At 46.4% G+C, this 72,089-nt stretch overlaps 2 protein-coding genes and 1 pseudogene across 2 annotated transcripts; 1 reads left to right on the top strand and 2 right to left on the bottom strand.

Moving 5' to 3' along the window:
• The first annotated feature begins 16,998 nt into the window (after nucleotides 1–16,998).
• LOC127309004 (disease resistance protein Pikm1-TS) lies at nucleotides 16,999–21,927 on the top strand. The gene is made up of 3 exons (XM_051339974.1): nucleotides 16,999–17,789; nucleotides 19,203–21,469; nucleotides 21,544–21,927. The coding sequence occupies exons 1-2, from the start codon at nucleotides 17,008–17,010 to the stop codon at nucleotides 21,442–21,444; spliced, it is 3,024 nt and encodes a 1,007-aa protein (XP_051195934.1). The 5' UTR covers nucleotides 16,999–17,007; the 3' UTR covers nucleotides 21,445–21,469; nucleotides 21,544–21,927.
• Nucleotides 21,928–41,207: 19,280 nt separating this feature from the next.
• LOC127309003 (disease resistance protein RPM1-like) lies at nucleotides 41,208–58,862 on the bottom strand (annotated as a pseudogene).
• Nucleotides 58,863–64,747: 5,885 nt separating this feature from the next.
• Nucleotides 64,748–70,155, bottom strand: LOC127309002 (disease resistance protein Pik-2). The gene is made up of 2 exons (XM_051339973.2): nucleotides 69,045–70,155; nucleotides 64,748–66,951 (listed from the first exon to the last, which is right to left on the bottom strand). Exons 1-2 carry the CDS (start codon nucleotides 70,055–70,057, stop codon nucleotides 65,001–65,003), a joined length of 2,964 nt encoding a protein of 987 aa, XP_051195933.1. The 5' UTR covers nucleotides 70,058–70,155; the 3' UTR covers nucleotides 64,748–65,000.
• Nucleotides 70,156–72,089: the final 1,934 nt, after the last annotated feature.

Here is a 72,089-nt window from a genome sequence, read left to right on the forward strand (position 1 = left end):
GAGGTATGAGATATATGTGATATCTAAGACCTTATTGCAAGATGATAGAATATAATCTAGTGAGACTACATAAACTCATAAGTTTTATGGGAATGTACGAAGGTTGAAGACGCCAGGCGTCTCAATCCTCCAACTAGTTGGGCACTAACGATATTCGCATATCCATGAAGTGATCGTCCTTAGTATGCACCGTTGCTAAGACTCGTCGTTTCGAAGCATCACGTGATGATCGGGTGTGATAGATTCTACGTGTGCATACAACGGGTGCAAGCCAGATTTGCACATGCGAATACTGAGGTTAAACTTTACGAGCCTAGCATGTACAGACATGGTCTCGGAAAGTCGTCATGATATGATGGATAAAATTATGAGTGAAATTGTTCATCATATTACAAAATTACTAATAGTGAAATCTGGAACACTTGTCATATGATGATCAACTTCAAAGTAAGAACCTCAAGGTTATTGGTATTTGACCAATGGACCTAGAAGTTATTGAAGGTGAAGTGTTTTCTGAGAATGAGGAAAGCTAAAAGAGAAACTACACAAGATATTTTGGCAGAAAGAAAGAAAAGACTAGAAAGTCTAGCTCAGGTGTATATAAATGATATACATGTTATGGATATATTCCTTGTTTGGTCACATAATGAAATTCTTGGGTATTTGTACCAGATTGGTTGGTATGAGATGTCATACAACACAATACAAGAATACGATGGCCTAAGTGACTGATAAGGAATATGGTAATAATGCACGTCTGGAACATAATAAAGTGTTATTATGTTTGTCGTTGGCATTCTACCTAGCCCTTAGGATTTATAATAAAGAACTTAATAATTGTTATTTTGCTCTGGTCAAATGAAAACAATGAGTTGTTCAAATTATGACCTTACTCCATGTACGATGGATAAGTTATTATAAATCTTAATGGTGAAACACACATGCATAACACTGACGCTAAAATGCCGTAAGGCAAATGATTTGAATTCCACTTATTTGTGGAACCGCCATTTAGGTCATGTTAGAAGTGAACGCATGAAGGAACTCCATGCAAATGGATTTTTGGAGTCATTTTATTTATGAATCATTTGGCGCTTGCAAATCTCTTCTAAAGAGAATGACTGAAATACCGTTCATAGGCCAAGAGTTGAACGTGCAACTAACTTAGTGGAAACATACATGATGATGTATGTAGTTCACTGGACATAGTTGTGTGCGGGAGATTCTTCTACTTCATGAAAACTTCCAACAATGAATTGAGTATATATATGTGGATATATTTATTCGATAAGGAAGAAGTTTGAAACTTTTTGAATGGATTCAAATAAATTTCAGCATGAAGTGGAAATCATCGTAAAAGTCAAATATCTATGATTGGATCATGGTGGAAATATTTGAATTACGATTTTTAGTGAACATCTAAGAGAGTTATGAAATTGTTCTACAACTCACGTTTCTCGGAACACCATAGTTATGATGGAGTGTTCGAGAGACGTATCCAAACTTTGTTGGATTAATGATGATATATTTGATGCCATTACATTTGTGGATTATGCTTTAGAGACTACCGCTTTTACACTAAATAGAGCGTCATCATAAATCCGTTGAAATGACACCATACGAGTTATGGCATGGGTATAAACCATAATAGTCCTTTCTTAAATTTTGGTATGCATAGCATAAGTAAATAAGTTTACAACCAAAATCGGATGAATGTCTTTGTTTGTTATCCCAGAGATTTGATTGGGAATTCTTCCCACTATGGAGACAAAGACAAAAGTGTTTGTCAATGTTTCTTATTTCCAAGAAATTGTTTCTAGCGAAGTATTTGAGTGGGAGGACAATAGAACTTGATAAGGTTTATGAACCTGAGCATAATGATCAGAGTAGCGCAGCATCGGAAATGGTTCTGGAAGCGGCCACGACGATCATGGCTCCCATGACTATAAAGTGTTTTAGCCATGGAGATCGAAGTACCTATTGAACCTTGTAGGTTTGGTTTACTTTGTGATCAAATAAATGATTTGTGGACAAAGGATTGATTTTGAACAATGATAAACCAACTACATACAAATAAGTTATGATGGGCCCTGACTCCGTTAAAATGGCTAAGCGCCATGGAATCCAAGATAGATGAACACTTTTTGAAAGTAAATAGATCTATAAATTTGATGGACTTGGATAAGAATGTCTTTGAAGAAGCTCGACTTGTCGAAAAGTTGTTTACGACAAAGTTCAAAGAGTTGACTACGATAAGATTAGATCTTCCGTAGCGATGCTTATAGTCTATACGGATTGTTCTAGTAATCGCTACATATTTCTTTTATGAGATATGATAGTAGGATGGCAAAATACATTACTTAACAGAAGTGTGTATTAAAGGTGTATACAAGATACAACCAAGAGTTTTGCTGGTCCATGGAATACTAGATAGGTATACAAACTTCTATTGGATGAAGTGAGTATCACGGAGTTGGAATCTTCACCGGATGAAATGATCAAAGAGTTATGATTTCATCAGAGACGATGAAGAGGCTTGCATTTGCAAGAAATTAAGTGGGAGCGCTGAGACATATTTGTAATACTTTATGTAGATGACATATCGTTGATTATAAATAATGTAATTGTGTAATTGATTAAAAAGGTTTCATTGAGAATTAACTTCAATGAAAGGATATGAACTGAAACATATTTAGTGTCAAGATCTATGAAGATAGATCGAAACACATAATAAGTTTAAGTTAAAAGTACATAAAATGAATATTGAAGTAGTTCAATACAATAAATTAAGAAGATGTTCTTTTCATGTGAAGGTTTAATAAGACTTGAGTGTATCTGACACTCAATGAGTAAAAACACATGAGTGATTTTAGATCACGAATAAAATGTACACAATCAGATGTCCTGTGCTCTAAAGAGTTAGAAGCATATACCAAAATGATTCATATGATGATCATTGGACAACAGTAAAAATATCCCTGAGTTATTTAGAAGAACCAAGGATATATATAGTTTTGTATGGGTAATGACAAACAAATCGATGTAAAGTGTTGCACCGATATTAGTTTGGTCACATATAAAAATAAAATTTCAATCTCAATTAGGCTAAGTGTTGTTTAAATGGTAGCACAATGAGCTAGAAGATGTCTATGCTGGATTTAGATGAGTTCTAAATATTGTGACGGATTCTACAAACGAAGGCAGAATATGTCATTGTTTTGACAATGACTGAGGATGTTTAAAGTCGATAAGTTCTTTGAACTTGGTGTAGTTCCGATAGTGTCAGAACTTTGAAGCTATATTGTGTATGACAATATTAGTGACATTTTTCAGACCGCGGAATTAAGGTTCCACCAGAAGACTGAACATATATGATTAATGCCGACTCATTTGGAAAATGAGTGATGCGTTGAGACGCAAATGAATTGCAAAATACATACGTTTCTGAATGTGTCAGATCCGTTGACTAAAACCTCTCCCGTGAGCAAAACATGATAAGCAACAGATGGCCAAGGTGTTATATCTTTACAAATGTAAACTAGATTATTGACTCTAGTGCAAGTGGGAGACTGTTGGAGATATGCCCAAGAGGCAATAATAAAGTGGTTATTATATATCTTTGTGTTTATGATAAATGTTTGCATACCATGCTATAATTGTATTAACCGAAACATTGATACATGTGTGTTATGTGAACAACAAGGAGTCCCTAGTAAGCCTCTTGTATAACTAGCTTGTTGATTAATAGATGATCATCGTTTCATGATCATGAACATTGGATGTTATTAATAACAAGGTTATGTCATTGATGAATGATGTAATGGACACACCCAATTAAGCGTAGCATAAGATCACGTCATTAAGTTCATTTGCTATAAGCTTTCGATACATAGTTACCTAGTCCTTTCGACCATGAAAACATATAAATCACTTATACCGGAAGGGTACTTTGATTACATCAAACGCCACTGCGTAAATGGGTGGTTATAAAGGTGGGATTAGGTATTCGGAAAGTATGAGTTGAGGCATATGGATCAACAGTGGGATTTGTCCATCCCGATGACGGATAGATATACTCTGGGCCCTCTCGGTGGAATGTCGTCTAATTAAGCTTGCAAGCATATGAATGGTTCATAAGAGACCACATACCACGGTACGAGTAAAGAGTACTTGTCAGGAGACGAGGTTGAACAAGGTATAGAGATACCGATGATCAAACCTCGGACAAGTAAAATATCGCGTGACAAAGGGAATCGGTATCGTATGTAAATGGTTCATTCGATCACTAAGTCATCGTTGAATATGTGGGAGCCATTATGGATCTCCAGATCCCGCTATTGGTTATTGGTCGGAGAGAAGTCTCAACCATGTCTGCATAGTTCACGAACCGTAGGGTGACACACTTAAGGTTTGATGTCGTTTAAGTAGATATGGAATATGGAATGGAGTTCGAAGTTTTGTTTGGAGTCTCGGATGGGATCCAGGACATCACGAGGAGTTCCGGAATGGTCCGGAGAATAAGATTCATATATAGGAAGTCATATTCCATGTTTGGAAATGATCCGGTGCATTTATGGAAGGTTCTAGAAGGTTCTAGAAAAGTCCGGAAGAAATCACCATGGAAAGTGGAGTCCCGGAGGGACTCCACCTTGCATGGCCGGCCAACCCTAAGGGGAGGAGTCCCAGGTGGGCTCCACCTAAGGTGGCCGGCCACCCCACCTCAAGGAAAGGTGGGAGTCCCACCTTGAGTAGGACTCCCTCCTTGAGTAGGTTTCCCACTTTTGGGAGGTTTTGTTGTTGGGGTCTTATTCGAAGACTTGGACTACAACTCTTGGGGATTTCCACCTATATAATGAGGGGAGGGGAGGGGCTGGCCAGCCACACCAACCACCTTGGCCGCAGCCCCAAGTGCCCCCTCTCCCAGAAACCCTAGCGGTTCCCTCCTCCCTCTCTCTCCCACATAGCTTAGGCGAAGCTCTGTCGGAGATCTCCACCACCACCGCCACCACGCCGTCGTGCTGCCGGGATTCCGAGGAGGATCTACTACTTTCGCTGCCCGCTGGAATGGGGAGAAGGACGTCGTCTTCATCAACACCGTACGTGTGACCGAGTACGGAGGTGCTGCCCGATTGTGGCACCGTCAAGATCTTCTACGCGCTTTTGCAAGCGGCAAGTGATCGACTACATCCACCACGAGATCTAATCTCGTTAAGCTTTGGAAATCTTCAAGGGTTAGTCTCGTGATCCCCTCGTTGCTACCGTCTTCTAGATTGGATCTTGGTTTGTGTTTCGTTCTTGCGGTAGGAATTTTTTTGTTTTCTATGCTACGAATCCCATCACTTAATACAACAGAGTGGATCCAGAGATCCTATTACAAAACACATAGCGGAAGCGAAGTAGCGGTTGTGGTCCATCTGTTCCACAGGCAACTGTTGACGTCAGGAGTGGTCCTAGTTGTCGTAGACGTCCTGCTGTCCATCTTCATGGTTCTGATACTCCTCTTCATAGTCTGGCCATTGGAATAGCCAGGGACAAAGCCATGAGTACTTTAAAGTACTCGCAAACTAAAACTAGTGTAGGCACTACACAACTACAGTAAGGGGGTTCTAAGCTCTAGGTTCATTTGCATAAAGCCAGTTTTATTTAAGAAGCACTTTAGTAATAAAAGACTCTTCATTTGCCTAACTAACTCCAGTGGGAACATTAGTGTCATTCCCACAACTCGGTTGTGATTCCAAGTCAAAGTCACATTTCACTATCAAGTCACCAGTCACAAGTCACCATTCATATTTTGGAAAAGTTCTGATGACGGAACAGTATGGCCTTTCCAACCGTCCATAACCGTGGACGCGGCTATTCGAATAGGTTTACACTCTGCAGAGGGCGTACACTTGTGCCACAACATTTGCAATAATCCGTCAGGGTTAACTGGCCCTGATTTATCACACTCCGTGTGCGGACTACCAACCATAACCTTTCACTTACATACCCTAGTATAGGCACCTCTCCCCATGAGCTTGGCCTCCCAGTGAAGACAAACCGTCAGCCTGGGAACTGCACAGGGCTTGGGCCGGACATTCACCTCATTTCACGTCATCTCACATCATTTCACATTTCTTTGTGGAGGCAGCCCTCGGCATAACCCCGATGACGCTTGTTTAGAGGGAACCCATACTAAAGCACATAAACTTCCAGTTAAGCCTTTACCCATAATCAGGTATTGTGGGGGTACTCAAAAATGGGAATGGTATCGCATCCGAACCCAACCATCAGTTTTTGTAAAGTTCACCATGTCCTTCCCAAGTCATATTCACCTTCAAAATCTTTCAATAGAATGACTCATCATTCCAAGGTTTTCGAAGTCATTGGTTTTCACAAGTTCCCCTCTAGAGTATTCAATTTTAGTTTAGCACTAGCAACTAGGCATGAGTGGTGCTAACTTACTTGTAGCTATTTAGGCTAAGTTTGATGCTCTTGTACTCCTCTTATACTTAGACCAAAGTTAACTATAAAAGGAAGCTTTAATAAATAAAGTAAAAACTTTGCAAGAATAAAACTTGGGATGGGATCATGAAGCATAAAGTAATAGGTGAGTGTGCCTTGCTCTGGTAGAGCTTTGCACTTTGCAAGAATATTAGCTTGCCTTGATTGGTGAGGTGATCAAAGTTCTCTTCCTCTTCTTCAAAGTAGACCTCCTCCTCTTGATAGTCTCCGGTACTAGCGTCTATAAACGAATACGAGGATACAATCACCAAACAATAGTTAAGTAGACTAATTAGCCTTAATGGCTCACTCAAGATGATCTAGCATCATCACTTAACATTTATTCAAAATTATGCTAGGGTTTCTTCTTAGGGTTTGGGAAAATAATTTCCTCTCATTGAAAATGTGGATTAGGGTTTCTATTTAGTTTGGAGAAATAATTTCCTCTCATTGAATCTTGTTAAGATTTAATCTCCTCAAGTAATAAGGTATGAACATATGTTGACCAAGGTCAACACTTCATAATTATCATTTGAGAAACATGATTTAAATGAGGTTCTATACCTCATGCAATTTAAATCCTATTATGGAAATTTTTTAATTTCATTAAGTAATTAAACATGAGGTGCTATAGACTAAGGTCATTACCTCATATTTTCTTACTTAAGACAATGATTTAAAGGAGAGAGTAACTCTCATACTATTTAAACAAATTAATTGAGATGATTTAAATGGAATAGAAATGGCTCCATAGCCATTATTTTGCTCTAGCCCATGATCCTTTGAAACAACTATGTCATATTTTTGCATAAACAATTAAAGACTTGGAAATGTGAATTATGAGAATTTGAATCACCTCAAAATTCCTCATGGTTGAATTTTAATAATTCTTTGAAGTTTGAAAACCTACTGCCTTTTCATTTTTATCACAAAAATTATATAAAGAATCTAAGGTTGAATCCAGTGGGGTTTGATAGATATTTTCATAGGCTTTCCAAAAATATAAAGTTCATCAAATTTGGTTGAGGGGATTTGAAGTTATTCAAATTCTAAGTGAGCACCAGTATTGAATTTGAAACAAAAGGAATTAAACGAATTTGAATTTAACGGGCCACGCGGGAAAATTTAACGGGCCGGCCCAGCGAAGCACACGTTACACGCGGGCCGCCTGTCAATGGGACCTACGTGTCAGCGACACCTATCAGCCGAAACGGTATCGATCAAATTTAACGGACCGTCAGATTAGAGTGAGATCGAGCGGCCGGGGTTCGTCGTCGTCTCCGACGAGAAGGAGCTACTGGCGCGGCGAGGGTTTGGTCCGGCGGCTCACCTGAGCTCCGGCGAGGGGTTGGCGAGGTGCAGGAGGAGGTTGTCGAGGATGGGGAAGCTCCTGGTACAAACAGCGGCTCCAGAGGTGGCGGCAATCGTCGGCTTCTTCTGCAGCACCGCCGCGGGCTCCGGCGAGAAATTGGAAGGCTACCGGCTAAATTGGCGAGAGAGAAAGCTCGAGGAGGACTAGAGGTGAGTGGGGAGCAAGATGGTGTGCAGAATGGGGGTGAGGGAGTCCTCCTTTTATAGGGTTGAGAGGGTGGCCGTGGCGAGCGGGGCAGGTCATGGTGGCGACGACGTTCTAGGGCGCGAAAGGGCAAGGCGAGGTGCGCGTGGCGTTGCAGGCATCATGGTGGTTCTCAACGTCTAGCTGGCGCAGAGAATCGGTGAGGGGACTGCTCGGATTGCTTCCATGTCCGTGCATGTACTGTCGGAAGGACGGTGATCATGGCGACGTCGACGGGGCTTCCGCGAGCCAGTGAGGTTGTCTAGGGGCTAGCTGGTGCAGTGGTGATCATGTGTGCGAAGGGGAAAGGCGAGAGGAGGACAACAGCGATCGGGCGAGCGTGCGCTCTGTCGTGTCCAGAGACGTGCCAGTGCACGCTCTGGCGCGACGTGGCCGGCATGGGCGTGTCTGGGCGCGCGTTGTTTGGCCAATGCCGTGCGCGTCTCTGGCCAGGGAAGGTACAAGCATGCGTGATAGAGTGTGGTGCAGCGTGTTGACAAAGTGAAAGTGGCCAGAGAAGAGTGGAGAGGAGGAGTGGCATGGTGGTGTCCTTGTGCTCGGCATGGCTCAAGTTTGATCATTTCTTCACTTTTATCAGGGCTGTGGTGCTTGGTTGATGCAGAGGAGGTACCAGGGTGGTGATGATCACAAATAGAAAGGGGTTTAGGCCAAAATCCGTTGGATCATAGCATGTATGCATAAAGCAAATTGATGCATGCCAAGTGTTTGTGTTAATGGCCGCATGAAACTTTTATTTGAATTTTGAAAATCTTTTTGGTGGAATTGCTTTGAATAAGGATTGGAGTAGAATGGTGGTGGTGGTGGTCAAAATGGTGCTGGTTTGCAAAGTTTCAAAATTGAGGTGATCTTCTCTTTGATTCAATGTTGCCACTTGTCACCTCTATTCTGGTCAAACTAGGCAGAGTCAACCATGATGGTCAACACCAAAGATGTTCACCTTGACATGGTCTTGGATGAGGTGGAAAGAGTTGGTCAAGTTTGGTTTAAGAATCTTCCAAACCAGGGGTGCAAAGTGAGTAACATTTTATAAAAGGGCAAAGTGACCATTATCACATGTAATTGAATTCTGATTTTTCCTTTGATTTGATTTGTGTTTCTTGGATGCAAAAGTGTTTGTTTTTGATATATAAGTATTTCACAAGCAATGACACAAGCAATTGGGGCCTTGTTTAAAGATTTGAAAAGTTGGCCAAAGTGTATGTGAGGGAAAATGGCATTTTCTCCTTATTTTATTTCTCTCTATTTGATTTGATTTTTCTTTACTCAAAAGTGATTCTTATTAGTTTAGGAACATTTACAAACCATTGAAACCATTCCAAAAGGTCTAGCTCAAAGATTTGCAAAAATGGCCATAAGCACATAAGAGGTGAAATTCCAATTTTCCTTAATCTTCTATTTTGTTCCCCTTGCTTTACTTGGGCATGGTCTAGGGTCCATTTAGGGTTAGATTAGGTTTAGAGATGGTTTCAAACCATTTGGGTAGAGTATGAGGGCATAGGGCAAGATTTGGTAATATGGCTAAGTGCCACCTATGCCTCTATGCATTTTTATTTTCTTTTTAATTTACTTTGTTTTCAACTTGGATTTGATGTGTTGAGCACTAGGTAGGGTTGATTAATGTTTTCAAAACCTCTACACCAGGTAGAAAGGTCTAAATAAAAGTTTCACAAAAATAGACATAGGCACATAGGCCCTTTCCTTATTTAATTTCTTTTTATTTGGTTTTATCTTGGGTGGTGAAAAGAGGGGTGAGGTTTAGGGTTTAAGATCTTTTCAAAATACTTCAACCAACAATCATGGCAATCGCACAAGAATTAAGCATGATCACTATGTATCAAACTTAATTTAATAAAAGTTTTTGCTGGTTCCAAAATTTGGAAAAAGGGAAATTCATTTTCTTTGTTTTGAAATTTTTGGGATGTTACATCATAAGTGGGTATTTCCCGCCTACTTGCCCAAGTGAATTGTCTACCGGACCCTCTTAGATCAAGTGTCTCGATGATCGCATTAAAAATAAAAGGCCACCTCGCATTGAAGCGATCATTATTTTTCTCCTCTTGTCTCCTAATAATATTAAAATCCCCTCCCACCAACAGATGGAGGTTGTCAGATTCACAAATTCTAACTAATTCTGCCAGAAAATCTGGTTTGAGCGCATCTTGGGCTGCCCCATACACCCCAACAAGAATCCACTCAAAACCATCCGATTTATTTTTAACGAACATTTTAACACAGAAATCACCTGTCTCCACTCTTTGGATCAAAGTAGTTTCCATGTTGATGCCCACCAAAATACCCCCAGACCTTCCCCTAGGTGGTAGACAATACCACATGTAGTCTATTCCCCCAGAAAGGTGCTTAAGGAAAGGTGCAGAAAAATTAGCTCTTCCTGTTTCTAACAAAACTATGAAATCTAATTTGTGCTCCCTTACCGACTCATGAATAAAACAAATTTTAGCAGGATCCGCTAGACCCTCGCAATTCCACCAAATTCCTCTCATATAGCCAGATTCTTAAGTTTCTTAATCCTAGAACTTCGTCGAATCAAACGAGAAGACTTAACCTTATTTTTATTGCGCCACTTGATAAGTGGAACATGCATTAGATCCTCATGATCATCATTTTCAGCATCTACCAAATCGTCGGACAAGTTAGATGCTTTTGAAAGAACCAAGCTAGACGAATCCTCCCCAAGGTTAGTAGTTTTATTAAGGAAAATTAAATTTCTTTGCACTTCTAAATTTTTAAGAGATTTAATAGAGTGTAAAATCTGATCAGAGGACTGTCCTAATGAGATTCCTAAGACACTAGCTCTATGTTCTATCTCACAATCTGGAAGATCAACAAAATTTAATTTCTTAATGCAATTCGTACCTTGAGTGAAGGAAGGAGTCCGCCGCGCTGCAAGCTCCATTGCCCGCTCCATTGGCGGCACATCCGCATTAGGCTGCGCTTGGATCCTCGAGCTCGATCGCAAGCCCAGCTTGGAGTGGTCCTGGATGCCTCCGAACACCACAACGTCCTCGTACGATGGCGGCCTGCAGAGAGTCGGAGTAGAGGGCGATCGCGGCGAGGCCCCGCCCGCGTGTGGAGATCCTCCTGATCTCGACACACACGGTGACCGCAGCGAAGGAGTGCCGCCATGCGGAGATCCTCCTGATCTCGACGCAAGTGGCTGATGGCGTGGCGTTGAAGCAGCATAACCCTCCAGGTTCCGCTCAAGATCAAAGACCGCAACCTCTGGAACTGCAGCAGAAACGGTGGCAAGCAACGCCACTGCGTCGAGGCCATCCGCCTTGCCGTGCATCGACGGATCGGCCGCAGCAAAAGCAGCAGCATGCAGCGACGAAGTCGCAGCTACATGCGATAACGTGGTCCATGTACTATCCACGACGTCCCCCGCCCCTCCTGGGCTGTTCTCAAGTGGAGAAAGGAGTACTGCATGCTCTGTTTCCTTTTTTTGAGCAGCCTACACAGTAGCAGCATAATGCGCCTTAGCCTCTGCCATCTTCAGCTTGAGAGATGGAGAGAAGATGACTCCAGGAGTGAAACGTTTTGCACTTTGCACATTATTTGAAGGAACCGAACCCGCATGTCCTCCAGGTGCGGCATCGGCATTAGTAGCTCCCGTAGCTAAATTCTGCCGTTCCCCCTGACCTTCTCCCAAGCCACCTAAATTACCATTACCACCATTGGTATCATCATCATGGGTGTAAGCATCATGCATAATTGCATCAGATTGTAGTAGGGATGCATTCTCTACCTCAAACAGAAGATCAAAAAAACCATCTTTGATGAACACCGATTTGAGAGCAGGGATTTTAGTGAAGTCCATGCAACCAATACGAATCCTGGCAATACCATGCTGTCTAGTGAATGGCATGTCCACCTCGAAAGTTTTACCAAACAAAGTGCCAAGAGCCCAAACAGCTAAGTAATCTCCTCTATGTCGAGGAGGAATCCCTGCAACTCTTATCCACACCTCCGGTAGACGCAAATTAGGGTCAACCCGTGCTCCCCAACTGTCTACGGTCATAATGCACCCAGTGTTTGGAACATGACAAGCCCCAAAGACCTTGAGCCTCTCTAACTCTGCTTTGTTAGGGAAAGTTGCACGAAATGAGTTGTCTTCGGTAGGAAACACATCCCAATGATAATTCTCCACCGGAACCAAACGCTGCAACTGCGAGACAATCTGCTGCGCAGTGAGAACCCCTCCTTCAATGGAGATCCTACCCGTGCGTGAATTCTCCATCTTTGGCTTATACGAACCAGTACAAGGCATCTCAAAGAAACATAGCTCATCATCTGCCATACCATGCATTATCATTTGTGGCTTTGGAGCATTATGCAAAGGACAATCAGCATTAGCATGTCCAGCTCGCTCACAGAAATCACACAACACTTGTACACATCCATAGGCAATATGACCCGTCAGACCACACCGATTACACTTGATTTTGTCCGGGTTTTTACCTTTCTTCTGGTTGACAGTAGCATTAGGATCAGCCACCATTTGCGGCAGAAACTGGTTTACAAGTACATCCCCTCCTTGGTTCGCAGCCTGTGCAGCCCCCTGTGGAGGCACAACCGGCATCTGCGCCACCATACCATTGCCGCCACCGCCGACCCCATGTCCTGGCGCAGCCTGAGGTTGGCCTAGGTGTTGAGCACCTTGCTGTGCTCCTTGAAGCTGCGGCCCTACAGCACGCGTAGCCGCATTGCCCCGTCCACGGCCACGTCCGCGAAGCATGCCATCCCGGCCCAGAGCCTTCCCGTCGTTCCGCTTGCGGCGTCCAGCACCACCCTGACCTGCTCCTTCAAAGCCAGCACCGACGTTGAAACCATCAGGCTGCATGGGTGGATTGCCGAACGGGAGGAACCCGGGGAAGTTCCCAACGAAACCTTGTCCTCCCGGCATAGCACCGCCAGGAAACACCGGCGCTCCGCCTTGAAAGCCTGGCATCCAAGGCTGGAACCCTGCCGCAGCCGGGAAACCAGGGTTGAAGAAAGGCCCCGCCATCGCACCGAGACCGCCAGCCGTCCCGCTTGGACCGCCTTGAACAAAGGACGTGAACTGCGGCACAGCATTGCCGTTGTCCACGTCTGCACCTAGTTGCGCACCATGGCCGGCGTTGTTGCCGCGTCCGCCCGTGGCGTCGCCTCGTCCTCGTCCATCCGTTCCCCCTCGTCCGCCTCCCCGTCCGGCCATAGCAACAGCCGCCGGCACCAGAGGAGCTCCCTCGTAACTTCGTTCTGTCGAAAACCCTAGCGATCGGTGCCTCACGCGACCGAACCTGGATAGTAATCGACTAGATTTCAGTTGTTTGATCCATCGGCCCTCTTGGCTTGATGAGACCAACGAAGGCCCAGGGCCCTCATTACGGGAAACCGAGCCCACATGCGATTGAGCCATCAGCTCGATCCGAGAATCTCAGGCAGAACACAGGGAATTTGAAAAACGAACGTAGCCTGAAGGAATTACCTTCGCCGGCGATGATCGCCGCCGGCCGTTCCGACGTATCCGTCCCCATCTGTGCACCTCCTTCTTCTTCCTATGCTGCACCACCGTCCAAGCTGCTGACTCCAACTCGTCGTCGAGGCAGAACGTAGATGGTTCCAGCACAGGTCGCTTCGACCGCGCAAGCCTGGCCTTCGTCCATGTCGTCGTTGATCTGCTGGGTGAATCCAACGAAGACGATGAACTCACCTGGCCACACAGCGTGATCGCTGCCTCTCTCTGAAGCCGCCTCTTTTCAATCCTCTTGGAGCCCCTGGATGACGATATCGATGGCAGGTCCCTGCCAGACACCGGCGACACCTCTGCGAGGTAGTTAGGGTCCATGGAGAAGCCATGGAGGTCGTCGAGCGAGGCACATGACTCCCCGGCGTCAGAGTCGACCTCTTCGTCGCCGTCTTGCCGGAGGATCCAGAATCGCCCTGACGTCGCCTGGCCAATCGCCCCCAACGTCTCTCCGCTAAACGCGGTCATCCACAGCCCCCCCACATGAAACTCTGATCCAAACATTTCATTAGAGTTGACTGAATATAATAGATAGACTTTGCTTAGGATACCAAAGCTGGCTTGATTCCCGGCCACTTGTTTCAGTTTATGTTGTTCTGTGTTGCAAGTTGTTAGCTAGGTTGTAGTATTTTTTATCTGTGCTAGCACATAGTTGTCTGTGAGTCGGACAATTTTAGGCATCCTAAACAAATTGTGCCTTCGGTTGGGATTTTTTTTTTTACTTCCAGTATATTTTAGAAGATCGGAGAAAATTATCCAAAATCCCAAAAAATTCCTAGTGGTTTGTTGAAATTATGCAGAAAATTATCCATAGAATTCAAATTCAACATAATTTCTATGAAAAAATTCTATAAATCAAAGAAGCCCTTAGTTCCCTAGATAGGTTCCTGGGGTTAGGGGCGAGTTTCGCAGCTGGAAAAGATTGGCGATTGCGTTGGCGTCTCTGGAGCATCGTCGCCACGTTTCTATAGAGGCCGGAGCCATGAATTTTTCTCTCGATCCGGTAGAAAGGTTAGTACTCCGTAGATGATCTTGCCTCTGACATCCATAGGATTTGCTTATATCTCCAACTTCGATTATTCTCCAACACCTTGTCTTCTTATTGTTCTCGATCCCGTGCCAGTGTACTTTGATGCTCTTTGTCAACTGAACATTGTTGGGCTATATTTTCTTAATCGTTTATGCTCATTAAATTCTCTAGCACAAAATTCATAGGGCAACATGTAAGCACCCTTGCATCTAGAAAAATCAAGCATGGTTGTTTCATACTACCTTCATTTCAAGGAATAAGCCGCACGCGTATTTCAACATGAACTTTGATCATAAATACCGAGCAAAAAAATCTTAATTATATTATATTTAATTAGTATCGTTGGATTCGTATTGTAAAACACTTTTTAATGGTACTAATTTCATACAAACAAATTTTATTTATTTGAAATAATTCTTGGTCAAACAAAAAGCACGTAAAACAAGGATGCCTTATTCCTTAAAGCAGAGGTAGTATTCACCATGCTCTTTCTCAAAGAAGCTTACATCTTTTTAATTCAATAGATTCAACACATGTACTTTTTGATTCGACTTTTTCAATATCCGAATTAACCATACTAGCATAACCATTTTTATTTTCTTCATTGATTTTATCAATTAGCAAATCTTCTTCTTGTATCAGTTTAGCACAGGGTTCAATTTGATCGCTACGCAGAGGAGGGGACTTGATTTATCCAACTTGAGTAATGTTATCTTGATGACCTTTTTTGAGGCATGCAAGAAACTCATGCAGATCTTCCTTATACTTCGGCTCGAGTTTCTTCTTGCACTCCTCAAATTCCTCCTTGCGCCTCTTCTTTAGTAGTTCATATCCATGGCATTGCTCCTCCCATAAATCATCAAACATAATAACATTATCGGCATTCACCTTAGATAGACATGATTGCCCCCCGATAACTTTAGTCTCTTTCGGCAAAGACATGTCGCCGAAACTTTGTAATTGTGAAGGAGAAACCATGGTCTTGTATAACTTACGCTCTACACTCCTCTTTTTATATGCCTCATAAGCTTGTATTGTAGCAAGATCATGGGCCCTTTCTATTAGTTCCCGGTGAAGAGCTTCAAACTCACTGAATTTTTCTAAGAGTTTTTTCTTTCAATCATTGTTTCCATATGCTAGAGTACTAGATGAAGGCACACGAGAGCTTTGCCCGCGCCTGACCTTAGACACCTCTATGGTTGCCCCAACTCCGGTAATTCGGGTGTTAGAACTATTTTATCTTCACAAGTTGCATACTAGTTCGATCGCGATGACATAAAAAAACAAAGTTGCTTGCTCTGATGACACACACAATTTTCTTTTCTATTACTTCTTCATTTGAGGTCATCTTAAAGGACCTTTAGTGGAAATCTTCATATATCGATCCTCAAGGTCACCTTTAACTGGTAGCATAATCGGCTATCAAGCCAGATCATGGCACGACTTGACACGGCGGATATGGTGTCTTCCCAATGTGTACAAATAACCTGCCGAGTGAATCTTTTAAATTGTGTCACATCCATATTCATCTGTCACGGTAAAATTATGTCCTTAATTAGCTATCACCTCACTATGCACAACAGTTTTTTCAGAATCTATGGCTGAACCAAACACACCCTAAGACTAGCCACAATGAAGGTATCATAGGTAGTATCATGCATGCCATGTTGGTAAAGATCTGATGTGACACAATAATTAATGAGAAGAGAGATGAGAGTGGTATCATAGGTAGATACGATATCATAGCACGTAAAACTAGAAAAACTTGTTAGCAAATGCATCATGTACACATATTTGTATTGAGATTGTACAAAACATGATGTTAACTGCTATAATATTACCTTATGATACAATGCATTAGAGGAGTAGTATCATAAACTAGTATCATATGCATGATCTATAATACCTACCATTGTGGCTAGTCTAATCCTCTTACAACTTCCACCACCAAACTCACCCATTCCCTTTCCTTAATTTGTCAAACACCCTGTTTATGCATAAGCATAGGACTCCCCAGATTCTGCCCCCGCCGTCGCCTACCTCCCACCTTCCATCTCCATCGTCGCCTGTGCCCGCGAATCTCCCACACCACCACGCCATCGCCTCTCTGCTTCAGGCAACCATCCGTCCGTCGGTTCTCTCACATCACACGCAGCAGCTGCCGCCGCCATCTTCTCCAAGGCCGACTGCAGCTGCGAGCGTCTTGTTGCCCTGGCTCCCGCCGTAGTGGTCAACGCCCTCGCCGTGGCAAGCCGGCAACAATCCGTCGGCCGGGCTCTTGCCGGGCGACCTCCGTTGCTCCTTCCTGGTCCGTGATTCTCTTTCCCCGTTGCTGTGAATGTGATCAATTCCTCTGTCGCCTTCCTTCCCCAAGCAAGAGGGGGGCAACATAGCATGGCAGGTCAGCGGCCGAGCATGGTTGCCGCGGCGGAGTACAGGGGCTCCCTCTTCCCCAAGCTGGGCAAGCTCCTCAATGAGGATTGCAGCATGCCCAAGGTGGAACTCGAGTCTATGGAGGAACAGCTGAAGCTATTACTCGCAAATTCGAACATTATAGGGGATGTGGAGTTGAGGGATCTGGAAGTGGAGAAGAGTGTGTGGTTATGCCACACCATGAAGCTGCTCTACGACGCAGAGAACCTCGTCGACTCCTTGTTGGTGCCAGCTGACGAGCCTGCCCCCGCCGCTGAGAACACCAGCAGTCCTCCTGAGATGGCAGATGCCAGAATCAAAGAGATCACAGAGCGTGGTTTATCGCTAATGTCGTTACTTCTCAAGGAAGGCTCCTACACACGGGCCCTGTACAAACATGAGGAAGAGACAGAGCTCGTCGGCATTGACGGGCCGAGGGATGAGTTGATCAAGATGTTGGCGGCGGGAGATGGCATGCCAGAGGAAAAAATGAGAAGTGTCTCCATTGTCGGTATTGGAGGATCGGGGAAGACAACTCTTGCCCGAATTGTATACAATCAGCTTAAACCGCAATTCGATTGCGGGGCTTTTGTTAGGGCCCCTGCTCAGGAGCCTGATGACTTCCAAAAGGATGCCCTGAAAGATGCATTTTTTAGGGAGATGCTCTCTCAACTTGACGTGGAAAATCATATGAACATCAAGAGAAGTGTATTTGGTTATGGCAAGATTATTGATGGAATTAAACAATTTCTTCAAAACAAGAGGTGCGCATCGACATATATATATGATCATGTTTTTCTTATGAGCTTTTTCAAAATGCTTATACTTCCCTTTTAGGAAGTACGTGCACCTAAATCGATCTAGCTCATTAATTTCTATATATTCCTAATTAATATCACATTGGAACTTACCAGCTTCTATCCAAAAAATGTTAGGAATTTATACTCACAAGATTTATCACATTCCAACTACTTTGACTCTGTTTTACATCGCAAAATCACACCACAAAAATCATTGCTCTCTCCTTTTTATTTCTGTGGGGGCAATCATGACCGTCTTCTTTTGCGTGGTACTTTACACCTGCAAACACCACCGGGGTTAGCTGTCAATGAAGATCTCAAGTAGGATTCAGGGTTAACTAAATTGTTCAAATTGTGACACACTATAATATGTTGTCATGTCACATATGTAATTCGATCTCATAAACTTTTAGCGCAATGCCATGCACTTTCATCATTAATTCATTATGTACTCACTCTGGTCCATAATAAGTGTTGTGGTTTTAGTTCAAATTTGAACTAAAATCACGACAGTTATTATGGATCGGAGAGAGTATTATATTTCATTTTTCAACCTCCTTTATGGTAGAAATATGTGTCGATATAGTTTTTTTGTATTATCAATCGTCAATTTTCAAATATGTGCTGATATGAAAGATATTAATATCTATTTAGAAGTACAAGTGGCATATCACAACCTCCTAGGCGGCAATAGATAATCTTGGTAATCTGTACCTTTCAAGTGATAAGAATGAACAATCCAAAGTTACTGCAATTCTCCAAAAGTTTCTTAGTTTTTTTTAGGTAGCAGGAACTTTAGTAATGAATGAAAATGATACAATGTATATATTTTTTCGTTGTAATATTCTAATATTTGTTAATTGGCAGTGCAATGTGTTTCCCTCTTTAATTTAGTTTTGTAAGATACAGTTGTGTGCATCACTTGGCTCACATCAGTTGGCGCACAGGTAGCCTCTATTTTCTTAATAGACATCGATTTTGCAGATGGCATGTTATGTATAGAGCTTTCCATATACACATAGGTTGACAGTCCTCGTTTGTGATCAAATGCAGATGCTGTAGTAATTTATAAATGCTAGTGCGCTTCATCCTTCATGTGGGCTTGCATGATTGCCTTCTGAACAAATTAACAACATTAGTTTTGCAAACTTGAAACAAAAAAATGTGTGCTATCCTGGTTTCATTTTAGTCATTGCTAGCTACAAAATTCGTTTCATGCGACTTGGTTTCCTAGTGGCGTGCACCATACATATCACCATTTCTCTCTGAAACACCTGGTATAACTCTGCTTACTTTTGTAATTTTATACTGATGATACAAAATATTAATATCATGAGCAGTACTCTAATTTTACTTTTCATTGTCAAACTTTGATAGGTACCTTATTGTAATTGATGATACATTGGACACGACTCAGTTCAGGGACATCTTAAGTATCTTGGAAAATGACGTTTACGGCAGCAGAATAATTAGTACATTTCGCATTGATACGATTAATAACATGGGTTTGCCACTCTTGGATGATTCGGTCTATGAAATTAAGAGTCTTGGATATCTTGATTCCAGGAAGTTGTTTCTAAAGCATTTCTGTGTCTGCGAGTCTAGTTTCCCTCATGCACCTATGGACGCTTTAAATCAAATCTTGAAAATGTGCGGTGGTAGACCTTCAGTAATAATAAGTATTGCTTTGGTACTTGCTACCAGAGTAACCGCAACAAAGCAATGGGAGGAGATGCTGAATTCTGTATATAGTGCTTGGAAGCAGATGGCAAGTTTTGTAGATTTTGAATCTGAGCATAATCTAGATTTTGGAGAATTGATACAAATTGTATTACTTCCCTACAGCCATCTTCCCTGCTCTCTGAAGAATTGTTTGCTGCACTTAGTTGTACAAGCTAAGACTCAAATGATTCATAGGGCTACTATGGTTAGGAAATGGATTGCGGAAGGATTTATTGACAAATATGGAGGGTGTAGTGATGAAGAATTAGCAAGCTGGTACTTTGACGAGCTCATCGGCAGGAATTTCATTCAGCTGGTAGAATCTGGTAATCTGGGGGAAGAGATATATGAAGTTAATTATATGATGCACAATATTCTTTGGAGGTTATCACAAGAAGACAATTTTGCTACTGTCTTTTCTGATAGTTGTACTTCAAGGGAATATGCAATGTCTTTACGCCTGTCCATCCAATGTTCTTGTTCAGAACATTCAGTTTACACATCAAGGATGCATAGATATATTCATTCGATAACTGTTGTTGGCCCTGTAAAGTTCTATGTAAATACTAATATGTGGAGTCTACGGGTATTGGATCTAGATGGCTGCAGAGATCTGGACAACTCTGCCATGGGTCATATATGCTGCATGATCGATCTCAGGTACTTGAGTCTCAAGCATACTCAAGTCACTGAGATCCCTCCAGTAATTGGGAAATTGCAAAAGCTGAAGACTCTGGATATAAGACAGACCGAAATCAGTAATCTCCCACCAGAAATAGGGGAACTGCAAGATCTGGAGACTCTGGATGTAAGGCAGACACAAGTGATAGGTCTGCAAATGGGAATTTTTCAGCTTCCCAAACTAGCACATCTTTATTATGGTAATAGTAGTTCCCCCCGAGAAGTAAAGTTGCCTATGGGAACTGACCAGTGGAAGTCATTAAATGTGCTTGATACTGTTGATTCAATAGAAGGGCCGGGAAGTGTCACGGACGAGACAAGTGAGCTTGCAGGAGTAAGAGAGTTTAAAGTAGTGTTGCATGATCATCCTGCTGACAAGGACAAGAATGATAAGTTACTGTCTTCCATAAGCAAGTACGAGAATCTTGTATCCCTAATAGTTCATGGTGACTACAATCCGAGCGACGAACTTCCTGTATCCACCAAATTTCCTCTACTTGAGAGGCTGAAAGTGGCAGGAAGATTTGTGAAAGTTCCACGGTGGCTTGAACAACTTACCACTCTGAAGCAGCTATATGTCAGAGTCTGTAAGCTAGACCGAGATGATCTGAAGATACTTGGAGGTCTGCCGGTCCTGAGCACTCTCGCACTTGCACTGATTTGCATCCCCTGGAAAAAAGAAGTAACCATCCCCATCAGATTGCACTCCAGCACATGCACTGATTTGCCTCCACTGGAAGAAACATGTAATAAAGGTTTTATGAGCCTCGAGATATTCAGTTTTGACTGCCGTGTGCCATGGATCACCTTTGAGCTGGGAGCTATGCCAAGACTGAAACAACTCCACCTGAAGCTCTATGCTTGCCCAGCTGATAAATTTCCTTCACGTCTCATCAACCTCGACAGTCTTGAGATGATTATCATCCAGTACTCTTCAGAATATGCAAGCAGTGGTGGTGTCACAAAAGCAGTTGCTGCCGTGAGAGAAGAGGCTTCCAGACATGATAATTTGATCAGACTTTGTGTTAACGGAAACAATGAGGTTTTCCTATCCAACAGCAGGGTTCATGAAACAAAAACTGGTACTGAAACTAAAAAAGCTTCCAACCAAGGCAATCTGGTCGAGCCTTCTGTCAATGGAGACCGTGAGGTGTTGCTGTCCAACACCTGGGTTGATGAAACCAGAAATGGTACTGAAATCGAAGAATGCCACTAGCCTCCTCGCCACTATGTTTTCATTGGTATGTTTCAGTTTTTTCGTCACCACTGTGTATATTATCACGCATATGCACTTACCATAATTTTTTTTTCTTAGATGATGGAAGCTTTACTCTCGGCCTCTGCACCAAGATGCTGTCAGTCTCCGTTTCTTATGCTGGCCAATGTTTGTTTGCTTCGTTCAACTGGGACCTCTGCTTTCATTCCTCGGCCAAATTCGGAGCGTTGGCTTCATGCTACCTTATGTTGTCGAACTGTTTCTTCTCCTTTGTCAAAGTGAGATGACGATAATACTCTTATTTATGGTTGTAATAAGGCCTGGGCGATGGGCATTAGTTTGCACTGATGGTGCTTTCGCCCAGCCAGTGAATTATCCTTTTATCGTTTCCGTGTGCCAATTTCCTGAAAGTATCCTACTCTTTGGAAGACCCTTATATTGTAATAAAACTTGTTGGAAGATTGTAATCATTTTTATTCTTCAGGCTGCCTGCTTTTGTTTATCAATTTGATCAATTGTTCCATTGAATTGATTGTAGTATCTGTGAGATTATGATCGCACATTCATACTTAGTGTTCTTTCCCCAAAAAAAAAAACATTCACAGCAATACTTGTATCTTGAAATATAGGCTTCGTGATTGATAGCCTATTCTTGACAAGATTAACAACTAACAATCTCAGGGACAAGGCATTTCTGAACCCAGGTGTAGATGCTCTTGATTTAATAAAAAAATCGAAACAAATAGCAAAAAAAATTTAAAAAATCTGAATTTTTTGGAAAATGAACATGAATACTTGTTCTAACTTTACACCAAAAATCTCCAGAAAAAGACTTACGTAGTGATCTGTGCAAAAAAGACAAATTGAAGTGATGTAAGAAACAAATCTAGACGTTCTAAACAGCACCGTATTTTAGCTTTTTTGCACAAACCACTATAGATGTCTTTTCTCGGAAATTTTTGGTGTGCAGTTAGAACACTTGTTCATGTTCATTGTCCAAAAATATTAGATTTTTTAAAATTATTTTACTATTTGTTTTGATTTTTTTATTAAATCAGGAGCATCTACACCCCAGTTCAGATTTGGTTTTTCGCAATCTTCAGGTACATACTAACAAGATTAATAACTAACAACCCTGAAGCCGGCTCTGGCCCAGGCAAATAGGGACAATATAGGGGGCCATATCTGCTACATACTATGTATAGAGAAATAGTAGAAGGAAAAAAAATTACACTAAAAAAAAGTAGAAGGAAAAAAAGAAAAGGCCCATTTTTTTGATGCGCACAGGTAGGCCTAGGTGAAAATAGCTTCCCCTTGATCGCAGGGATCGACGTTTCCTTTCACTCGATCCAATCACGCACGGAGGACCTCCTCTGCTGCCTCACCTCCCTCGCCTCATCCCTAAAATCCTATTCTCTATTTCGCTAATCACATAATCAAAATTAGTCTAAGATGGGGGCACCAGAGTACAGGATTGGGGAGGGATCAAGATCAAGATCAACGCGTAAAATCTCGAAGGTAAACTCAACAAGGCCATGCTAGCCTTTTTCTCGAAAAAGGGAATATATTAATATAAAAAAGATACCAATTACACCTAGTCTCTGCAACAACGCACCACCATAATGGCACTACGGATGCACACAACAAAAAATGGAAAAAAAGAAACAAAATTTCCGCTACAGTATCTCGGGTCTAACAACAGCAATACAACCACCGCCAATACAACACCTGAAATACAGACTATCCAAAAACGGCGCCTTCAAGAATGGAATAGTGCTCTAACACCATCGTCGCCGATCAACGATCTTAGGTTTTCACCCTGAAGATAGTCCCCGCTCTCAAAACAATGCCTCCAACAAGGTCATTGCCAGACACAACTAGTTAATGCGAGACCTTGGGTTTTCACCCTGAAAGGTAGGACTCTGAACTTCAGCTGTGTTGTTGCCCCCACTTTCATACCGCTGCTGTGAAGCCTGGAACACCAAGCAAGTCCCTCAACAGCGCGGAGACTTGAACCTTTCTTAGCTAGTCCTCCCCTCCGGCCTTCATGAACTTCTCTTCTTCCGACTTTCATCATGGATCCATAGTCACTTGATGTCAACACAGAAAAAGACCTTCGCGCCGCTCCCACCAGAACCAATCGGTCGGAATAAAAGCATGGGTGCGCATGACCGAATACCACCGATCCAGCAAACTCTAGGCAAAAGCACTGTTATATTCGCCGGCGGAGCCTTCCGGAACTCAACACTCCGGCCAGATCACGAGTCCAGGCCTCCTCTTTACACAAGAGAGACCCTAGGACCACCACCTTTATACAGGTCGGAACCCCACGTCGGTGATCATCCCGGGCTAGCCACTCGAACCCTCGACTGGCTACACCATCGCCGGCTTCCATGCTCCTCCATCTCGCGCCAGAACGTGGTGATAGATCGATAGATCCACCACCACCAACCGCAGACCGACCTCTCCGGCGAAGAAGAGGGCCACCTCCACCGTCGTACCCAAGGCTGCTGCCCCGGGCGACCTCGTGTCGCGGGTGAAGCCAGAGATCGCCTCCACTCACCGACGAGAGGCGGGGGGAAAATTGGCGCAGACCATGGGCCTGACCGCCGCCCACCACCAGCCCCTGCCGGAGTGCTACGGAGAGCCGATGTGATAAGGGAGACCGCAGCGCAGGCCGCCGCCGCTCATCCCATCCGCGCCGGCCGGTCCACCAGGGGAGAGCCGACGGGAGAAGGGGGCGCAGCGCAGGCCGCCGCCGCCCATCCCATCCGCGCCTGTCGGTCCGCCTTGCGTCGAGGAGGGGAGATCCGGCCGCCGTCCACCACACAGCGACGAGGAAGGGCCCCCGCAGCCGCCACGCCCCGTGGGTCTTTGCCCCGACGGCGCTACTGACGGCAGCGGCGGCGGTTAGGGCTAGGAGGGTGGGGTGCGGGAGGAGGGGTGGCTGTGCATCAAGAAGCCAAAGAAGTTTGGCCGGTCCTGGTGTATCCGGCCATGCTGGCCTACTCTAGTTGTTCGTGCTCAATAAAAATTATAAAGCTGTGAATGTTTGTTTATTAGTTTACCATCCATCCCATTCAGGGACGGAGCCAGCTTTCAACCTTGAGGGGGGCAAAATAGTGTTGTAAACTTCATGAGGGGGGCAGAGTAAGCTAAATCAGCAAGAAATTACAGTTCTAGTGAGCAGTATTCTTCATAAAATCCAAACCATAGGGGGGGCTGAGCCCCCCCTCGTCCCCCCTTGTCTCCGTCCCTGATCCCATTGCATTCTTCTCCTAGAGTAGTGTACCGTTTAAGACTAGATACATCTATGGAAAGAAAGGATTTCATAGAAAATCTGCATTTTTCTATTTTTTTAATCCCCATGCATTCCGTTATTGAAAAGAAGTCGATCAAAGTAAAATGGGTATAACTTGAATTTGTGAAGACTATACGTACGTGACTGTTATCACCAGATTTTGGACAAATCCAGAGGTGGGCCGTAAGAGAGATGGGCTTGGAAGACTACACGTGGAAGATCTCTGAAGCGGCCTTGCACGGAGAATTTGGGCTAGTTTGCCCGTGTATCTTTAATTATAGTAGATTATATCTTAGATCAAGATTTAGAGTTTGTATCGCACACGGTGGGATATTCCCACGTTAGAAAGTCCCCTGGACTATAAATATGTATCTAGGGTTTATGGAATAAACAACAACTCACGTTCAACCCAAAACAAACCAATCTCGGCGCATCGCCAACTCCTTCGTCTCGAGGGTTTCTATCAGGTAAGCGACATGCTGCCTAGATCGCATCTTGCGATCTAGGCAGCACAAGCCCCACGTTGTTCATGCGTTGCTCGTACTGAAGCGTCTTTGATGGCGAGCAACGTAGTTATCATAGATGTGTTAGGGTTAGCATAGTTCTTCGTATAACATGCTTACGTAGTGCAACCCTTGCATGTCTAGCCGCCCTCACACCTATCTCAGGTGTGGGGGCGGCACCCCGCTTGATCTTTATTTAGTAGATCTGATCCGTTACGATTGCTCCTTGTTCTGCAAGGATTAGTTTAATATCTGCAATAGTTAGGCCTTACAAAGGGGTGGAGGATCCAGCGGCACGTAGGGTGGCGTTCGCAAGTCCTAAACAGGATGTTCCGAGGATCAACTTCATGTTGGTTTTTAGGCCTTGTTTAGGATCGGCTTACGATCACCGTGCGTGGCCGCGAGGCCCAACCTGGAGTAGGATGATCCGATTATGCGGTGAAAACCCTAAATCGTCGTAGATCTAATTAGCTTTATCTTGATCAAGCAGGATCACCATATATTCGTGCACCCTGTACGAATCATGGGTGGATCGGCTCTTTGAGCCGATTCACAGGATAACCTGAGAGCCGATCGAGGCTCATATTTAATGTTTACGTGTATGCCATGCAGGAAACTAAGCGAGGCATCCCCATCACCGTCCTGACCCGGTATAGGTCAGGTGGCACGCCCTTGCACTTCGCATCGGACGTGTGACCGTAAGAGCATTGCGGGCCGTCGCTCGGAGGGGTCTCAGCCAGCCGCAGCTCTAGGCTCTTCCCGGCTCTACCGTGTTGATGATGCCGCCGCCCGCCGGTGGGTTTTGGCAGTCAACACATTCTGCACGCACGCCCGGTGGGACAATCGTCTACATCAACCACATCGCCATCTACATCTGAGATGGCGGACGGCACGCCGCTCACCTACGAGGAGCTGCCCGACGAGCTCAAGAAGAGATACGACGAGATCAAGGTCACCCTCGAAGCCGACCTCATCGGCTCTTTCGTAGAACCCGTTCCCATGGCATCGATGGAAGGGATTCTCACCGCAAGGTGCACTCGATGGGATAGACCTCTCGCCCCGTCGGAGGAACGCACCAGGGCCTGCGGCAGAGATCAACTACTTGGTGGCTCACTCGCTACTCCGCCACTGAAAACTTGGTCAACGTGTTGGAGCGTCTCGCTCTGCGCGTGATCCAGGAGATCATGAGCCACCGGTACTCGCCGTCAGACCAGCTCTCGGGACGCATCAAGGAGAGTTGCCACTCCAGTCCGTCCACCGCTGCCATATGCGTTGGCAGCACCAGCTGAAGTGCCGGCACCAACGGCATTCGTCGGCTACACGATCGGTCTTGACCCTAGTGACAGCCAGATCTGGGCTGAGGCGCCTAAGGAGATCCCTCAAGGCTACGCGTGCACGTATGTGCCAGATTGTGGCAACCGGGCACTCTCAAACCAGGCCACAACATCGGGGACTCCGGCGAAGACAGAGGAACGTCGCCAACAGTAGCTTGAGAAGCGGGCGTGGCTAACTAAGTATGCCACCCCGACGAAACTCCGAGCCCAGCTCCTGCAGCTTGGCTCGTAGCTGGAAAAGCAAACATGGCTGGCTAAGTACGCCACCCCGGCGAATCTTCGTAGTGCAACTCCTGCAGCCCAAGACAATGGATCAGATCGCACCATACTGAGAGACCAGTTCGGCATGGTGCCGAAAAGAAGGGCAATCGGCTATTCCAAGCCGTACTCGACGAGTACGAGATGATCCCGCTGCCACCTAAATATCGGCTCCCGACTTCTCCAAATTCGGTGGATCGATGGCTCCAGCCCATCGAGCACGTCGGCCGATATTTGGCGCAACTAGGACCGGCTTCTGTCGGATCAGCTATGCGTGAGGCTCTTTTCACAGTCCCTCACGGGATCGGCTTTGGATGGTACACCTCTCGCCAAAGAACTCCATCCGGTCTTGGAAGCAATTGGAAGAACAATTCCATACGCAATACCATTCGGAAGCTTCCGAGTCTAGCATTGCCGATCTAGCACAACTACGTCGTGCGCGGAGAAACGGTGACAGAGTACATCCAGCGCTTCAGGAATCTTAGGAACCGATGTTATTCGGTTCGTATAATCGAAAAGGAAGCGATCGAGTTGGCGTAGCCGGCCTTGCAACACAGCTCAAGGACATGGCCTCCCAAGCAGATTATCCCTCGGGCGCACATGGTTCGGGAAACTATCAAGCATATGAACAGCGCCACCCGGACTGTACTCAAGACAAGTTCAAGCGTGCAGAGTCCCTGGTTGATGCAGAGGAAGACGAAGTTCCCGCGGAGACCAAGAAGTAGCAAGGCTGAGTGGACTCGGGGAGGAACCCCCGTGTCCTGCAAATGGGTAAAGCCACCAGGGCCGCCCAGGGGATTTGATTTTGACGTGACCAAGACTGAACAAATCTTCGACCTCCTACTCAAGGAGAAACAGTTGACGATTCCTGAAGGTCTCGAGTTCCCCACGGCGCAAGAGCTAAACGGAAAGCCGTACTGCAAATTCCACAACTCGCTCTCCCATGCCACCAACGACTGCAGGGTGTGGCGTCAGCACATCCAAGCGGCGATAGAGAAGGGGCGTTTAATTTTCAACCAGTATGCCATGAAGGTCGACACCCAACCCTTCCCCGCCGTTAACATGGTGGAAGTCACCTACCCTGAGGGTTGCCAGCCAGGTCCCTCGTTCAGTATCAACATGGTAGGACCTGGAAACCACTCTGGCAAAGATGGAGATGAGGGCAGCTGCTCTCATAGCAAGGACACAAAGGAGGCCGCTCCACGCGATCGGCTCCATCATGATGGCAAGCGCTACATCACGGAGGGAGAGGTGAAGAACATAAGATATCAACGACCTCTCTCTGATCACCTCCTCAACAAATATGTGAGTCAGTATGACCAACGCCGACGGTCCAATTATGATGATGAAGGAGATCGTCTGGCTAGAGAAGCCAGAAGACATCGTCGGCAGGATCGCGATGAGGAAGAGCACGAGCGCCGTGCCACGGACACATCAAGGGAGCAAGATGACAACGCCAGACACTGGGACTGCCCTTTCTTCAGACACTGCTGGGATTCAGGAATGAGCCGATTGCCCACAATCGGCAATTGCCCAGAATGCAACGAGAAGAAGAAGGAGGCAGCCAACGTGTCTGTGTTCGAGCAATTAGGGCCTCTCCCGCCACAGAGCAAACGTGCTGAGTCACCTCGTTGGGCAGATCTTGAGGATTCCGAAGACGAGGGACTAGAAGAAGAAGACAGGTACCACCGTCCAAGGTGGTGCCCTGACGGACTTAGCCGTTCACAGAAGCGCAGGGTTCAGCGGTTGCGCGGCCTGGAGGAAGCCGAAAGGTTATACCTGCATACGTTAAGGAAGGCACGGCCTGATCTGGCTGCAAAGGTTCAGCGAGCCCTGGATGAAGAGGTGTAGGATAACGTTGCATAGAAAACAAAAATTTTCCTACCGCGAACACGCAATCCAAGCCAAGATGCAATCTAGAAGACGGTAGCAACGAGGGGGTATCGAGTCTCACCCTTGAAGAGATTCCAAAGCCTACAAGAGGAGGCTCTTGTTGCTGCGGTAGACGATCACTTGCCGCTTGCAAAAGCGCGTAGAAGATCTTGATCACGATCGGTTCCGGCGCCACGAACGGGCAGCACCTCCGTACTCGGTTGTTGATGAAGACGACGTCCACCTCCCCGTTCCAGCGGGCAGCGGAAGTAGTAGCTCCTCTTGAATCCGACAGCACGACGGCGTGGTGTCGGTGGCGGTGTAGAAGTCCGGCGGAGCTTCGCTAAGCAATGCGGGCAATATGGAGTGGAGGAGCTTGGCTAGGGTTTGGGAGGGGGTGGCCGGCCACTCTATGGGGGGCGGCCAGCTTGTGGTCTTCGGGTGGCCGGCCCCCTCCCTTGGCCCCTCATTATATAGGTGGATCCCAAGTGTTGGTGTCCAAGTCTTCGAATAAGACCCGAAACCAAAACCTTCCATAGGAGGGGGAAACCTAGCCCAACTAGGACTCCCACCCAAAGGTGGGATTCCCACCTCCCATGTGGGGAGTGGCCGGCCCCCTATGGTGGAGTCCACTTGGGACTCCACCCCATCTAGGGCTGGCCGGGCATGGAGGTGGAGTCCCTTGTGGACTCCACCTTCCTTGGTGGTTTCTTCCGGACTTTTCTAGAACCTTCTAGAACCTTCCATAGAACCTTCCGCGACATTTTATTTCACATAAAATGACATCCTATATATGAATCTTATTCTCCGGACCATTCCGGAACTCCTCGTGATGTCCGGGATCTCATCCGGGACTCCGAACAAATATTCGAACTCCATTCCATATTTTAAGTGCTACCATTTCAACATCCAACTTTAAGTGTGTCACCCTACGGTTCGAGAACTATGCGGACATGGTTGAGTACTCACTCCGACCAATAACCAATAGCGGGATCTGGAGATCCATAATGGCTCCCACATATTCAACGATGACTTTAGTGATCGAATGAACCATTCACATATATTACCAATTCCCTTTGTCTCGCGATATTTTACTTGTCCGAGGTTTGATCTTCGGTATCACTCTATACCTTGTTCAACCTCGTCTCCTGACAAGTACTCTTTACTCGTACCGTGGTATGTGGTCTCTTATGAACTCATTCATATGCTTGCAAGACATTAGACGACATTCCACCGAGAGGGCCCAGAGTATATCTATCCGTCATCGGGATGGACAAATCCCACTGTTGATCCATATGCCTCAACTCATACTTTCCGGATACTTAATCCCACCTTTATAGCCACCCATTTACGCAGTGGTGTTTGGTGTAATCAAAGTACCTTTCCGGTATAAGTGATTTACATGATCTCATGGTCATAATGACTAGGTAACTATGTATCGAAAGCTTATAGCAAATAACTTAATGACGAGATCTTATGCTACGCTTAATTGGGTGTGTCCATTATATCATTCACACAATGACATAACCTTGTTATTAATAACATCCAATGTTCATGATTATGAAACTAATCATCCATTAATCAACTAGCTAGTTTAAGAGGCATACTAGGGACTTCTTGTTTGTCTATATATCACACATGTACTAATGTTTCGGTTAATACAATTCTAGCATGATATATAAACATTTATCATAAACATAAAGATATAAATAATAACCACTTTATTATTGCCTCTAGGGCATATCTCCTTCAGTCTCCCACTTGCACTAGAGTCAATAATCTAGATTACATTGTAATATACCTAACACCCATGGCATTCTGGTGTTGGTCATGCTTTGCCCTAGGGAGAGCTTTAGTCAACGGATCTGCTACATTCAGATCGGTGTACTTTGCAAATCTTTACTTCTCCATCTTCGATGTACTCGCGAATCGAGTGGTAACGCAGCTTGATATGCTTCAGCCTCTTGTGTGACCTTGGCTCTTGTGCATTGGCGATGGCACCCATGTTATCACAGTAAATGATTAATGGGTCCAATGCACTAGGAACCACACCGAGCTCTACAGTGAACCTCTTCATCCATACCGCTTTTGATGAAGCCTCTGAAGCCGCTATGTACTCTGATTCTGTTGAAGATTTCGCCACCGTGCACTGCTTCGAGCTTGCCCAGCTTACTGCAGCACCATTCAATATAAACACGTACCCAGATTGTGACTTAGAGTCATCAGGATCAGTGTTCCAACTTGCATCGGTGTAACCGTTTACAACGAGCTCTTGGTCACCTCCATAACAAAGAAACATATCCTTAGTTCTTTTCAAGTACTTCAGGATATTCTTGACCGCTGTCCAGTGTTCCATTCCTGGATCACTTTGATATCTGCTAGTCAAACTAACAGCATGTGCTATATCCGGTCTAGTACATAGCATGGCATACATGATAGATCCTACTGCCGAGGCATAGGGGATGTTACTCATCCTTTCTCTTTCTTCTGCCGTAGCCGGTCCTTGAGTTTTACTCAATACCTTGCCTGGTAACATAGGTAAGAACCCTTTCTTACTTTCGTCCATTCTAAACTTCTTTAGAATCTTGTCCAGATATGTACTCTGTGATAGCCCTATTAGGCGTCTTGATCTATCTCTATAAATCTTGATGCCTAATATATATGATGCTTCACCAAGGTCTTTCATTGAAAAACTATTATTCAAATAACCCTTAACACTGCTTAATAGTTCTATATCATTCCCGATCAATAATATGTCATCTACATATCATATCAGGAATGCTACAGAGCTCCCACTCTCTTTCTTGTAAATACAGGCCTCTCCATGACCCTGTATAAACCCGAAGTCTTTGATCACCGTCTCATAGCGTCGGTTCCAACTTCTTGATGCTTGCTTCAGTCCATAGATTGAACGCTGAAGTTTGCATACTTTGTCGCATTTTTAGGATCGACAAAACCTTTGGGTTGTACCATATACAACTCTTCCTCAATGTCTCCATTAAGGAACGCCGTTTTGACATCCATCTCCAAATCTCATAATCGAAAAATGCAGCTATTGCTAACAAAATCCTCACAGCATTTTAGCTTCGCTACAGGTGAGAAAGTCTCATCGTAGTCAACTCCTTGAATTTGTCGGAAACCCTTTGCGACAAGTCGAGCTTTATAGACAGTAATATTACCATCAGCATCTGTTTTTCTCTTGAAGATCCATTTATTCTCGACAGCCTTTCGGCTATCAGGTAAGTCTACCAAAGTCCATACTTTGTTATCATACATGGATCCCATTTCGGATTTAATGTCTTCTTGACATTAGTTGGAATCATGGCTCATCATAGCTTCTTCATACGTCGCAGGTCCTCATCATTGTTATCTACAATCATGACATTTAGACAAGGATCATACCAATCAGAGTGGCACGTTTCCTTGTCGATCTGCGAGGTTCGATGTTTCCTCGTTCGAAGTTTCATGATCATTATCATTAGCTTCCTCTCGTTGCCGGTGTAGGCGGTACAGGTACAACTTCCGATGATCGCGCTACTCTGATCAACGAGTATAGATTCATCAATCTCATCGAGTTCTACTTTTCTTCCAGTCACTTCTTTAGTGAGAAATTCTTTCTCAAGAAAGGTTCCGTTCTTAGCAACAAAGATTTTGCCTTCAGATTTGTGATAGAAAGTGTACCCTATAGTTTCCTTAGGGTATCCTATGAAGACGCATTTCTCCGCTTTGGGTTCTAGCTTGTCCGGTTGTAACTTCTTTACATAGGCTTCGCAACCCCAAACTTTCAGGAACGACAGCTTAGGTTTCTTATTAAACCATAATTCATACGGTGTCGTTTCTACGGATTTTGATGGTGCTCTATTTAAAGTGAATGCGGTTGTCTCTAATGCATAACTCCAAAATGATAACGGCAAATCCGTAAGAGACATCATACTACGAACCATATCTAAGAGAGTTCGATTACGACGTTCGGACACACCGTTTCGTTGTGGTGTTCCCGGCGGTGTCAATTGTGAAAGTATTCCGCATTTCTTTAAATGCATGCCAAACTCATAACTCAAATATTCACCTCCACGATCAGATCGTAGAAATTTGATCTTCTTGTTACGTTGATTTTCTACTTCACTTTGAAATTCCTTAAACTTCTCGAAAGTTTCGGATTTATGTTTCATGAAATAGATATACCCATATCTACTCAGATCATCTGTGAAGGTTAGAACATAACGATAACCACCTCGCGATGCTACACTCATTGGTCCACATACATCGGTATGTATGATTTCCAATAAGTCAGTAGCTCGCTCCATCATACCAGAAAATGGAGTCTTAGTCATTTTTCCCATTAGACATGCTTCGCATCTATCAAGTGACTCAAAGTCAAGTGATTCAAGTAATCCATCAGTATGGAGTTTCTTCATGCGTTTCACTCCAATATGACCAAGACGACAGTGCCACATATAAGTAGAATTATCATTAAGTTTAATTCGCTTAGCATCAATGTTATGTATATGCGTATCACTACTATCGAGATCTAACAGAAATAAGCCATTCTTTTGTGGTGCTTGACCATAAAAGATATTATTCATAAAAATAGAACAACCATTATTCTCAGACTTGAATGAATAACCGTCTTGCATTAAACAAGATCCAGATATAATGTTCATGCTCAACGCGGGTACAAAATAACAATTATTTAGGCTTAAAACTAATCCCGAAGGTAGATGTAGAGGAAGTGTGCCGACAGCGATCACATCGACTTTGGATCCATTTCCAACGCGCATCGTCACTTCATCTTTCAGTAGTCTTCGTTTATTCTTTAGTTCCTGTTTCGAGTTACAAATATGAGCAACCGAACCAGTATCAAATACCCAGGTACTAGAACGAGAACCAGTGAGATAAACATCTATAACATGTATATCAGATATACCTTCTTTCTTCTTCTTGACAAGGCCGCTCTTGAGATCAGCCGTGATACTTGGAGCAATTACGCTTCCAGTTGTCCCTTCTCCTTGCAGTAATAGCACTCAGCATCAGGTTTAGGGCCGTTCTTAGGTTTCATAGGAGGCGTGGCAGCTTTCTTGCCACCCTTCTTGAATTTTCCCTTAGACTTGCCCTGTTTCTTGAAACTGGTGGTCTTGTTGACCATCAACACTTGGTGCTCTTTCTTGATCTCAATCTCAGCAGCTTTTAGCATGCCAAAGAGTTCAGGTAACTCCTTGTTCATGTTCTGCATATTGTAGTTCATCACAAAGTTCTTGTAACTTGGTGGCGATGATTGAAGGACACGATTAATCCCCCCTGGGCCCCTGTTAGGAATCACTATTCCCAAGTCACTGAGTTTCTTCGCATGCCCGGTCATGGCGAGCATGTGCTCACTAACGGAGCTGCCTTCTTCCATCATACAGCTGAAGAAATGTTTCGATGCTTCATAGCATTCCACGGCCGCATGAGTCTCGAATATAGCTTTCAGCTCATTCATCAACTCATGAGGATCATGGTGCTCAAAACGTTTTTGAAGATCGGATTCCAGACTGCACATGATGGCACACTGAACTTGAGAGTACCGAGTTTTCCGAGTCGCGTAAACAGCTTTTACTTCATCGGATTCATCTTCTGCAGGAGGGTCACCTAGCGGTGCATCAAGCACAAATTGCAGATTTCCGCCAGAGAGGAAGATCCTCACATGACGGAACCAGTCGGTGAAGTTGCTACCGTTACTCTTAAGTGTCTCTTTCTCTAGGAACTGATTAAAATTGATTGGGGACGCCATCTCTACAACATATATTTGCAATAGTTTAGACTAAGTTTATGACAAATTGAGTTCAAATTTTAATTCAACATAATTAAAACCCTAGGTGAACTCCCACTCAAAACAATATCCCTCGCATTGTTTTAGTGATCACACGAACCAAATCCACCGCACCTTTGTCCGATCATCACGAGACAAGGTGTGATTTCAATGGCGAACACTCAAAGTGTTCATCATATCAACCATATGATTCATGCTCTACCTTTCGGTATCACGTGTTCCGAGACCATGTCTGTACATGCTAGGCTCGTCAAGGCCACCTTAGTATCCGCATGTGCAAAACTGTCTTGCACCCGTTGTATGCACTTGTTGATTCTATCACACCCGATCATCACGAGATGCTTCGAAACGACAAGTCTTGGCAACGGTGCTACTAAGGATGAACACTTTATTATCTTGAGATTTTAGTGAGGGATCATCTTATAATGCTACCGTCGCGATCTAAGCAAAATAAGATGCATAAAAGGATTAACATCACATGCAGTTCATATGTGATATGATATGGCCCTTTTGTCTTTGCGCCTTTGATCTTCATCTCCAAAGCACGGACATGATCTCCATCATCTTCGGGCATGATCTCCATCATCGTCGGCGTAGCACCAAGGTCAATGGCGTCGTCTTCATGATTGTCCTCCATGTAGCAACTATTACAACTACTTTGAAATACTACTCAACATGAAATTTAAAGACAACCATAAGGCTCCTGCCGGTTGCCACAATACAATAATGATCATCTCATACATATTCATCATCACATTATGGCCATATCACATCACCAAACCCTGCAAAAACAAGTTAGACGTCTCTAATTTGGTTTGCATATTTTACGTGGTTTAGGGTTTTCGAGAGAGATCTAATCTACCTACGAACATGAACCACAACGTTGATACTAATGTTTTCAATAGAAGAGTAAATTGAATCTTTACTATAGTAGGAGAGACAGACACCCGTAAAGCCTCTTATGCAATACAAGTTGCATGTCGAACGAGGAACAAGTCTCATGAACGCGGTCATGTAAAGTTAGTCCGAGCCGCTTCATCCCACTATGCCATAAAGATGCAAAGTACTCAAACTAAAGATAACAAGAGCATCAACGCCCACAAACCATTGTGTTCTACTCGTGCAACCATCTATGCATAGACACGGCTCTGATACCACTGTAGGATAACGTTGCATAGAAAACAAAAATTTTCCTACCGCGAACACGCAATCCAAGCCAAGATGCAATCTAGAAGACGGTAGCAACGAGGGGGTATCGAGTCTCACCCTTGAAGAGATTCCAAAGCCTACAAGAGGAGGCTCTTGTTGCTGCGGTAGACGATCACTTGCCGCTTGCAAAAGCGCGTAGAAGATCTTGATCACGATCGGTTCCGGCGCCACGAACGGGCAGCACCTCCGTACTCGGTTGTTGATGAAGACGACGTCCACCTCCCCGTTCCAGCGGGCAGCGGAAGTAGTAGCTCCTCTTGAATCCGACAGCACGACGGCGTGGTGTCGGTGGCGGTGTAGAAGTCCGGCGGAGCTTCGCTAAGCAATGCGGGCAATATGGAGTGGAGGAGCTTGGCTAGGGTTTGGGAGGGGGTGGCCGGCCACTCTATGGGGGGCGGCCAGCTTGTGGTCTTCGGGTGGCCGGCCCCCTCCCTTGGCCCCTCATTATATAGGTGGATCCCAAGTGTTGGTGTCCAAGTCTTCGAATAAGACCCGAAACCAAAACCTTCCATAGGAGGGGGAAACCTAGCCCAACTAGGACTCCCACCCAAAGGTGGGATTCCCACCTCCCATGTGGGGAGTGGCCGGCCCCCTATGGTGGAGTCCACTTGGGACTCCACCCCATCTAGGGCTGGCCGGCCATGGAGGTGGAGTCCCTTGTGGACTCCACCTTCCTTGGTGGTTTCTTCCGGACTTTTCTAGAACCTTCTAGAACCTTCCATAGAACCTTCCGCGACATTTTATTTCACATAAAATGACATCCTATATATGAATCTTATTCTCCGGACCATTCCGGAACTCCTCGTGATGTCCGGGATCTCATCCGGACTCCGAACAAATATTCGAACTCCATTCCATATTTTAAGTGCTACCATTTCAACATCCAACTTTAAGTGTGTCACCCTACGGTTCGAGAACTATGCGGACATGGTTGAGTACTCACTCCGACCAATAACCAATAGCGGGATCTGGAGATCCATAATGGCTCCCACATATTCAACGATGACTTTAGTGATCGAATGAACCATTCACATATATTACCAATTCCCTTTGTCTCGCGATATTTTACTTGTCCGAGGTTTGATCTTCGGTATCACTCTATACCTTGTTCAACCTCGTCTCCTGACAAGTACTCTTTACTCGTACCGTGGTATGTGGTCTCTTATGAACTCATTCATATGCTTGCAAGACATTAGACGACATTCCACCGAGAGGGCCCAGAGTATATCTATCCGTCATCGGGATGGACAAATCCCACTGTTGATCCATATGCCTCAACTCATACTTTCCGGATACTTAATCCCACCTTTATAGCCACCCATTTACGCAGTGGTGTTTGGTGTAATCAAAGTACCTTTCCGGTATAAGTGATTTACATGATCTCATGGTCATAAGGACTAGGTAACTATGTATCGAAAGCTTATAGCAAATAACTTAATGACGAGATCTTATGCTACGCTTAATTGGGTGTGTCCATTATATCATTCACACAATGACATAACCTTGTTATTAATAACATCCAATGTTCATGATTATGAAACTAATCATCCATTAATCAACTAGCTAGTTTAAGAGGCATACTAGGGACTTCTTGTTTGTCTATATATCACACATGTACTAATGTTTCGGTTAATACAATTCTAGCATGATATATAAACATTTATCATAAACATAAAGATATAAATAATAACCACTTTATTATTGCCTCTAGGGCATATCTCCTTCAAGAGGGTCGTCCACGGAGAATGGAGTGGCGTCCCAAGCAAAAGAAAGCCGATGATGAAACATCGGCTGGCAAAAACATGGTGCTCGTCTTGCCGACAGAGCTTAGCGCTCCACGAGTCTACGATGCTCTCAGGGTGGATGACAGCAGGCGCATCAAGTCAGAGGTTGGGTTGGTTTTATCCAGCCTGACCGAGTAGCAAGATTAAACCAATGAGCAAACCGTGCGAGGCTGATCCTTGTGATCGGCCCGAAAATTTTTTATGGAGGAACATTACAAAACCTTCATCGAACAAGCAATATGGAGGCCGATTCCAGCAATCGGCCAAAATTATCCTCTGCACATATTCTGCTTGTGTTCAGCAACGATCCACTGGGCGGCGGCCACGTCGGCAGATGAAAGTCAGCATGAATCTTTGCGAAGTCGACGTACAAGAGCAGTGCCCTGACTAACCATGAAAGCCGATATCTGCAGTCATATGGCAGATTCGGCTCGGGGGGCATATAGTCAGATGAACATGTGCAGCTATAAACTCGCGTGCAGTGGAACATTGGGGGCCGATTAAGGAAAAATCGGCCGAATAAAAAAAAAAGTTTTTCGCACGAAGCGAAGCCGATGCGCAGCCATCGACTAGTACAGTCACACAAGACCAAGAACGGCTGGTTATATGCTCAAAGTTCACATCGACATCAACGGTCAGTGCAGGGAAGGAGCCGACCTGGCCTGCAAGGCGCGAAAAGTAGACTGAAGAAGCTCGGGGGGCAGCTCACCCTAAGGTTCTCTGCTTTGGGGAGCCGATTTTGTTGAAATCGGCTAACTCTGCATAGGCGGCACATTCGGCTGATCCATTACCGTTCTTGCCTCGACTGAGACTCGGGGGGCAGCTGGCTTGGTGGCTGCTCTGTTTTGGAGAGCCGATTGAAGTCACATCGACTGGCCCTGCATTGTGATCTCCTCTGGATCGGGATAGGAGGCCGTCGGTTTTTTGCAAGTTGGACCGTCCTGTCGCTGCAAAAGGAAGAAAGGGACTAGATTCTCAAAATAGCCGATGAGTAGTCATCGGCTAAGGGATTGCGAAAAATTGTGGTCGGATACCAAATCGCAGCCTGAAATTGAGAAGTTCTTGGCCTACGAGCTAACTGACATGGGGTCCGGCTTCATGGGCTTCCAAAAGAAGAGAAATCCGATACGCTGCTATCGGTCTTGGCAAGACATGGCTGAGGGAGAAGAGGGTTTTTGGGGTGCCGATGGCTGGAACAGAGGAAGGGGATGAAGGAAGCTAATCGATCGGCACAGTTAAATAATGAGGAGCCTGGTGGAAATTTAATGTCATTACAGTTTCCAAGGAGATGACGCCAGAGCTATCGAATTTTGCAGAGAAGCTGAGAAGACAGGGCATAATGATAACGGATACTGCAACAGCTCTGCTCTGCCACGACATGACCCGACGAAGGAAGGCATAATGATTTTGGAAAAATTATTTCCAAAACCAGGGGGGCATGTGTTATCACCAGATTTTGGACAAATCCAGAGGTGGGCCGTAAGAGAGATGGGCTTGGAAGACTACACGTGGAAGATCTCTGAAGCGGCCTTGCACGGAGAATTTGGGCTAGTTTGCCCGTGTATCTTTAATTATAGTAGATTATATCTTAGATCAAGATTTAGAGTTTGTATCGCACACGGTGGGATATTCCCACGTTAGAAAGTCCCCTGGACTATAAATATGTATCTAGGGTTTATGGAATAAACAACAACTCACGTTCAACCCAAAACAAACCAATCTCGGCGCATCGCCAACTCCTTCGTCTCGAGGGTTTCTATCAGGTAAGCGACATGCTGCCTAGATCGCATCTTGCGATCTAGGTAGCACAAGCCCCACGTTGTTCATGCGTTGCTCGTACTGAAGCGTCTTTGATGGCGAGCAACGTAGTTATCATAGATGTGTTAGGGTTAGCATAGTTCTTCGTATAACATGCTTACGTAGTGCAACCCTTGCATGTCTAGCCGCCCTCACACCTATCTCAGGTGTGGGGGCGGCACCCCGCTTGATCTTTATTTAGTAGATCTGATCCGTTACGATTGCTCCTTGTTCTGCAAGGATTAGTTTAATATCTGCAATAGTTAGGCCTTACAAAGGGGTGGAGGATCCAGCGGCACGTAGGGTGGCGTTCGCAAGTCCTAAACAGGATGTTCCGAGGATCAACTTCATGTTGGTTTTTAGGCCTTGTTTAGGATCGGCTTACGATCACCGTGCGTGGCCGCGAGGCCCAACCTGGAGTAGGATGATCCGATTATGCAGTGAAAACCCTAAATCGTCGTAGATCTAATTAGCTTTATCTTGATCAAGCAGGATCACCATATATTCGTGCACCCTGTACGAATCATGGGTGGATCGGCTCTTTGAGCCGATTCACAGGATAACCTGAGAGCCGATCGAGGCTCGTATTTAATGTTTACGTGTATGCCATGCAGGAAACTAAGCGAGGCATCCCCATCACCTTCCTGACCAGGTATAGGTCAGGTGGCACGCCCTTGCACTTCGCATCGGACGTGTGACCAGAAGAGCATTGCGGGCCGTCGCTCGGAGGGGTCTCAGCCAGCCGCAGCTCTAGGCTCTTCCCGGCTCTACCGTGTTGACAGTCGCTGCCCGCCGGTGGGTTTTGGCAGTCAACAGTGACATATGTTAGAAATAGAAAAATTATTTTCTTTTTGAATAAATGAAACAATGGTAGGCTGTAGCTGCCTCCGTTTAGTTTGTACGTTTTTGTGCAGGAGACAGACTTGCTGCGTCAAAAAATGCATCGAATTCTGGCTTCTCATGATTACTTAGGCTTTGGAGGTTTGTTCGCACGGCATTTCCCCTTTTTATTTACTGTAGCTTCTATGATACATGGTTTGGAAAAAATATAAGAAAAATTATCAGATTTCTGTTGCTACTGAAAAAATACCAGTGCTAATTAATTCACAAACATATATCCATGCAGATATGCAATCGATCTTTTTTTCTTTGGGCCTATTAATCGAGTTCGCCCTGGAGCCTTGGAAATCTTAGAGCCGACCCTGATCTTGTTGACACGTTTTATTTGGTTTTGTGTTTTAGTAACGCATGACAGAGTCCTTGCACTAGCTGTTTGATTTGGTCTCTGGTTGTTGCAGAGAATAAGTAGGATCTGAATCGTGTGCCTGAACACGTTTAGAGTTAGCGTCTTTGTAGGATCGCTCTGCACGACTTCGTCGGTGGGATGGCGCGGAGGAAAACGAGTTGTGGAGGGCCTAGATTTCGATCAGGTTGTTATTCCTCTGAATAAAAGGAAAACCCAGCTGAATAAAAGGAAAACCCAGAAAAGTTTTTACGCGTCGCAAATACTCTGTCCCCTGTATCTGTTCGTGTGTGTGCAGGGAAGTTCAAAAGCGACGATCGACTGAATCCACCAATACTTCCACGAGATCGCGTTGTGTTTCCAAGCCTGAGACCTGTCAAAGAGCATACATGTAAAAGAAAATAGGGCTACCATTACAAGTTAAAGTTTTGACAGGGCGTCTAGAAGGGGACAAGGATTCCAGGTACAGCGGGGTGCCTAGTCAAGCACTCCTCGACTTGCTACTGAGATATACCCCCTGGCTGCAGCAACAGAAGGCTCACGGTGCCTCAAGCCTCAGATGATACGCACTGATCATTAATACAGAATTCATGAAGTTCTCTACCAAAATCAACACGAGGGACAACAATCACATGTTTGACGTAAATAAAATATGGTGATACACCATTGCATTATGCTGCCAGAGTGCCAGAGCGGGTACATAAATGCCATACAATAAACCAAGCAGTCATAAACTTGTATAATGTAATAAACTCAACTCATTTTGGTCCTGATGGCATGAATGTTTCGCCCGTAGGTTTCAGAATTATTACAGAAACAACCAACAACACATGACGATATGCAGTCATAACCGGAGCTCTGGAACGTGCTTCAGCTTGCTGTGCATCTGGTTCAGACTCCAATCAGCTTTGAAGTCCTTGTGCAGATCCAGCAGCCAGAGCTTCTTCAGGGATCCAAGGTACTCGATGCCATGAGGGACTATGTTCATCTCAGGGAGTGAAACGACGTAGATACCATCAATGGACGGGATGGCGTTGTCTTGGATCACCAGTTGCTTCACATTAGGCATCTTCTTCAAGACGAGTAGCTTGAGTTGAGCAAAGCACCCTGTAGAAAGAACCAATACAGCTGCACTACTCACATGGTTAAGGCTGAGATAAGTGAGAGCCGGCAGTTGAAACGGCAACAACTGCAGCGGACCTTCCGTCCCAAGACTGCACCAGCTTAGGGCCAGATACTTGAGGGACCTTGCATGGCCATGGAATATTGGGCACTTGAGTATCCCACGGGCCCAGCTGCCTCTGATGATCAGTCTGTGGAACCTGGTTGAAATTGGCTTGAATGCTTCGAGAGAAAGTGTCTCCTTCTCATCACTCGCAGAGAGGAGTACGCTTGACAGTAGTGGCATATGTGAGAGGGCATCGAAAAGCTCTTCACAGTTAGATGCATTGATGTTATCAATCCAAACTGTCTGCAGCTTAGTCATTTCCCTCAGCTGCTGCGACAGCTCTTTGCTGGCAGAGACGGTCTCGAGCGTTTGCAGATCTTGACAGTTGGAAATCATCTTAGGCGCTTCCACTGCAACAAAGTACCGGAAATCCGTCTGCTTCTCATCAGCAAACCTGTCAGCAAAAAGGTGTCGTAGCTTCTCAAGCTTCACAATCCCTGGTGGTAGCTTCTCTATTTTTGTTTGCTTCATGTCCAGCGTCTCGAGGATTGAGAGTTTTTCAATACTGTCTGGCAGCGCCTGGATATTGGTGCGCCTTAAGCCGATGTAGCGGAGACTTAAAAGATTCCCGATGCTTGCTGGCCAGCTGGCTGATTGCAGAGTCTTGGAGCTCAAGAACAGTGAGGTGGTTGGATCCATTCAAAATTGAGGAAATCATGCTGGTAGAGGAGGCAATCGACATAACAGTTCTGAGTCGCGGGAATTCCACTCCAGCAGCAGCTGACCTACTGGACTCAGTCTTCCAACCACATGTCGAGAACCGGCGAACCTCACTATCCATGAGCATCATATCACCCTCATCATTCGCGTAGCCAAACCTCTCTTCTTTTGCGATATCAAGAGCCAGGACTCGGACAACGTCATGCATCTTACAGGTAGTGACCCTAGAGAGCTCATCCCTCTCCACAACTTCCAACATATTCCTGCCGATGAGTTCCATGAGATTCTCCTCCGCCACTTCCTCTGCCGTGCTGTAGTCTTTCTTGACCGCAAATCCTTCGGCAACCCACATTCTCACAAGGGTCTCCCGTGACATCGGATAGTCTTCAGCGAACAAGGTGCAGTACAGGAAGCAGTTCTTGAGGTTACCTGGCAAATCATGGTAGCTCAGAAGAACTATAGCTTGCAACTGCTTGTTTTTCCGCAGCTGGCTCCAGAGATTGTTGTACATCTGGTTCCAGGCATGCTCTATTGGTTGCTTCGTGGAAAGTAGGCTACCACAAGCTACAATTGCCAATGGCAGGCCATGGCACCTCTCAGCGACAGCAGCAGCCATTGTTTGGAGCTCTGGAGGGCACTTGCGGTCTTGGCTTTTTTTGTGGAAAGCCCTTGAGCAGAAGAGCTTGAATGATTCATCCTTACCCAGTGGCTGGAGTTTCATGCGACGACCCTTATGAGCAAGAGCTGCAACATCTTCCTTCCTGGTTGTGATAATAACACGGCTTCCTTGGAGACCTTGGAATGAACTGCACATCTCAGTATATGCTTCTTTATCCCACACATCATCAAGAACGATCAAGCATTTCCTGTCTTCTAGTGTCTTTTGTATTGCCTTCGTTAACTCAAAGACATCAGGTTTGGCACCAGCGGGTGGTGCGTGTCCTATCTCGGCGAGCAGTCTCACTAGCAGATCAAGTACATCATATGACTGTGACACCACAAGCCAAGCGTGAGCACCAGGGAAGTTGGCTTTCTCCCGATCATACACTGTTTGCACAAGAGTTGTTTTCCCCAAGCCTCCCATTCCAGAAATTGCTATCACCGTGCACTCTTTCTCATTGGTGCTCAGCCATTCGGTCAACTTGTTCCTGTTTTCATCAATTCCCACCAGATCCTCATCCCTCACAAACTCTGGAAAGCTGCCTCCTTCCGGCGCCCAATAAATGGGCTCAACTGCATTAGACCAGTATGCCTGGAGTTCTTTGACTTGCCTGATCTCCATTTCTATCCCTTCTACTTCATCGACAATCCTAGTGAAAACCATTATGTTGCGTGATCCTCCCAAGGCGTACCGATATAGATTGGCATCTTCGCTGACCTTGAGAGCCTCATACGAGTACTTGTCAATTACATCTTCAACATGGTAGGCCAGGTTCCTCACGCCTGCAATCCACTCCTTGATAACATTGTTGCTGAGATATATGGCGCCCAAATCTTGAATTACACTATTCATCATCCTTAGCTCTTTCTCAATCCTTTTGATCTTTCCTGGCAATTCAGTCAGACCATTAACCTTCTTCGCCAACTGATCTTCGACAATCATGAGCGTTTTGTTTGAAGTGACTATCCCAATCTTTGTGACAGCAGAGAGTATTGCCTCCGCCATTCACTTCTGAAAAAACCCCAACATTTAACAAGTTAGATACACATCAATAAACTGATCTTGGACACAATGTAGCGTAATTAGGATCAACTTGTCGGCAGATCCGGATATTTTTGTTTGGAAATTAACAACTTCCGGTATCTTTTCGGTCAAATCTATGTATGCGGATATAATGAACGGTCATACGGTTTTCTTGCGCAAATATATTTGGAAAATAAAGGTACCACTGAAGATTAAGATTTTCATGTGGTTTCTATATAAAAAGGTGATTCTTACGAAAGACAACCTTGCTAAACGGAACTGGAATGGATGTAAAAAATGTGCCTTTTGTGATGCTAATGAATCAATAAATCATTTATTTTTCGATTGTCCCTTCGCTAAGCTTATTTGGAGAACCATTCAATTTACTTTTAATATCCCTCCGCCGGCCAATGTTACGAATATGTTTGGAAATTGGCTAAAGGGAGTCGACAAAAGGTCCAAAGAACAAATCCGAACGGGTATTTGTGCTTTGATGTGGGCTATATGGAATTGCCGTAATGACATTATTTTTAACAAGAGTACGAACTCTCATTTTTTACAGGTTATCCGTATGGTTACACATTGGATCCACGAATGGTCTTACCTTCTGCCGGAGGCACAACGTACACATATGGATTCTGGATGCATCCGTCTGGAGATGGTAGCTCGGGATATCTACAACCTGGGTGGCTGGCAGCTTACTAGAAGATTACAAGATGCTTAAGAGACTCATTCTTTTTGTTTTCCTTTGGTTAATCTTTGTGTACACTTTATGTGATCCATGAGTTGTATGAATTCTAAATTTTAAAACTTTTAATAAAAGGCTGTGTGCATCTATTGATGCAGAGGCCGGGGCGATGCTCCCATTTCGAAAAAAAAATATAAATGAAGTCAAAAAATATCTATAGTGCGGTCATCTATGTATGTTGCGATCGCCGCCGATACACCACATCACCATGCCACCGAGTACCACCCGCTGACACAAGTTGAAGTCCCTGCAACATCTGGCGTGCATAGCACCTGCCCAACATGCATCACTATTCTTCCGCTGGCTATTATAAATTCAAGTTCGACGGTTTGGAATTGTCTGATGTTTATAAAAATGTGGAAAAGGAAAGGACTTACTAAGCACAAGATTTTTTTCATGGCTTCATATGGTTGGCCATTTGAATACACACGGGATATGTGGATAAACGTCACTGGCATCCATCTAGACTCTGGATATTACCGTGTTTTGCGTAATTCTCGAAGGAGAAACGAGTGATCATTTTCCTACATAGTGTACCAGTTTTGAATTGTTTATGGAGCATGAATCCTAACCGTTGAACTGCAAAATCTAATGGCTAAGAGTAGCAGGATTTGATATGAACAGTAGCTCACACTGGCTCCGCATTAATCTAGAACCATCGTGTACCTTCTCCGAAGAAAAAGCGCGTGAGCGACAACGGTGGACAGCCCAAGATTGGCTCGCGAGCAGACCCAGCGCTGGGCTGATTCTAGCCACAAGTGAACCACCATGGATGAACAAATTCCTTGTTAAAAAAAATGGATGAACAATTTGGTTTAGCTGTTTCGCGTTATTTTCTATTCGGCTGTGCGCGCGGTGACGTTAGCTGTGTCTTGACTCTTAGGCATTGGGCATGGTCACAAGGAGCCCATGAGGCCATGCAATTGTTAATACTAAAAAGACTATGAATAATTGTCTATTTTTTATAATTATACATGAACATTCTTCCTGGAGTATATATAAATATTTGATACGAAATGAGAACACATTATTGATATCTATGAGCATTTCTAATACAAAACAAATAGGTGAATATTTTTCTGAACCTTTGAGCATTTTTGGTCGAACGAGGGAGCATTGCTTAATAAATTCAAATATTAGCAATATATTAGTTACAACAATATTTTTTAAGACATGAAAAATGTTTAGATATAAGAAACAGAATTCTTTGGTACAAAAAAGATATGGTATGAAAAAATATTTCATGTATTTAAAAAAAACTCCACATATGCTACAAAATCATATGTTTGAGAAAAAAGATCTTGCTTTAAAAAAATGTTCAAGGGTTCAAAATAAATGTTCGCGGGTGGGAACAAAAGGTCCGTCCTTTAAAAATACTTTTCACGGGATGAAAAAAGGGCATAGGTTCAAAACTACTTAGTTGCCTTACGACGAGTTGAGACTTCGACGAATTCTTGTTTTCGCCACTGATATATCAATGGAGATGCTAATATACGTGTGCTATGGTACTACATTTTTTTGTTCTCGTTCGATTTGTATGGCACCTGAATTTTTTAGGCTCACAAGGAATAGATTGTTGGATTCCTCCCCAGATCAAGCGAGTTCTTCTGCAGTTCTGCATATGGTGTCCTGCTTGTCTTGGTGGTATACTTTATATTGACGAAGCATGTGCTGCTGCAATATGCTGGCGATGAGACCAAAAGGGATCCGTGAGCAAACTCCATGTTGAAGGATTGCATGTGCATACCTTACATGGCCGGGGACAATCCCGATTTGCCTGTCCTACTCCTCTTTGACTACATTCTAGGCATCTTAGTCAGTGCATGGAAAGAATTCATGGATCAAGGATGTGGCTTACTACTAAACCCCCAAAAAAATTTATCAACACGGTTCCATTTGATTGATATAGCTTGATCAGGTGAGATCTTCATAATGAATGGGAATTATCTTGTTCTTTGACTCCTCTAACCTACCCTCTCATGATGATGGTAATGCATGCATTGTTACTACGCTGACTACTCTTGATGTGGCCTTGATAAAATGGAAATGAGGGAAGGAATTATTCTCTCTGCTTGGTTGAAGGAGCTTGTTGAGGGCCAAGTCATTCTAGATGATGGTATAGCACTACTTGACACAGACATAATCGCAGCGGAGGGGTAAAGCATGGCAAGCTTGTTGTCTTACATACTCATGTAGCCAGACCATGATTGAGGAGATCATTACCAACAAAAGGCTGATATGTGAGCTTCAACATTTGATAAGCATATGTTCTTAAATCACTACTGTGTGCCACCATCTTATTAAATCACTTCCTCTTGCCGCAAGAACATCCAACATATGTTTATGCAAACTAGGTTCAGGAAATTATGTCCATTGCCATTATTCTGCAAAAATACATGATGATGTGGTGTACATTTTATTTATTTCTGAAAACACCAAAATTTACGGTGTGATTTACATTTGAACCTGTAATGGTATAATATGTTTCTAAATATGCCTGGACTCTAACATGGTCATGTATACATGATGTTTTTCTTGGGCACAAACACCTTCCATGAATCTTGGCATTTCCAAGACGCCTAAGCAGTACAAAGATTGTGGAAGCATGATTGTCTTTAATTAAAATCATTTTAACTTCATTGGTAAAAGTTGCCAAATGGTTTTCTTAGCACCACATATTAACCATATTTTGGTATTATTATGTTTATAAATTTTATTATTTTAATTTTTAATAGTTGACGTCCGTTGCACGTGTAAACTTACTAGTGTTCTTTAATTGCCGTTTTTCTGTAAATGTTTGGAACAGGCTCGGCATAGTGTGGACATCTAGGCAAAGTATTGCGGATATGTATCAGGATGCTAAGATGTGCTTTTCAGGAGCGTCATGGCCTGAATGCCACCATTTTTTTTTTGAGATGAATGCCACCATTTTCTGATCTGGTGCACAAGATCTGACATTTCCCGTGGAGAAAAGATGGGAAAAAGGCGAGCACTCGATGAGGGTATGCAAATAGTGAAGGGGACGTGAAATTGGAGCGAACGGAAGAAGAAATCAATTGTTTATCGTGGAAACAGATCTGAAAACCATGTTTTCAGCGGAAATAGAATTTTCGTAACACCGCATGAGGGTATGTTACTTTTTTTTTGGAAATCCACTTTTTAACATGGGATTATATGCTCCTGCAACATAGATTTTTTTTAAAATGTTTAGAAACCTAATAAAAAAATTAACGCGTATATGCCGACATTATATGTGCGCATGTCAAGTTTCGTGGAAATTAACAATTTTGTGTCCTGTGTAAAAAGACAAAGAAATATCACTTGAATAGCTTTTTTTAAGGACGGCGCTGAGCGTCCCCCGGAGGATCTAATCGCCGATCCCCCGGGTGCATATCCGTACGATGGGGACAGGAAGGCCGCACGATTTAGCGCATCGAAGCCACCCCACCCGCTACCTCGGCTCTGTCTCGGGATGCTGCCTGCTTTGCCCCACTACCATCTCTGAACGCCGGCGTGCTCCACCATGCCTCCATCTCTGGGGCCGACGCGACTCGCCCCGCCCCCATCTCCGGCCGCCACCACTCTGCCCCGCCCCCCTCTTCGGCAGCCGGCGCGCTCCTTGCCTCCTTCACGTCCCCATCCTCGTCTGCCACCGCTCCGCCCCATCTCCGGCCCGCCACGTGCTCCGGCCGGCGACTTGGCTTCGCAGCAATGCTGGCAGCAGTGAAGGTCCGCCTCTGGCTGGCAGCAGCGGCATCTTCGCAGCACATGCCCACAAAACCATCCCAAAAAAGCTTCACACAAGCTACGCGTCGGCACCTCACCACCCAGAGCCATGGCCGTCGCCGGAGAAGACGACCATCGCAGCTCCGGCGGCGGGTCGCAGAAACAGCGGCAGAGGCTGGAAGCGAAGGCTGCGGCGGGTCGCAGCAACGGTGACGGGTTGCGGCCGGAGGCAACAACCGCCGCAGCAATGGTGGCGGCTGCTCGTAGCAACGGACGCAGCGGGTGGCAGCACCGGCGGTGGCGGCTGGTAGCAACGGCGACGGTGGTTCGTAGCAACGGCGGCCGCGGCGGGTCGTAGCAACGGCGGCAGTGGTAGGTAGCAACAGCGGCGGCGGGTCGTAGCAACGGCCATGGCGGGTGGTAGCAACGGCGGTGGCGGTTCGTAGCAATAGCCGCGGGCGGGTCGTAGCAACGACGGCAGTGGCTGGTAGCAACGGCCGCGGCGGGTCGGAGAGCCCTGACAGCAGCTCCGCCGGCGGCATGTAGCACTGGTGGTCGGATGTTGCAGCAGCGCCGCTCAACCCATGTAGCAACGGTGGTCAGCCATGGTAGCACTGCCGCGAGCGACATGTAGCGCTGGTGCCCAGTGGTTGCAGCAGCGCCACCTTCCCTTGTAGTACCAGCGGTGAGCAGCGGCATCAACGGTATGTAGCACCAGTAGCAGCGGCGCCGCTAGCGGCACGTAGCACCGGTGGCTCTAAGTTGTAGCAGCGCGGACAGCCCTTTGTAGCAGCGACGGTCAGCCCTCGCAGCACTAGCGGGAGAAGGGACCACCGGAGATCTTGGAGAAGGTCGCCGCCACCGCCGACGTGCTTGAGCGGTCGCTAGAGTATCTCGAACCAGTGGGGGAGGTGCGGTGGGGCGCAGTGGAGGTAACCAACAAAAGGGGACGCAACCGACGCTGAGGTGGGCTCCTAGCCGGCAGTGGTGATGGAGGAGTAGCAGGCGGCGGGAGATGCGGCTCCTCGCTCGGGATCAAGGACGGAAGAAAAGAGGCAGCGTTGCGGGGCATCTGGAAGCCGGTCGAAGACGACGACCTCAAACGAGCAAAAGATAAGAAGAAAAAAGGGGGGAAAGGGATCGGCACGTGGGTGGGCCTCCAAGCCTCGCTGGCACACACGCGGCGAGCAGCTGACCCGGACGATCGCTAGATGTGATCCCCCGGGGGAACACAAGCGTTTTCCTTTTTTTAAGCACCAAATTTCACCTTTTTTGCACACAACACAAAATATCGTTTTTTTTTCCGCGAAACCACCTCCTGAGCACATATGATGTCGAGATGTACACGTCAATTTTTTGTTCAGAATTTTTTAACACTTCAAACTGCGTTTAAATGGTATTTTAAAAACCGGAGCCAAAACGCCATGTCCATTTTTTCCCTCTTCTCTACGACCCACAACATACAACCACATAAACACTTTGGTCCCAACCAATCTATAGCAATTACCAAAGTTACACGTGCGATTGCTACGGATGCAATTCAACACTTAATAATTTTAAAACAATAATTATATATTATAGTGCGTTAATCAGTACCAACGGCGTGTATTTCCTCCTATTCATATTTCTTATCGCTAATATGGATGCATCTTGAACTAAAACATGTCTAGATACAACGAAATGCAAATCTGATCTCATGTACATATGCTCCCCAATTTCGAATTGTAAAAAAATTCAGAGAAAATATTTGACATGTATATGTACACATTCTATGTGTGCATGCAAAGTTCCGCTGAAAATCGACATTTTTGTGCCCCGTGTAACAAGGACAAAAAAATGTCTCGAGAAATGCCTTATTTCAGCATCAAAATTTGTCTTTTTTACACAGGTTGCACAAAAGGTCAAATTTTGCTGAAACAACTTTGTTGGCATTTAGGATGTGGAGATATAGATGCAACATTTGATTTTGATTTTTTGATATTTTTTAATATGTTCAAAATGCATTTCAAAAAAAGGAGCATATGCACGTGGGAGAAAAACACCATGTCCATATACACCCATATTGACGACAATTAATATGAATCAGGCGTAGGAGTTTGGGATGGTGGAGTGAAATCCATGGCGCTAGGACTCAAATCAAATCCAACAATTTCATATTGTACATGTATTCTAGTGTCTTTATCTGTACCATTTCTTTCAAAAGACAAATTACATATTCAGTGGACAATAATTTTATCTATACACTAAAATATATCTAAATATATTGATTTTTAAGCAGTTATTATTAACAAGAGAGAGTAGTATTCGCTGTATCTCTCACTTCACCTAGAAATTGATCTCGAACCAACATATATAAGCAAAAAATTAGGAGCATAAGCACCCGTCCTCCTCAAAATCGCTAGAAGAAGTATCCGACCTGGGGCCTCCTCAAAACCTTACCACGCGACAACCTGCCTGCCCACCTTCATGCCTATCTATATATCCTCTCTGCCTCACCTCACGGCAGGCGCTTCTATCGCTCGCGGGAACGGGAAGGAGGATGGAGGCGGCGCCGCTCGCTAGAGATCGATGGGCGGCGGTGTGATAGGGATTTTTAAGGGATTGGAGGCGTGCTGTCTGTTGGTGCCATGTTTCTTTTCTGCAGACCGGATCGACCGACCGGACGCGGTCATCCATGTTGCGTGCTTTTTCTTTTTTCTTTTTCTTTTCTCACGATGAATGGATGATCGACCGATCAGTAATTCAGGATGCCGAGGTTGTCTAAGTAGGGAAAAAGTCTATTTTAAACTATAAACTTGTAGACCTTCGGGAAAATGAACCCCGAACTTTAAATTTCTGTTGTTTGTACCTTGAACTATCTAATCCCAGTCTAAATTAAACCTTAGATATGTTTTTCAGAGCTAAAAAATAAAATTATAAATTTCTACTCTCACTGACTACAATGGTTCATCTTCTATCTCGATCTTCTATCTCGATCTGACCAGACGGTGATGGCCATGCCGTGTAGGGATGCTAGGGAGCACGACGGCCGAGCCAGAGGCCAGAGACCAGAGGTTGACCCCGGGTCATGTTTAACTTCCACCCCCACCTGCGGTGTCGCGTGCATAGGTTGCTTGTCTCTGTCTGTCGCCGTGGCTCGTCAAGCACATAGCAAAGAATCAAGAGAGAGAGGTTGGTCTGGCCATGCTCGGGAGCAACACACACCTAAAAAGGCTAGTGTAATTTGGCTGATTGATTCTATACGATGCTAGCAGCTAGGCAGCTAGCCAACTACGTACCGTAAGGCCACCTTGCCTGCAGGATCACAACAAGTCCGGCGCTGCGAGACGAAGTATCGGTGACCAGACAAGCGGAAGAGTGAGAAGCCTTGCCGCCCGCTCTGCGCGCACGCTCTGAGAGGGATCCTAGGACCTACCCATTTTATTCGAAGCCATACCGGTAGCCCCCCACTGTACCGGACTTCACCGGCTGCCACACCCACCGAAACTAGGCCGGTAGATCAAGTGCGGCCCAGGCCGCCACGATTTTTTTTTAAACAGAAGGCTCGAAAGCCCAGCTTTGAATTAACAAAGCCATCAACCGGTCAGGGATTACAACGGAACACCGAAGCACAAGGCCCTCCGTACCACACAGCACCATACCACACCACACCACGCACACTACGACCGAAAGATACAAGGGAGCACTCTGAGAAGCTTACAACACTACGCTATAGCACAAGCACACGCCTTGCTGAAGCGAAGACCGCTGCTCCACGACACCGAGGACGCCAAACCAGCGGGGCACGACGAGTCACTGCCAGGGGCAGAGATGAAGCCTTGAGCGAGGAGAAGAACCCGGGACAAAGAGCACCAAACCTTCCTGTTCTCATGCCGAATAGGGCCCCTACCCTCTCACCATGGCTCGGAGGCGTCGAACCATCGGACATGAGAGAAGCTCACCCGAGAGCTGGAGAAGAGTTGGGCTCGAGAGCCAAGGACCTCTTGGAGCACAACCGCCATGACAAGAAGAGCACACCTCACCGGCCACACTACCGCCGCCCTTGAGCAACCTAGAGCAGCAGGAAAGCCACCGGACACAACAGCAGATCACAGGCAGTGGCCATCGAGGCCCAAAGCACCCACCTTCGACTCCCCACCCGAAACCACACATCTCCCCAGGCGACGCCTCCAAGGAGGTCACGGCGCAGCACGTCGACGTCGCCCAATCGAGGGATTTTGGACTTTCGTCCGGGAGATGGGTCGGGGTGGAAAGAAGGGTCGCAGCGTCGCCTCCAACGAGGAACCCGGCACCCGAGTGCGTCGACAACGCCGGACCGGACAAGCCAGCCTAGGGTTTCCCCTGACCCCAAACAAACCACCAGCACCCCAAGCCCAGAGTCGGCGGTGGCGCCATCAACAGCCAGAGCGGGCGGGGGAGAGGGGCGGGAGCACATACCACAGATCTTGACGCAGAGGACCGCGTCGCCGTCGACGCTCGCCGCCGCCTCACCTTCCGCGAGGTCAAGGACCACCACCAGTGCCGCCCGCCACGACGCCCGCCGCAGGGCCCCATAGCCACACCTTAAGAGGCCGCCGCCTCAGATCCCGAGCCCCCACTGGGGAAGCCGCCGGAGAGACTGCCCGCGAAGGGGAGGTCAGTCGAGCCGCCGCCCCGATCTTGGCGAGCCCCACACGGATTTCCTCCATCTAGCAGCCACGGGAGGGGCGAGGGCTCAGATCCCCGCCGCCCCCTTCACCGGCGACGCGGCCTTCGGCCGGCGTCACCTCTAGGGGCGATGAGGAGGGGAGGAGGAGGGGAGGTCGGGTGGCGGCGTTGTAGGGTTTCGCCCCCTCGGTCGCTTGGAGGGGGCGACGCGAGGGGAACAACCCGTTGTAATCTCTACCAGGCCGCCACGATCGCGAGCACGTTGAAGAGGCAGTGCTGCATCGAAGAGTTGGGTAGTGCGTGAGCATCAGACACGATGCGTGGCAGCAGCACCCGAGCCCCACTTCAAGTCCAATGAAGTTAGGATTGGACCTATGATAATGGCTCGTGCGAAGCTACTTAAACAACAGGTGAACTTGTTCCTAAACGATACTTTGATCAATGAGAGCTTTATACTGCCTACATCCTATTACTTGTGTATGATCGGGTATGAGGAGGGAGCAAGCATCGCACGAGAAGGAGAGGAGCTGCTGGACATGAAGATGAACGTCAAGAAGGACGTGAAGCTGGACGTGAAACTGGACATGGAGCTGGACATGAAGACATCCCATGGACGCGCGAGGGAGGAGCGGGAGGCATGCGCAGGAGGAGGAGATAAAGTCCAGGCCGGCCCAGGTCCCGGTCCGACCGGCCGCCAAGCCGGCGCGCCCGGTCCAGGACCCGGTCCGACCGGCTCCGGTGCCGGATCCACCCGGTTGCAACCAGGCGGCCGACGGCCGGCTCCGGCGCCGGATCCACCCGGTTGCAACCAGGCGTCCGACCGGGGTCAACCGGACACTATCTAGGGGCTCTGGAAGCCTCACCCGGTCACCACCCGGTCCCAGACCCGGTTTGAACCGGATGGCCCGGTCCTAGGCCCGGTTGACCGGATTCTAGACCGGACGAGTCCGAGTCTGTCTCGACCAGATCTATTGTGGGTCGGTTATTTTTGTATCTTTTCGACCTGAGGTCGTCCTGGACGCCTATATAAGCCCTAGGGACGCCCCCATAGCTGCTTTAGACCACGTTTAAGATAAACCCTAGTTCATAGTTGATTGCTTTGCAACTCTATTGAATTTTTACACCATATTGCCTTGATTTGGTGTAAAACCTCTGAAAGTCTTTTGTGATCTGTTGTTCCATTGGGAATTAGACGATTGCAACTTACCGCTTCGTGGTCGGCGGCTACGTGCGCAAGTGTGTGAAGTTGCGAATATCTTGCAGGGGTTGAGAGCTGTTGCATTGGCGACAGGGACCAATCGAGAGATCTTGTTGTGTCATACAAGTTATCTTCCACTTCATCATCAAGTTATCTCCGTTGTGTTCATCTCTTGATCATCATCACCACCGTGCTTACTGAGAAGATCGGGCCTCCCCTTATCACGAATTTTTTCCGGTGCGCCTCGATACGGTGTCCGGCGCCCCGAGCCCGTCCCCGCCCCAGGGGACGCTCCGGGGACGCCGAACACACCGAAAAGCGAGGCGAACCGACGCGGGCTCCCACATGTTGGCGAGTATTTGCATAAACCGTTGATTCGTGACTTTTTTTCTCGTCGCTCCTTCCTTCCCGCGCCTCCCCCTCCCCCGCCGCCGCTGGATTTGCCGGCCGTTTGGGCGTCTGATCTCTTCTGAGAGTCGGCACCGTCGCCGCGGCTGGCGCTCCCGCCGGTCGCTCCGCCGCTGCCGCTTCGCCATCGTGTCCCAGAACGCGGCGTCAAATCGTCCCCACCTCCGCGCACACAAGGTGCTCGACGACTTGCCAGGTAGGCGCGATTGGCCGCTGTTCGTTGTGTCATCTGCCTCGGCTAACCATTGATTTTGCTTTAGACATGGATAGCGACGATGAGATGGTTGCCCTGCTGCTGGAGGACGAGCAAGCCTTCAACGACGACCTCCGGGAGCATTTGCTGATCATCGTGTCCCTCCAGGACATGGTTGACGATGAGGCGGAGAAGAGGAAGAGGCCGCGGCGCGGAGGATCAAGGCCGGGGAGAAGTAAGTCCAAGCCCCGACAGAGGATGGAGGGGCATGCCATGCTGCACAATGACTACTTGACCGATGATGCAACACATGCCAACAATTTTCGGCGCCGGTACAGGATGAGCAAGGGGTTGTTCATGAATATCCTCCACGGCGTTTGAGAGTTCGACCCCTACTTCAAGCTCAAGCTCGACGTTGTAGGTGTTGTCGGGTTCTCGTCGATTCAGAAGTGCACCGCCGCCATGAGGATGCTTGCATACGGAGCACCTGCCGATGGTATATATATCCAAAATGGGCCACTTTTGTCAAAACAATCTCGAATTCATCAGGTCTGAAGAATTCCCACTTTGCTACGCGACAGGAGGCTTGCATGAAGGATGTCGAGCAGGCATTTGGTGTGCTTCAAGCACAATTTGCCATTGTCCGGTACCCTGGTCTAAGATGGTCTCACAACCAAATGTGGGAGGTGATGCAGGCTTGTGTGATCATGCACCACATGATCATCGAGGATGACCGCAAGAATCATGCCAGGACACATGTTGGTCCCTATGAGTGTGAGGGCCCTCTTGCGGAGGTTGATCATGAGTTGCCTGCAGATTTTATTGATTTCCTCGCCATGCACGCAGAGATCCGTGACTGCAATGTTCATGATCAACTTCAAGCTGATCTCGTTGAGCATTTGTGGAGGATCAAAGGAAATACCGTGGCACCTTGATCTAGCATCTAGCCCTATTTATTATATTTGTTTACTTGTTTTATTGTTTGTTGTATTTTAATTTCAAAACAATCCTCGCAAACATTTTTATTCATATGTATATTTGATAAATGGTTCTGTGTTAAAAAAGAAGTATTTGTAATGTTTGGGGGCGTCGTTTGGGGGATGCGGCTGGGGAGCGAGGTCCCCCAAACGCGGCATGAACAAAACACGTCCCCCAAATGCTCAATCCGGCGCGGTTTGGGGGACGCTTTGGGGACGCGACTGGAGATGCTCTAATAGTAGAGCTAGCAACTGGCTATAAGATATTACCATGTCATCTACAGTCAACTTTATAGTTAATATGTGCAATAGCTAGATAGATGGATATACTACTTTACTAATACATGGCCCACTTCTCACTTTCACATGATACCTAGAAGTATGTGCTAGAGCTAACTCTTGCATGAGAGCTCACTTAACTTCTCTCTCCTATTCTCTTTCATCCAACTAAGCATAAATATAATATTTAAATCCTTAGAGCTTGCTGACTAACTCTTATTATACTTGCTCTAACCCTCACCCTATCTCCACCTCCACCAGATCGTCGACGCTTCCCCGTACAAAAAACCGCCGCCGGTTACTACCCCTGCTGTCGCCCTCCAGTAAATAGTGAAAGCACAGAGGGCCGATATGATCCGTTTTGAAAAAAAAATGTGACATATGGGAAGAGTCGCCTAAGGCTGCTGCGCACCTTGAGCACGTAGACGGCATGGACGCAGTAGCCGAAGCTGGACTACCACCCTTCATGCTAAATTTTTGTCATTCCCCTCCAAGGCGATTCGGGGCGGAACCCTAGCCCCCACCGCCGCCATCTTCCCCTCCCGCTTCCCCCTCCTCGTCGTCCCCGGAGGCCGCCGCCGGTGAAGCCGCGCACGGCTGGTGATGGGGGCGGCGGGGATCCTCGCATGGACCACTGGTGCGGTGGATGGAGGCTCGCCTCCGCACTGGGGGGATGGCCCCAGCCCTTGGAGGATGATGGCGGCGCGGCCCTCTCGCCGGGCGGGCGGCGATGGAGGCGGCTGCGTGGCCCTGGTATCTGGTGGCGCGGCCTCTCCTCACTTCCTCGCCGATGGGCGGGCGGTGATGGGGGCGGCGGCGCGGCTCAGGAACCTGGCGGCACGGTCCTCTCCTTCCGTCCTCGCCTCGGTTCGCCGGGCAGGCGGTGGTGGGGACGGATCTCGTACTGCTCCTCCTCAAGGTCTAGGACCACGACACCAAGGGTGGCGGCTCTGGATGGCGGGGACGACGTCGACCTGGTGGCAGGTGGCGGGCGTCTGTTGCCGCTGACCGTGGCACCACGGTGGTGGTCTTCTCTCTCTCACCGGAGGAGATCGGCTAGTTGTGTGGCTAGCCGTGGTGGACCTCGCGATCCGTCGCCTAGCTCCCGCTGGCGAGGCGCAGCTGCCGGCGAAAGCCGGCCCGAACTTCGGTCATGGCGGATGATGTTGGCATGTTTCGTCGTTACCTTGTTGAAGGCATTGTCTCTGCAGTCTGCGTTCTTCGCTTGGGCTGCTCCAGGGGAAACAATAGACCTGGGTCTCCCGGATCGGACGATGGCAGCGCGCAACACCGTTCTCCCTGTTGGGGGCATCGTTTTTGGAGCAGACAACGGATGGCGGTGGTGCTGCGGTGGAGCGGTGTGCTTTTGCTGTGTCGGCGTCGTCGTGTCGCTGCGGCATGGTGCAGTGGTGTCTCGGCACGGATGCAGTGTGATGGACTCACGCAGGATGGTGGATGCGATGATCTCTCTTGAAGATGGAGTTGAGGAAGACGGTAGTAGCAACTTCTATGGTGTGTGCGTTGGTGTATGCTGAGAGTCTGCTTGACTAGATGTGCTTCTCATCTGCTATTGGGCAGCCTGGGAAGGCATTTGGTTTTTGGTTGATGTGAGTTGGTGAATTGTCATCCCTTCATCCCTCTGTAGGTTTAGCGAGGTGGCTTCGAGTTTGATCTTTTGTATTGCTCTTGTAAGGTGTTGTGAATAATCTAATAAAAAAACCGTGTGCATCCGTTGGATGCAGAAGCTGAGGCGATATTCCTCCATTTCAAAAAATAAATAATAAATTGTTGTTTTGGAGGATTTTTTTCAAACCTCAGTGAGAGTCGTTTGCTTAGATAGGTAGGTCTGGTAGCAGAAGGGCAGACAGATCATCACAACCGACTGACATGTTTATAGAATTAAAGATAAAGGTGTAGCTAGGTAGAACGAACATTCATTCCAAATTGGTACGGCTCAACTCCGAAAAAGATGAGAAGATTAGTACATATACTTGGATATATATACTTAACGTTAGCACATATTGCACAAGTACAACTACTCCCTCACTTTAAATCGATAAATTTTCCTTAAAGAACCATGTGTGTGTGTAAAAGATGAAAACACGCAGACTAGCTGGATAAACTCAGATGCGTAGATCTGAACAAAGCTGGCCTCGGAAGAAACATTGAAATCAAGAAACAAATTCGCAAGAAAATATAGGTAGAAATCTGCATACATCAACTAGGCACAATCGATGAACCAGGCATATAGATGTTGGAACATACATCGGAGGAGGAAGAATAAGAAGCACCAACCTGTTAATAGACGGCCGGACTGCAAGCGCGTGCGAGGGAGAGGAGACTTTTGATCCTGCAGTGCTGAACCAGTTCTCTCCTGCCGAGCTCACCTTTATTATTTAGCGTGACTAGTGCAGCGTCTCCCGTAGTCCCATGTGTGCACTCCACTTATTGACGTGCACTTGGGTCTTGAAAACTAATCTCTAATCGTACAGCCAAATATTAGTTACTTAGTGCTGTTTGCACATTAATTATGCTCGCCTGCTTCCCTTAACCTGCTCTTTCCCAGGCTAGATCCAGATCCGCCACAATTTGTCAACTCTCAGATCAAGTCTTTCTACTCTTGTCCATATACTGTGTGGGGTAAATAGCTGAGGTGCGACGTTTTTGCACGCTATTCACTGAAGAACGCCGTCGTTTGTTGTAATAGCTCTGCTACAACATCTTTGTGAGCAAAAATAGCCCAGGCACAACATGGCCCTTAAGCGCAACGACCGTCAGGATTAGGGGTGGGGCCGAGATAGCAGAGACGACGGTTTTACCGTTTTCCCTTTCGCGCGCGCATCCTCCCTCTTCTTCTGTGGCGACGAAGCATGCAACGCCGGCGAGCTCCGATTTAGACAATAACAGATAAGGGCATTCAATTGAACTCAAGCATTCAACCGGGCACATAGACAAGCACACATAGTAGATCCGTAGATAATTGTGCATAGTAATATTACACACGGAGTAGTTTTAACGGCGGCTCATCGAAGCAAAAGCCGCACGCCGCACTAGATCTTAGCTATTACTACGTACAAAGGAGGAGGGCACCACCGGAGTTCCTACCCCTACATCTCGAGCCATCCAAAATTGGGCTCACCTGAGCCCTAGGGGTGCTGCAGCGGTGCCGCTCAGCCGCAGTCAGAGCGGTCGGAGTCAGAGCCGGAGTCGAAGTCGGAGCTTCCCCATGGGATGCCGGCCTTGGATTCCTTGATGGCATGGCGGTACTGGTACTCGTAGAGCTTCCTCTTCATCTCCCGGTCGGCCTCGAGCTGCTGGGGCTCGTCCTTGGTGCGCTCGATCAGCTCAGCGGTGACCCAGTCGAGGTCGACATCGTCGACAAAGTCCCCCGGCAGATACCCGCGCCCGTCGCGCGGTGCCGTACCCTTCTGCTCCTCCTCCTCCCTCTTCAGCGGCTGCAGCAGTGCTTGTGCGATGGCGGAGATCCCCGCGCCGCTGCCGCCATCTCCATCTGGTGGTCGTACTCCTCCACTCCGCGTCGGGCGTACGCACGCGGCGCCTCCAACCCCCAATTCGTGTACGCGCATGCGCCGCGCTTCCGAGCACCGACGGAAGCAACAAGCTTAGCCCATACAGGGTCAGCGGACGCCGGCGCCGGCGCCGGCCGCTTACCCCTTTTTCGCTCCTCGTTGGAACCGTTTCCGCGGCCAGAATGGTCGCCGCACGAGCAGGAACCTCCAGGCTTCATCCTCGTCGCATGTAGGAGCTTGATCCGTGACCCGATCTGTGATACGGTCGAACACTCGACTATATAAAGTCAAGGTTGAACGCAAGTGGTTGAGGGTTTTGAAAATGAAATTTTTTAAAACATCACCAAAGATTCATTTTGGTGTGACTAAGAAGGATCCAGGGTTAGTTTTTTATTTTAATGATTTAAACTTGTTAAAATCATGGTCAAATTTGGATTTGACCAAAATTCAAATGACCATAAAAAAATTTCAAAAAAATTCAAAAAAGGGAAAACCTGTGCACGTACTTTTCTTATGTCTACTAACTAATAGAGTTGATAACATGGTATACATAAAAGCAACACAAAAAAGAGAGCATTAATGTGGTATCGTCGAACACTCGACTATATGAAGTCAAGGTTGAACACAAGTGGTTAAGGGTTTTGAAAATGAAAATTTATAAGACCTCACCAAAGCTTCATTTTGATGTTACTAAGAATGATCCAAGCTTAGCTTTTCATTTTGATGATTTAAACTTGTTAAAATCATGGTCAAACTTGGGTTTGACTAAAATTCAAATGACCATAGAAAATTCAAAAAATGGAAAACGTGTGCACATACTCTTCTTATATATAATAGATGTTGATGGGAGGTTATTTGCCTTGTTTTGATACTGTCGGGAAAAAACTTGATTAGAAATGGGTCCGTTTTGCTGCTTTGGAGCTCATTTGCTGCTTTGTTTTGATACTGTCGGGAAAAAACTTGATTATGAATTACCTGGTCATGGGCGGCGGGATGATGTTGCCGAGCTCGACATCGATGGCCGGCGTTGCCGCGCTTCATTGCCGGAGAAGGAGAAAAAGAAAAGGGTGGGGATGGCGTCGCGGGAGGGGTCGGGCGTGCGATCTAAACAGTGGATCTTTTCTACAACAAAGTGGGACCCAAGAGACATGAGGTGGACAAGAGGTGGATCCCGCACAGACAAGACAACGGTCCACGCGCTGAGGTGGATACGTTGTGGGTCCCGCTTATCCCAGGTAATTCGAAGCGTTAACCTTGATGTTCCGGTTAAAGAAAAATGTCGCACGAGAGCTATTTGCAAGCAAAATAACATCGTTTGTGAGCCATTATCTCCAACGTCGTTGTCTCCTGTCCAATTCCCTGGAAAGACGTCGAATGTGAGCTATTCACCCATCCTATGTGCCATGTGGGGAGCTCTTGCAGAATCTCGCCGGAACGCCATGTGGAGAGAAACTTGAGAGGAGAGAGAAACTCTGAAAAAGCTCTAGACGCCGCTGCTGCATCCGAGCCTGCTTGCGTGGACAAGCTCTCACTAGGAATTAACGGGAGAGAAAGAGAGAGTGTAGGCTCACTGAAAGTCACGCGCGTCCGTAGTGAGATAACTCAGTTGGATCCGACTAACCCTGTGGTGATCGGGAGAGCTCCGATTTATAATTCGACCTTAGCTCGCACACTCAATAGATCTTCGACCAACCAACTGAGACAAATGTTTGGAGAAATTTAGAACTAAGATGTAGACAATGATGTATGAGAACTTTGATACAGAACTGAAGTCTACTCGCGTCCTTTACTGGAAACCTTACCCGGATTATTTTGACATGGTGCCTTACATCCACGGTTTCTGGGTTTCTGGTTTTATCAAGTTTAATTGGTAGACAGTAAGACAACTTGGGAATATATAAATCACTATCTTGTGCAACTAGAAGAGGCTAGAAATAGTGATCCTATTAAAGTGTGCTTGTTTCCTTTGCCTTTGACCAGTACCACGTTTTCATGGTTTTCAGCTTTAGCTCCTGTATTCGTTCTAACCTGGTATCGTTTAGAGAAACATTTTTATACAGGTGAGAACGAGTTGAAGTTATCCCACCTTACATCGATTAGGCAAAAGCATGATGAATCAGCCACCGATTATATCAAGCGCTTTAGAGATACCAAGAACCGATGTTATAGTTCGTTCATAACTGAAAAGAACATGGCTGATTTTGTACTTAATGGCTTGAGGTCACATCTCAAGGAGAAGCTAGAAGGCTTTGATTTCCTAACATTTGGCCAAGTACTGCAGAGAGCTCTAGCTCATGAAAGGCGGGCTAACGTGAGTAAAGAGACACATTAGATGAGTCAAAGACGGATAATTTTTTTTTTTTTGATAAATGATGCTTTATTATTCTTGGTAAGCAATTACATCCAGCCTCTGCATAACCAGGATGCACACAGCCGTTCAAGTGTCTGGTAACAAAGAATATAAAAACTAGACGAAATACATATCGGAGCGATGAATCATATAACGCCTATGGTGAGGATGGTGCTGTAATCCGTAGACTATGCTGCCACCCATGTAGGGAAAAAGTATCCCTCGTCGTAGCCTCCAACCGTGTACAGACCTCCGTAAATAGGTCTCGGTTCTCCATCCGCTGAAGAGGTAACCACGAACGGAGAATACCTGTACATCTGTAGATGACCTGCAACAAAGAACAGTTTTTATCGTTAAAAATCTTGTCATTTCTACTTAGCCACAGCGCCCAACTTAGATGAGGAAGCCGATGTATATGTTGCTGGGTTTGTTTGGCCAGCTAAGGATAAACCGCATGTGTGCGATGATCTAAAGCCGATTCCTAAGAATTGAGATGAAGATTTTAAATGCAGTTTCGACATAAGAAAATGCGACAGGATATTTGATGTCTTGTTAAAAGATAGAATCATAAAGCTTAGCAATGTTATACCGCTGGCTGATGAGTTAAGGCTGCAGGTTTATTGCAAATATCTTCATTCTTATTCCCATGCAACTAATGATTGTAATGTCTTTCGTCAGCAGCTCCAGTCGGCCATCAACGAAGGATGATTGAGTTCAGCTGGCATGAGTGATCAACAAGGGGAACACGCTAGATCTGATGGGGAAGAAGGTACCCATTCGGCCAGAGGCGGCCGAATCCGCTAACAAAGATAATGTTGTTGTTGGTAAACTCGGAAATAACAAGGAGAAGGGATAAGACCCTGGCAAGGGAGATCGTTCTAAATCTGAAATCAAACGGTAATGAGACTATATCAAGATCACCATCAAAGATCACCGGCAAAGATATGTCATTTACGTTGCTGCTTATATAACTAGACACACGGTCAGCAAAGTATTCTACTTTTTTTTTTCTATTTTAGGAGGTGAAGTAATGGCGAAATACCAAATCGTTCAACGGTGATATGGGACATCCCTGCTTTGTTGTCCCTGCTAAGAATCAATACAACTTAAATTATCCAGAAAATAAATATCCACAACCTCGTACAATAATGGCTATGTTTTGATGTCGTATATATTTTTGTTTTCACAATCAAATCCATTTTACAAGGTGAGCTCTTTATTCATTTTGGACAAACGTATCTTCCGTAAGATTTTTCTTATGCGTTTATCATATATTTTTAGCACTGATTTATGGAGCAGATTCATAGGCATGCATCTGATAACGGAAGGTGCGTACGCAAGTATTGATTATCAGGCCGGTAGTACGTATCCCTCTCTCCTAACCCTAACCCGCCGCCTCCCTCTCTCGCCCCCCTCCCGCCCCCTCACAGTAACCCTAACACGCCGCCCGTCGCCCTCGGCCCCGGCCATGGCCCCGGTCCCGGCCTGGCTATGGCGGTGGTGGCGGCACCCCCTCCGTCAAATCGACGAGGGGGAGAAGAGGGTTTCCGCGGTGGCGTTCCATGGGAGGTGATGTACCGCTGGTGGAGGAAGCCGGACGGCACGGCTACTTGGCCGGGGCCTGAGGCTCTCCGTCGGTAGCCATGGAGGATTCGGTGGAGCGGTAGCGGCCTTCGCCCCCAGTAAAGGTTCGGCGGCGGTACGCATGATCCGCGTCGTTGCCCTCTTCCTTGGTGATCCGGTAGGAGGGATTGGCGGCGTGGGGGCTGTTGATCTTGCTTTGTTTTTGGTGGCGGTCCTCGGGTTTCTCGCATGCGAGGATGAAGATCTTCCGGAGGTCGGTTTGCTTTGATCTGGCTGGAGAGATGAGTTCCGAAAAGCTCCACTGGGGAATGGAACAGTGCATCTTTTGCCTGCAGTTTGCTGGATCGGGTGGTATTCAGTTGCGCGCCCCCATGTTTTTATTTCGACCGTTTGGTTCCGGAGGGAGCGGTGCGAAGCTCTATTCTGTGTTGATATCAGGTGACTTTTTGGTCCATGGTGAAGTCAGAAGAAGGAATATCATGAAGGCCAGATTGGTCGATTGGCTAATGAAAGTTCGAGTCTCCGTGATGCTGAGGGATCTGCTTGGCATTTCGGGCTCTGCAGCAGTGTTATACATGTGGGGGCGGCAGCACAGGAGAAGTTCAGAGTCCTCTCAGGGTGAAAACTCAAGGTCTAGCCTTAGCTGGTTGTGCATGGCAAAGTTCTTGTTGAGGGTATTATTTTGAGAGTGGGAACTATATCTTCAGGGTGAAAACCTAAGACCTTTGGTCGGGCGATGACGGCGCTGGTGCATTGTTTCCTTCTTGGAGGCGTCGCTTTTGGAGAGTTGTCACGATGGTGGTTGTATTGCTGTTGCTAGGTCTATAATGATGTAACGGGATTTTTATTTCTTAGTTTTCTTTACTCTTTTTTTGGCTGCGTGCATCCGTACTGCCATTAGGGTGGAACGTTGTTGCATAGGTTGGGTGTAATTGGTATTTTTTAAATTAATATATTCCCTTTATCTAAAAAAAGCATTGATTATCATAGCGTCTGGATCGTTCTATGTTACTGTAAGTGAAAATGTGATAGAACAATGTATATATTTGACATGCTCAAGAGTGTAAATCATTATAAGTGCGAGTCCTCATCCGCTGAATTCAAACGAAGCTCAAGCACTATTATTACAAACTGACCAAACAAATATCGTCTTCGGCTTGCACAAAGGATATAAATATAAAATAAAATATTTCTGAGAATAAATAATAAACCAGTGAATTGGCTTTGGGGACACTCACTCGTGATACTGGTCAACAATTATTCTGGGTCCTTTGTCATCCTTCCTTGCTGCAGATGCCATATCGTCTACCATAAACTTGGTAACATCACCTGCTTCGTCATGAACTCTAAGATGCACCTCTTTGAGATCTTCAAGGTTTTCGATGCCATACATTCCCTCCAAATTGCTGAACTTCAGCTCAAGCCTCTCCAGCTTCGGCATTGCCTTATCTGGAAAGCTAAGCAGTGGTACGCAAGGAGCCGAGAAGCGAAGAAGCTTGAGCTCCTCAAATCCACTAGCTGGAGCAATTATCTCTCTATCAGAGTGTGCCGTATTTCCTGGATCCTGCTTTGCTGAAGTAAGCGAAAACGTGAGAGAAAACAATTTTTGGAGCTTGCTCAAGCGCTGCAAGGCATCTGTAGCCAGCACCGTCACCGAGAGAGTCAACTTTGTCAGAGCATCCAGTTCTGTGATCCATTGTGGGAGCTCGATCAACTTGCCAGATAGCTCGAGAGCATTTAGAAACTTGGGAGGGGAAGAGAGAGCATTCAGTGATGTCAGAAATTCAGATGACTGGTCATCAATTATAAGGGTGTGGAGAGAGTAGCCACCAAGGTACTCGATTGAGGAGCTTAAATCACTGAAAAGCTTACTCCCCTTCTGGATACTGAGCTTGTAAATGGCTAGCTTCCTTAGATCTGTGAGATGATGAAGGTCCGCCACAGAAACCGCAGATCCTTGAACGATCTCGATACCTGACAATATGCGCAGGGATTTCATTGTTTCCTTCTTTAGGTCTTCTGGAAGCTTCAGTGCCTTCCGTGTTCTTTTGTTCCCACCAAGTATGTTCACCAGTCGTTCAAGGACGCAGATGTTGCTGGGCAGCTCTTTGACATTGGTCTCCCTTATGTCAATAGTCTCCAGATACTGGAGTTTTTCTATCTTTTTGGGTATCTTGTCAATCTCTGTCCTTCGGAGGCTGAGGTACTTGAGTAGAAGCATCTTGCATATCTCCTTGGCATGTTGCTTTTTGAAATCCTTGCAACCTTCAAGGTCTAACACTTGCACAATTCCAAATTTCAGTGAGTTGGAAGGCAGTTGGGCCAAGCTCCCAAACAAGGTCAAAGATCGAACATGAGAAAAGTTCATGCTCTCCATTGCCTTCTTGTGTTTGGAGTCACCGCCTTGGAGGGATAGACGGCGAACTTTGTTGCTAGGCGGCGCCATGATCCAGTGGCCACCAACCACTGTGACGAAGTTTTCTTCACTTGCCTTGGACACAATGTACTCAAGAACCATGTCATGAACTTGGTAGCTCTTGACCTTCCCATTGCTGCTGTGCTCCACGGCCCGTATGATCTTTCTCTTTACAAGATGGTTAAAGTATGTCTCCGCGACATCCTCCACGCTCAGCCCATCCTTTTCACTAACGAATCCTTCTGCCAGCCACCGCCTTGTCAGCCGCTTTCTGCTTATCTTGCGCCCCTTGGGAAATATGCACAAATACAAGGAGCAAGTCTTGATCTCACCAGGCATATCATTGTAACAGTGACTAAGTATCCTCGTGACTCCGTCCTGTGCAAGAGCTTTGCTGGAGTCTGGTACCAGACTGCTGCACACTTTCTTCCATTCATCTTCTTCTCTGTTTGGGTTGCAGGCGGCGTGCCCAGCCATGGTAACTATGGCCAATGGCAGACCCCCACACATTTCCCAGAGTCTGGGTGGAACTTTGTTATGGTTTTCATTGCCCATTTTCGATTCGGCCATGAATAGTTCTCTAGGCTTTTCATCGCTAAGTACAACCACCTTATGAATACGATCTGCTTTACTTCTCTTGCAGGCACTGGCAACAGCTTGAAACCGTGTGGTGACTATTATTCTACTGCCTTTGTTAATTGTAGGCAGTGATTTTTTTATCTTGTCCCACATAGATGCAGACCATACATCATCAACTAAGATCAAATAGCTGCAATGAGAAGATGAATTCAATAAGATTGGACATCTAAAATAAGCTTTTTCACAGTACACTATTATATCTTATCACTAACAAAGGGTAAACATGTGTGAGGATCTTTGGATTCCAAGCTCCACTGAATCCCTGAATTATCAAAAATAAGAAATTACATTTAAATGTTTCACAAACATCTGCAATAATTTACACATGTACTATAGATCTGCCCAACACAACTGCGAAATTTAGTTTATAATACTAATTTAATTGTGAGATACAAAAAATATGTGAAAATATAATGCACCCTTCGTCTAATAAAGTATGTATCAACTTTTTCTAAATTAGGATGTATAGACACAAATATTTATCTTTTTACCTAGCCAAATATGAAAAAAATACTCAATGAAATGTCCAATTGTATTGCATCCCTTCTATCCCATGATATAGGGCGGCGCCAAGCTTTCCCATTCGCGTACCCCTCTCGCGTCGCTCCTCCTGGCGACCGGGAGGGGCAAACCCTAGCGCCGCCGCCCCGTCCGCCCTCCCCCCTCTCTCCCTCCTCGTCGCCCCTCGAGGTGCTGCCGGCCAAAGGCCGCGGCGCCGGTGAAGGGGGCGGCGGGGATTTGGCCCTCGGCTGCGGTCCCCGGCGCCAAGCACAGCCGCATGGAGGAAGGTGGCCAGGCTGGGCTTGCCGGGGCTGAGGCCGCTGCCCGGCGACGCTCTCCACCCCCGACGCGTCTCCCCCTTGGTCGGCGACTCCGGCAGCCGCTCCTCCGTCCGTGGCGGCGGGTGGCTCTCGGGATCTGGCGGCTCGGTGGCGGCGGGCTTCGGTGCTGGAGGGGCTGCTGGTGGTGGTATCGGCGGGGGCCCTGGACGCCGGAGCGGCGGCTCCGGATGGTGGCAGCAGTGCCGTTTTCTTCGCGGCGAGCGGTGGCCCGTGGCCCTGGCCGTATGGGCGGCAGGGTGGCGGTGAGATCTAGTCCGGGGTGTCATGGCGGCCGGTGAAAACCGAGCCTCGACCTCGGTCTTGGCGGATGATGGCGGCGTCGGGCGACGTCGTTACCTTGTCGAAGGCGTCATCTTTGTCCGTCTTGGCACTACACTCGGCGGGTTCGGGATGCGCGGCTGCCGGTGAAAACCGTGCTCCGACCTCGGTTGGCGGACGATGGCGACGTGTCACGCCGCTACCTTCTTGAAGGCATCGTCGTCGCAGTCTGCGGTCTCTCACTCGTGCTGCTCCGGGGGAAACCCTAGGTCCGGGTCTCCCGGATTGGACGATGGCGGCGCGCTCTGCGTCGTTCTACCTCTTGGGGCATCGTTTTTGGAGCAGCTGCTGGATGTTGGCGGATGTTGGTGGAGTGGATGGTGGAGCCGTCTGGCGTCATGGTGGCATCGACGGTAGGTCTTACAAGGTTAATGCGATTATCTCTCTTGAAGATGGAGTCGAGGAAGACGGCGGAAGCAATTCCTATGGCGTGGGCGTTGGCGTGCGCTGAGAGTCTGCTTGACTGGATGTGCTTCTCACCTGCTATTGGGCGGTTTGGGGAGGCATTTAGTTTGGATGATGTGAGTGGTGTATTGTCACCCTATACATCTCACTGTAGGTATAGTTAGGTTGCTTCAAGAGTGATCTTTTGTATTGTTTCTTGTAAGGCTTCATGAATAATCTAATAAAAAAGCCGTGTGCATCCTTTGGATGCAGAAGCTGGGGCGATTTTTCCCCCTTTTCGAAAAAAAAAATTACAACTATTTTCCGTACTTTTTGTTCAATAAAGTTAGCCGTGTGCATCTTATTGATGCAGAGGCTGGGGCGATGCTCCCATATCGAAAAAAAAAAAAAAATCTACACCTATATTGGTTTTAATAACATCTTATATCATGAGACAGAGGGAGTAGCTCATATCTAAATGCACGTGTAGAATTCATGTTTATTTGGAACACTAGAAAAGATTCTCAATTTTTGTGAACCAGATTATCGGTAAAAAATGTTCAAAGCGGACACTTTCATTTTATTGGTTTTCTGTTCATCCATACTATGCAATTCTATGATTCTGCAATCAAGTACTTAACCATGCATCATCTACACACAGTTTGAAAGTATAATGTACCTTTGTCCTTCCAAGTGCCTCTTGAGGGCTTGTGTCATCTCCGAGGTGCTACCACCGCGCTGCACGTCTTCCTTGTGGCCCTTGGGGACGACAGTATCCCATAGGTTGCCAATGGAGGCCATGAGGCGATTTTTCTCAGAGGTACCACCACCCCTACTGCCTGTCCGGCCATTGCTATTTTTGTATTGTGGATGGACTTGATCGAGTATGATCCGTACTATCGCTTCTATGTCAGAGCTCTGCGACACCGTGACCTTCGCCCGGCAGTCAAACTGATCGCCAAAGTTCTGGTATAATGCCGAGGCGATGGTAGTCTTGCCCACCCCTCCGAACCCGACAATAGCCAGGACGCCTTGGTCTTCCTTCGCAGCCTCAGTTGGGGACGGTGCAGGATCTGGTGAGGAGGCAGCGCGATCATGGGGAGCCGGTTGCAACATCATCCACTTCCCCAGCTCCTCCATTTCCTTGACCACTCCCACCGGAGTCTTGGTGCCAACAAGCTCGAGGCCGATCTGCTGGTTATCGGCAGCCTGGAATCCAGTGGCAGCTCCAACAGACTGAGCGTCGCTGCTCTTCGGGTTCTCGACGCCATATCTGGTGCGCCGTTCACCGATCTGCTCCGCGCGCACCTTGAGCTGAGCGATGTTGGAAGCGATGTCGCGGCGAGGTCGCCACGTCCAAACCTCGTAGACATTGGAGACGATGAAGGCGCAGCAGACGTCGCCGCCGGGGTCGTGGGAGAGGCGGTGCGCGAAGTCGTCCACGCAATCCTCGATGTCGTAGGTGACATCGCGGATCTGCTTCATCCAGTCCTTCATCCGGCGGTCGTGGCCCTGGGGAGCGCTGTTGCTGAGGTCGCCCAGGAAGGCCTGCATGCTCGCCATCTCGTCGTTGATGTACTGGACGTCGCCCCGGACGGCCCTGATGAGAGCATACTCGTGAGCAAGCAGGCCCCCGAGCTTGCTCAGGAGAGATTTCATGGTGGCCTCCGAAGCCCCCACCACCAACTCCATTGCTGAGACCCTTTGGATCTCCCCACTAGCTTCTGCAAATTTGGTTGAATGTATTTTCTTTAGGATTGCGGTAGCAGGAGAATGAGATTGTGCGTACTCTGCAGCCTGCACTCTCCAGCTAGCTCTGAAACTTGGAGGTGCTTTGGCTTTCAATTTGTAGAGGCACCTCCATGCTAAAGTCAACCAGCACTTTGTGGAGAAGATTTTATTGGGAGCTGTAGATTATCTTAATTATAGTTTTGCTAATTCAGAGTTACTTAAAATATATTTAAAATTAAAACTAGATAGGACTGCATGCTAATTATAGAGCTCAACTAGCATGGAGTTAATTACATCCTATATACACTTAAGATTCAATATTTATGGTAGGTATGGTTAATATCGACCTATTAACTTTGTGGTCGATGCGTGACGGGTATGGCACTAGTGAGCTGGTATGCAATGGAACCATCGTCAAAGAACTGTCAGGTAACCTTTCCCTCTTGGCCCTGTCCGGAATAACATATTTGCCCTAATAAGCATCTACGTCCGGTGCCTGACGGAAACCCAACATGAAAAGTTTTTCTCATAGTTTTCGGTTTATCTCTAGCAATTAAGAAAAAGAAGGATCCTATGAATTCCTGCATATAATAGAAACATTTCTATTGGGAAGCTAATGGCCCTAGTCCCAAGTTTCACTGGGTTAGGTGGGATATCTGATGTGTAAACCCAAGTCCTTGGGGGGATTGGGTATTATGAACACTAATATTATGAATATTTTGCCTTATGGCAAAGTGGATCTGAAAACTTTGCACGGGTGGTCAAGGCCTATGGGCTGACATCATTAGGAGCAACCTGGAAACCCAACAGCGGATCACTGACAACCTCAACTGCAGGTTGTTATCTTTCCCTGTGAACTACCTGGGGCTACCTGTTAGGGATTCTAGGATCCTTATTAGAGACCTCGCCTCCTTGGTGGGGCGAGTTAGAGCGAAGGCTGAACCGTGGTGCGGGAGGTTCACCTCCAAGGGTAGCAAGACGGTTCTCATCGATTCATGTCTGTCTAGTCTCCCCGTGTATATCATGGGCCTGTACATCCTTCCTGAAGGGGTACATGCTGCTTTTGATAAAGAGCTCTCATGCTTCTTTTGGCAAGACAGAACAGGCCGTCAGAAATACCACATGGTCAAATGGGCCGATGTGTACGCCCCCAAGGATCTTGGTGGCATAGGGATTATCTCCTCTCGCCACATGAATGTGGCCCTCGTGCTGAAATGGGTTTGGAGGATCTTATCTGACGACGGGGGTCTGTGGCTTAAGTTGATTAAGGCCAAATACCTACGGGGCCGGCCACTCCTTGCTTGTGATCGCCGGGAGGGATCTCAGTTTTGGAGAGCCCTCCAGGACATTAAGCATGAGATTAGTGCGGGACTATCCCTCTCCATAGGCGATGGTAGAGGGACCATGTTCTGGCTTGACCCATGGCTTGGCGACCGCCCCATTTGTCTTGACTTCTCGGACCTCTTCGCCATTTACGCAGACCCCCCTATTCTTGTTGCCGACGCCCCCCTGGGGGGCTGGGATATCCTGTTCCGTCGCGGTCTTACCCAGGGAGAGGCCCTAAGTCTGGCCTTGCTGCGGAACCTCCTCCCGGACGCTTTGCCGGGAGGATTAGACTCGCCCTCTTGGCGCTTAACGCCTTCCGGCTCGTTCTCCGTGCGGACAGCTTATAGGGCCATGTTTAGGGCCCCCCGTGTAATATCCCAGATTTAGAGGCAAGAAATAGAGAGAACACGAGAGTGTGCATTGCATTCATGCATAGAAAATCCGGGGAATTTTCGCGCGTTCATCTAAAACACAAAGTGATTGAGGTTTCTCTTGTGTCGATGGAATTGATGTATGTCCTCGACACAAGTGCGATAAATTTCGACATAACCTTTGTTGATTTGTTATGTTTTCGAGGGAAACAGTTTGAATTCAAATTCAAATATGAGAGACATAAATTCAAATAAGAATTTGAATTTGAATTTGAATTCTAAATAATTATATCACA

Source organism: Lolium perenne, chromosome 6 (assembly GCF_019359855.2).
Source record: "Lolium perenne isolate Kyuss_39 chromosome 6, Kyuss_2.0, whole genome shotgun sequence".
NCBI classification, from domain to species: domain Eukaryota; kingdom Viridiplantae; phylum Streptophyta; class Magnoliopsida; order Poales; family Poaceae; genus Lolium; species Lolium perenne.

Excerpts from the sequence above, each read along its gene's own strand:
- LOC127309002 (XM_051339973.2), bottom strand. The coding sequence starts at position 70,057 with ATGGAGTTGGTGGTGGGGGCTTCGGAGGCCACCATGAAATCTCTCCTG. Across the intron at positions 66,952-69,044 it reads AGGCACTTGGAAGGACAAAG|CTATTTGATCTTAGTTGATG; the intron begins GTACATTATACT and ends TTCTCATTGCAG.
- LOC127309004 (XM_051339974.1), top strand. The coding sequence starts at position 17,008 with ATGGCAGGTCAGCGGCCGAGCATGGTTGCCGCGGCGGAGTACAGGGGC. Across the intron at positions 17,790-19,202 it reads CAATTTCTTCAAAACAAGAG|GTACCTTATTGTAATTGATG; the intron begins GTGCGCATCGAC and ends AAACTTTGATAG.